Source organism: Ursus arctos, unplaced genomic scaffold (assembly GCF_023065955.2).
Source record: "Ursus arctos isolate Adak ecotype North America unplaced genomic scaffold, UrsArc2.0 scaffold_5, whole genome shotgun sequence".
Lineage (NCBI taxonomy): Eukaryota > Metazoa > Chordata > Mammalia > Carnivora > Ursidae > Ursus > Ursus arctos.
Genome location: NW_026623067.1, coordinates 3,971,802 through 4,043,890, shown reverse-complemented (window position 1 = coordinate 4,043,890; position 72,089 = coordinate 3,971,802). Strand labels below are relative to the sequence as shown.

Sequence of the window (72,089 nt, the reverse complement as noted above, 5' to 3'; positions counted from 1 at the left end):
CAAAGGACAGAGCACTGAAAAACTGGGCTTGCCCTTGTTCTTAGGCTGTGAGTTGTCCAAAACTGCTCAGCGCTAAACCCATACTTCCACTGGACCCATGGCCACCTGGGAGCCTTCAAACCAGAAGCCCTCCATCCCAGCTTAACACTAGGCTAAATACCAATGAGAGACCAGCCTGACCCAAAACCCTCTCACCCTCCAACCCTGCAGAGAAGTGAGCATTTGAGTCACTTCTAACCTGGGACTGACTTTGGCTTGAGGTCCTTGTGGCCTGCTTTCTGGGCATTGTTCATTTTGGAGGGAGTTCCCTTCCCGAGAAGAAAATGACACCATGCCCTAGAAGATGAAACAGACTAGTGCTTTGAAGACTTTGTATTGAAACTCAGGGCTGGAAATGAGGTGAGGGGATGGGAGGAAGTTGTAGAGGACACCCAGGCCCTGAGCATTGTGGAGTCATTTGCTGAGATCTCCCAGTTGAACAAGAGGTGCTCCAGGCTGGAGGGAGAGGTAGAAGCCTGAAAACAAGAGGCCAAGCAGTGAAGTGAGAGGCAGGCTCAGCTCCATGATGTGGAGAGGTTCTTCATTCAAATGAAGATTGCCAAGGAATTGTTGAAAAAGAAAAACAAAGCTGGGGGCATCACAATGTGGGATTTCGAGCTGTACTACAAAGCTGTGATCACAAAGACAGCATGGTACTGACACAAAAACAGACACATAGACCAATGGAACAGAATAGAGAACCCAGAAATGGACCCTCAGCACTTTGGACAACTAATCTTTGACAAAGCAGGAAAAAACATCCAGTGGAAAAAAGACAGTCTCTTCAATGAAGGGTGCTGGGAAAATTGGACAGCTACATGCAAAAGAATGAAACTTGACCACTCTCTCACACCACACAAAGATAAACTCCAAATGGATGAAAGACCTCAATGTGAGACAGGAATCCATCAACATCCTAGAGGAGAGCATAAGTAGCAAGCTCTACGACATTGACCACAGCAACCTTTTTCATGACACATCTCCAAAGGCAAGAGAAACAAAAGAAAAAATGAATTTGTGGGACTTCATCAAGATAAAAACCTTCTGCAGAGCCAAGGAAAAAGTCAAAAAAACTAAGAGGCAACCCACGGAATGGGAAAAGATATTTGCAAATGACACTACAGATAAAAGACTGCTATCCAAGATCTATAAAGAACTTCTCAAACTCAATACACAAGAAACAAATAAACAAATCATAAAATGGGCAGAAGATATGAACAGACACTTTTCCAATGAAGACATACAAATTCCTAACAGACACATGAAAAAATGTTCAAAATCATTAACCATCAGGGGAAATTCAAATCAAAACCACACTGAGTTTCCGCCTTACACCAGTTAGAATTGCAAAAATTGACAAGGCAAGAAACAACAATCATTTGAGAGGATGTGGAGAAAGGGGATCCCTCCTACATTGTTGGTGGGAATGCAAGTTGGTACAGCCACTCTGGAAAAAAAAGTGTGGGGGTCCCTTAAAAAGTTAAAAATTGAGCTACCTTATGATCCAGCAATTGCACTACTGGGTCTTTACCCCAAGAATACAGATGCAGTGAAGAGAAGGGCCATATGCACCCTAATGTTCATAGCAGCATTGTCCACAATAGCTAAATCGTGGAAGGAGCCGAGATGTCCTTCAACAGATGACTGGATTAAGAAGATGTGGTCCATATATACAATGGAATATTACTCAGCTATCAAAAAGAATGATTTCTCAACATTTGCTGCAACATGGACAGCACTGGAGGAGATAATGCTAAGTGAAAGAAGTAAAGCAGAGAAAGACAATTATCATATGGTTTCTCTCATCTATGAAACATGAGAAGTAGGAAGATCAGTAGGAGAAGAAAAGGATAAAGAAAGGGGGTCATCAGAGGGGGGAATGAAGCATGAGAGACTATGGACTCTGAGAAACAAACGGAGGGCTTCAGAGGGGAGGGGAGGGGTCGGGGAATGGGATAGACTGGTGATAGGTAGTAAGGAGGGCATGTATTGCATGGTGCACTGGGTGTTATACACAAGTAAGGAATCATGGAACTTTACATCAAAAACCAGGGATGTACTGTATGGTGACTAACAATATAATAAAAAAAAATTATTATGAAAAAAAAACTGAAGGTCTTCCTGGATATCTTTGCCTTCCACACAGTGCCCAAGGGGTAACATCTGAGCAACCATGACATAGAAGAGGAACTGGGAAAAGTGTGGTCATCTCCAGGAGTGGGGGTGAGGTATTAATTTGAATAGTAAGTTAAATAATTTAAAATAATCATTTCTCAATGAGTAATTTATGAGAAACAACCTGTTAGCTATTGTAATGTGCATCTGGTCTTAGAGTCATTACCGCCCCTTATGAGTCATTATATTGTCCTGATGCTGGGGTCTCCAAAGCTCTGAGATTATGTCTGTGAAACATGCAGAGCTGACAGTGAGCACACCCTGCCTGTCCCCATCAAAACTTTCAGACATACTGATCTCTACAACCCAAGCACAGCTGAGGTCAGCACCATTCTAATTGGATGGAAAAGAGAAGTAGTATTTTGATACACAGGTATTTCTGATATCTTAAATTTTCATCCTCTGTAATAAAGGTCCAGGAGACTGCTTGCTAGGTTGTAGGGTTTATGTTTCACTTTTGTAGAGCCTATCAATCTGTCTTACCAGAATGGCTGTTCCATTTACATTCCCACCAGCAAGGTAGGAGAGCTGACCCTTTCCCACATTTGAGGTTTTTACTATGTGTTTTATTAACTAGCTGTCCTAACAGGTGGGTAGTAGTGATAACTCTCAGGGTTTCATTTGCATTTCCCTGACGGCTAATGATTTTGAACATTTTTTCATGTGTCTGTTAGCCATTTGTATGTCTTCATTGGAAAAGTGCCAGTTGTATTTTTATCTATATTGTTTGGATAGATTGTTTTCTCCCTGTTGAGTGTTGAGAGTTCTTTCCTTATTCTAGAAAGAAGTTCTTTGTCAGATATATGGTTTGCAATTAGGTTGCCCCAGTCTATAGCTTGTCCTTCGTGTTCCTAATAGAAGCAAAAGTTCTTAGTAGAGGAAAAGTTCCATTTCAGTAAAGTCCTGTTTATCAAGTTTTTTTTTTTTGTGCAGTGTGATTTTGGTTTTATGGTGAAGAACCCACCAATCCCTAGGCCGTGAAGATCTTCTCCTGTGCTTGCTTTGTATAAGTTTTACACTTTGAGGATTTACTTTGAATCGAAGCTGTCATAATGTGTTCAGATTTGTATAAGGGGTGTTTAGGTGTAGGCATTTTTGTTTGGCTTCTATGCCAATGGATACCCAATGGCTCTGACACATTTTGTTGAAAAGAGTATCCTTCTCACTAAGTGTATTATTCACCTTTGTAAAATATCAGTCAGTCATAGTGGCATAGGTCTAGTTCGGGATCCTTTCTTCTCCTCTATTGATCATTTCTTCCACCAACACCACATATTCACATGGAATATACTGATTCCTCCTATTTCATTCCTTTTCTTTTTAAATTTTATTTAAATTTAAATTCAAGTTAATCAACGCATAAGGTATTATTACTGTCAGGGGTAGCATTTAATGATTCCTCAGTTGCACACTACACCCATTGTGCATATATATTTCTTTATCCATCATCTCTCGATCAACACCTGCATATTTTGGCAACTGTGGACATTGCTGCTATAAACATTGGGTGTAGGTGGCCAGGCAAATAATTAGATTTGTGTACTTTGGATACATATCTAGTAGCACAACTGCAGGTCGTAAGGTAGTTCTATTTTTGACTTTTTGAGGAATCTCTATACTGTATTCCAGAGTGGTTGCCCCAGTTTTAATTCCCACCAATAGGATAAGAGGGTTCCCCTTTCTCTGCATCAACACCGACATCTGTTGTTTCCTGACTTGTTAATTTTAGCCACTCTGGTGGGTATGAGGTGTTATCTTGCTGTGGTTTTGATTTGGCTTTTCCTCATGATAATTGATGTGGAACATTTTTTTCATGTATCTGTTAGCCATTTGAATCACTTCCCTGGAAAAAGATCTGTTCATGTCTTCTCCCCATTTCTTGACTGGATTATTTGGGTTTTTTGGGTGTTGAGTTTGATAAGCTCTTTATAGATTTTGGATACTAGTCCATTATCTGATAAGTCATTTGCAAATATCTTCTCCCATTCCATGGCTTGCCTTTTAGTTATGTTGACTGTTTCCTTGGCTGTGTAAAAGCTTTTTATCCCAATGAAATTACAATAGTTCATTTTTGGTTTTGTTTCCCTCGCTTTTGGAGACACTGTCTAGCAAGAAGTTGTTGTGGGTGAGTCCAAAGTGGTTGTTGCCTGTGTTCTCCTCTAGGATTTAGATGGATTCCTGTCTCACATTTAGGTCTTTTATCCATTTTCAGTTTATCTCTGTGTATGGTGTATGAGAAAGGTCCAGTTTTGTTCTTCTGCACATGGCTGTTCAGTTTTCCCAACACCACTTATCAAGAGACTGTCTTTTTTCCATTCAATATTCTTTCCTGCTTTATTGAACATTAGTTGAGCATCGAATTTAGTGTACATTTCTGGGTTTTCTATTCTGTCTCATGGATCGATGTGTCTGTTTTTGTGTGAGTGATTACAGCTTTGTAATACAGCTTGAAGTCCCAAATTGTGATGGCTCCAGTTTGATTTTCTTTTTCAAAATTACCCTGGTTATTTGGGGTCTTTTCTGGTTCCATACAAGTTTATGATTGTTGCTTCCATCTCTGTGATACCTCCTGATAGTATTTCAATAGGGATTGTATTGACTCTCTAGAATGCTTTGGGTAATATAGACATTTATTAATATTTTTTCTTCCAATCCATGAGCATGGAAAGGTTTTCCATCTCGTTTTGTCTTCCTCAATTTCATTCATAAGTGTTCTATAATTTTCAGAGTACATCCCTTGAACTCTTCACTTAGGTGTATGCCTCAGTATCGTATACTTTTTGGAATAATTGTAAATGGGATTGATTCCTTGATATCTCCTACTGCTGCTTCATTGTTAGTGTATAGAAATGCAAATGAATTCTGTACATTGATTTTATAACCTGTGACTTTGCTGGATTCGTGTATCAGCTCTAGCAGGTTTTGGTGGAGTCTTCCCGTCTTCTACACACAGCATCATGTCATCTGGGAAGAGTGAAAGTTTATTTTCTCCTTTGCTGTTTCAGATGCCTTTTATTTCTTTTTTCTTTTCTTTCTTTTTTGTCTGCTGAGGCTAGGACTTCCAGTACAATGTCCAACAACAGGGATGAGAGTGGACATCCCTGTCGTGTTCCTGACCTTATGGGAAAAGCTCTAATCTTTTCCTCATTGGAGATAATATTCACTTTGGCTTTTCATATGTTGCTTTCAGGATATTGAGGCATGTTCCCTCTCTCCCTATATGGTGGAGGGATCTTTTCAAGAAAAGATGCTCTATTTTGTCATATTTTTTTTTTTGGCATCGATTGAGATGCAGTCACCTCGGTTCCAGAGCACTGGCCAGTCGACTGGGCAGGACCCCGCAGCACAGGACTTATTAATGCCTAGGATGGCCCACCCCTGGATCGCCCACCCCCAGTCATTCTGACAGCTTCCTGTGCCAGCCCTGCCTTCAGTAGTCAGACCATTGAGGCAAAAAGTCTGCAGGAACACATTGGGAACACTTGAGCCTAGTGCTGGACCTTGGGCAAGTGGACGTGCCCCAACCCTGTCCTCGGGATGGAATGTGCCTTTCCCATTCCCACAAGTTTCCCTCCAGGATTATAGCCCTGACATAGTAAGGTGCTTTGGAGAGTCTGGGGACTGTGTCTAGGACTGGTCCCAGGGAAGGCTCTTCCATGATTGCTTCAGATTTTGGCATCAGTTGTGGAACTTGAGTCACCTTTGGCCACACAAGACGAGCCTCCTAATTAAGTTCCCTTCTATTGCATTACAATGTTTTCTTTTTTCATTGTTTATGTTTATTAATTAATTTAATTTAATTTAATTTTTAAAATTATGATGTTAGTCACCATACAGTACATCATTAATTTTTGATGTAGTGTTCCATGATTCATTGTTTGCATATAACACAGAGTGTTCCATGAAATACGTGGCCTCCTTAATACCCATCACTGGGCTAACCAGTCCTACAACCCTTCCTCCCCAATAAAACCTTCAATTTGTTTCACAGACTCCACAGTCTCTTGTGGTTCAGTTTCCCTTCTGTTTACCCACTGTTCATTTTTCACTTCCTGCTCCTACCCATCTCCCTGCTATTCCTTATGTTCCATAAATGAGTGAAACCATATGATAATTGTCTTTCTCTGCTTGGCTTATTTCACGTAGCATAATCTCCTCCTGTCCCTTCCATGTTGCTGCAACTGCTGGGTTATCATTCTTTCTGATGGCTGAGTAATATTCCATTGTATATATGGACCACATCTTCTTTATCCATTCATCTGTTGAAGGGCATCTTGGTTCCTTCCACAGTTTGGCTATTGTGGACAACACTGCTATGAACATTGGAGTGCATATGGTCCTTCTCTTCACTACATCTGTATCTTTGGGGTAAATACCCAGTAGTGCAATTGCTGGGTCATAGGATAGCTCTATTTTTAACTTTTTGAGGGACCTCCACACTGCTTTCCAAAGTGGCTGTACCAACTTGCATTCCCACCAGCAGTGGAAGAGGGTTTCCCTTTCTCCACATCCTCTCCAACATTTGTTGTTTCTTGCCTTGTCCATTTTTACCATTTTAACTGGCGTAAGGTCATATCTTAATGTGGTTTTGATTTGAATTCCCCTGATGGCTAATGATGTTGAACATTTTCATGTGTCTATTAGCCATTTGTATGCCTTCATTGAAAAAGTGTCTGTCCATATCTTCTGCCCATTTTATGATTTATTTGTTTCTCGCGTATTGAGTTTGAAAAGTTCTTTGTAGATCTTGGAAACCAGCCTTTTATCTGTAGTTTCATTTGCAAATATCTTCTGCCATTCCGTGGGTTCCCTTTTAGTTTTTTTGACTGTTTCCTTGGCTGTGCAGAAGACTTTGATCTTTATGAAGCCCCACAAGTTCATTTTTTCTTTTGTTTCCTTGCCTTTGGAGATGTGTCATGAAAGAAGTTGCTGTGGCCAATGTCAAAGAGGTTGCAGCCTATGTTCTCCTCTAGGATTTTCATGGATTCCTGTCTCACATATGGCCTGTCATCCATTTGGAGTTTATCTTTGTGTATGGTTTGAGAGAGTGGTCAAGTTTCATTCTTTTGCATATAGCTGTCCAAATTTCCCAGCATCATTTATTGAAGAGACTGTGTTTTTTCCACTCAATGTTTGTTCCTGCTTTGTCAAACATTAGTTGATCATAGAGTCGAGGGTCCATTTCTGGAGTCTGTATTCTGTTTCATTGGCCCTCATGTCTCTTTTTGTACCATGTTGTCTTGGTGATCACAGCTTTGTAGTACAGCTTGAAATCAGGCAACGATGATGTCCACAGATTTGTTTTTCTTTTTCAACATTTCCTTGGTGATCCAGGGTCTTTTCTGTCTCCACACAAATTTTAGGATTGTTGCTTCCAGCACTAGTTTATTCCAAGATATCTTATGGTTTTTGGTGCTATTGTAAATGAAATTGATTCCCTAATTCTCTTTATTCAGCCTCATTATTCGTGTATAGATATGCAACTGATTTCTGAGCATTGATTTTGTATCCTTCAACATTACTGAATTGTTCTATAAGTTCTAGTAACTTGGGGTGGAGTGTTTTGGGTTTTCCATATAAAGTATCATGTAATCTCTGGAGAGAGAGAGTTTGACTTCTTGTTTGCCAATTTGCATACATTTGATTCTTCTTTGTTGTCTGATTGCTGTTGCTAGGACTTCTAGTACTATGTTGAACAATAATGGCAAGAGTGGGCATCCTTGTCATGTTCCTGATTTTAAGGGAAAGACTCTCAGCTTTTCCTCATTGTGAATGATATTTGCTGTAGACTTTTCATAAATGGTTTTCATGTAATTGAAGAATATACCCACTATCCCTACATTCTGAAGGGTTTTAATCAGGAAAGGATGTTGTATTTTGTAAAATGTTCTTTCTGCATCAATTGAAAGGATCATACAGTTCTTGTCACTTCTCTTATTGATGTGATCTATCACACTGATCAATTTGCGAATGTTGAATCAAACTTGAAACCCATGGATGAATCCCACTTGGTCGTCATGGATAATCCTTTTAGTGTACTGATGGATCCTATTGGCTAGGATCTTGTTGATAATTTTGGCATCCGTATACATCAGGGATATCGGTCTGTAATTCTCCTTTTTGATGGGGTCTTTGCCCGGTTTGGGGATCAAGGTAATACTGGCCTCATAGAATGAGTTTGGTAGTTTTCCTTCTGTTTCTATTTTTTGAAACAGCTTCAGGAGAATAGGTATTCTTTCTTCTTTGAATGTTTCATAGAATTCCCCGGGGAATCTGGCAGGCTCTGGAATCTTGTTTTGGGGGAGGTTTTTGATCACTTTCAATCTCTTCATAATTAATTGGTGTGTTTAAATAATCAATTTCTTCCTGTTTCAGTCTTGTTAGTTTATAGGTTTCCAGGAAGGCATCCTTTCCTTCCAGGCTGTTTCATTTATTGCCATATAGTTGTTGATAATAGTTTCTAATGATTGTTTCTTTTTCCTTGGTGTTGGTTGTGATCTCTCCCCTTTCGTTAATAATTTTACTAATTTGAGTCCTTTCTCAATTTTTTTGAATAACTCTGGCCAGTGGCTTGCCAATCTTATTTATTCTTTCAAAGAACCAGCTTCTAGTTCTGTTGATCTGCTCTACTGTGCTCCCGGGTTTCTAATTCATTGATCTCTGCTCTAATCTTGACAGTTGCATTCTTGTGTGTGGGTTAGGCCTGTTCTTCTGTTGCAGCTCCAGCTCTTAAGATGAGAATATAAAAACTGCATTCTAGATTTTTCTATTGTTTTGAGTGAGGCTTGGATGGCTATATATTTTTCCCTTAGGTCCTCCTTTGCAGTGTCCCATAGGTTTTGGACTGATATGTTTTTGTTTTCATTGCTTTCCATAAATTGCTTAAGCTCTTCTTTAATTCCCTGGTTTACCCAATCATTATTAAGCAGGATGGTTCTTAGTTTCCAAGTGTTTGAGTTTCTTCCAAATTTTTCCTTGTGATTGAGTTCCAGTTTCAATGCATTATGGTCTGAGAATATGCAGGGAATAATCTCAGTCTTTTGATATCGGTTGAGTCCTGTTTTGTGACACAGTATATGGTCTATTCTGGAGAAAGTTTCATGTGCATACAAAAAGGATGAGTATTCTGTTGTTCTGGGTGTAGTGCAGAAGATATGAATAGACACTCTTCCAATGAAGATATACAAATGGCTAACAGACACATGAAAAAATGTTCAAAATCATTAGCCATCAGGGAAATTCAAATCAAAACCACAGTGAGATACCACCTTATGCCAGTGAGAACAGCAAAAATGGACAAGGCAGGAAACAACAAATGTTGGAGGGGAGGTGGAGAAAGGAGAACCATCTTACACTGTTGGTGGAAATGCAAGATGGTACAGCCACGTTGGAAAACAGTGTGGAGGTCCCTCAAAAAGTAAAAAAATAGAGCTACCCTATGACCCAGCAATTGCCCTACTGGGTATTTACCCCATAGATACAGATGTAGTGAAGAGAAGGGCCATATGCACCCCAATGTTCATAGCAGCATTGTCCACAATAGCTAAATTGTGGAAGGAGCCGAAATGCCCTTCAATAGACGAATGGATAAAGAAGATGTGGTCCATATATACAATGGAATATTACTCAGCCATTAGAAAGAATGATCAGCCAACATTTGCAGCAACATGGACGGGACTAGAGGAGATTATGCTAAGTGAAATAAGTCAAGCAGAGAAAGACAATTATCACATGGTTTCGCTCATTTATGGAACATAAGAAATAGCAGGGAGATCTGTAGAAGAAGGAAGGGAAGAATGAAGAGGGGGTAAAAAGAAGGGAGAATGAACCACGAGAGACTATGGACTCTGGAAAACAAATTGAGGGCTTCAGAGGAGAGGGGGGTGGGTGTGCGATAGGCCGGTGATGGGTATTAAGAAGGGCACATATTGCATGGTGCACTGGGTGTTATACACAAACAATGAATCATGGACCATATCAAAAATTAATGATGTACTGTATGGTGACTAGCCTATCATAATAAAAAAAATTAAATCAAATTAAATCAAATTAAAGTAAATTAATTATTTTATAAACATAAACAATGAAAATAAAGATAGAAAACAATGTAATGTGATAGAAGGGAACTTAATTAGGAGGCTCATCTTGGGAGGCCAAAGGTGACTCGATTTCTACAACCCATGCCAAAATCCTAAGCAATCGTGAAAGGGCCTTCACTGGGTCCAGTCCTAGACACAGTCCCCAGACTCTCCAAAGCACCTTGCTATGTCAGGGCTATAATCATGGAGGGAAACTTGTGGGAGTGGGAAAGGCACAATCCATCCAGAGGACAGGGACTGGGGCATGTCCATCTACCCAAGGTTCAGCTCTTGGCTCAAGTGTTCCCAACGTGTTCCTGCAGACTTTTTGCCTCAATGGTCTGAGCCACCGAAGGCAGGGCTAGCACAGGAAGCTGTCAAAATGACTGGGGGTGGGCGATCCAGGGGTGGGCCATCCGAGGCATTGATAGGTCCCTCGCTGCCGGGTCCTGCCCAGTCGACTGGCCAGCACTCTGGAATCCAAGTGACTCCATTGGCATGGCTCCCAAGGGCTCCTCCAACAGTAAGTTTCCATCAGACGCACTGTTTCCTGGTTGGATAACCTAAAGGCCCTGATAACTTTCCAGGGTTCAGGAAAGGAGAAGGGGCCACCCAAATGGACGGGACACATGCTGGAGGGCTGTGATCCACGGAGGATTGCCGGAAGCGGATTGAGAGAAGTTGGCATGTGGCTGCCGTCAGAATGAAAACTGAGGCTGGTGGCCATGATTCCCACCAACAGGCCCTCTTTGGAGCATAGGCAAACTCGATCTCCAGTGGCAGGGTACAGGTCCAGATTCAGCAGCCCTTTTAGGGGTCTTTTCCAAGAATAGAGCTTTCCCTTCAATGGAGCGGCATTCAGGATGTGTGGCCAGCTTTTTCCCTGAGGTCTCTCAGTAGCAGCATGACCCTCTTTGCTTCTCCTGAGGTGCTTTCCCCTGCTCTCCCCCACCGCGGGTCTCCTGAATCCCTTGGCATGCCATCCCAGGCCTTGAGAGCGGTTGGTATTTCCCTAGATCCTTGACTATCACCTGTTCCCATAGGCAGACGGCAGACTGCCTGTGTCCTATTGAGCAGTCCCTTAGGGGGATTCATGAGTTACAAAGAGACAGTAAAGCCCAGCCTGGGAAGGTGTGGACATGGCAGAAAGGGAAGAGCTCAGACCACACCGCCGGTTTGCATTCTTAGGAAAGCCTTCCTAAGGCGGTGGCCATTTTCCCTCAACAGGCCCACTCCCACCAGGATCCCTACAGAGGCGGCTTGTTTTGAAGCCCACACAGAAAGTGGCTGTGGAGGCATGCTTCCAACACAACCTGTACCCTGGCATCACTACCAGAGAATGACTGGCTCAAGAGCTAGACATTCCAGAACACAGGATCCATTCTCAATGGGGAAAACCTTTCTTTTCCCTTAAGATCAGGAACACAACAAGGATGCTCACTCTTGCCATTACTGTTCAACACAGTACTAGAAGTCCTTGCAACAACAATCAGACAGCAAAAAGGAATAAAAGGTATTCAAATCGGCAAAGAAGAAGTCAAACTGTCTCTCTTCGCAGATGACATGATACTCTATATGGAAAACCCAAAAGACTCCACCCCCAAATTACTAAAACTCATACAACAATTCAGTCATGTGGCAGGATACAAAATCAATGCTCAGATATCAGTTGCATTTCTATACATGAGCAATGAGACTGAAGAAAGAGAAATTACGGAATCAATTCCATTTACCATTACACCAAAAATCATATGATATCTCAGCATTAACTTAACCAGAGAGGTATAGGATCTATATTCTAGAAACTACAAATCACTCTTGAAAGACATTGAAGAAGACACAAAAAGATGGAAAAACATTCCATGCTCATGCATCGGAAGAATAAACATAGTTAAAATGTCTATGCTACCTGGAGCAATCTACACTTTCAATGTCATCCCAATCAAAATACCAGTGACATTTTTCAAAGAGCTGAAACAAACAAGCTTAAAATTTCTGTGGAACTAGAAAAGGCCCCAAATCGCCAAGGAAATGTTGTAAAGGAAAAACAAAGCTGGGGGCATCACGTTGCCAGGTTTCAAGCTATACTACAAAGCTGTGATCACAAAGACAGCATGGGACTGGCACAAAAACAGACACATAGACCAATAGAGCAGAATAGAGAACCCAGAAATGGACCCTCGACTCTATGGTCAACTGATCTTTGACAAAGCAGGAAAAAACATCTAGTGGAAAAGACAGTCTCTTCAGTAAATGGTGCTGGAAATCAGACAGCTATATTCAAAAGAATGAAATTTTACCACTCTCTCACACCATACACAAAGATAAACTCCAAATGGATGACAGACCTCAATGTGAGACAGGAATCCATGAAAATCATAGAGGAGAAGATAGGCTGCAACCTCTTTGACATTGGCCACAGCAACTGTTTTTTAAATTTTATTTATTTATTTGACACAGAGAGAGACAGCCAGTGAGAGAGGGAACACAAATGGGGGAGTTGGAGAGGAAGAAGAAGGCTCCCAGCAGAGGATCCTGACGTGGGGCTCGATCCCAGGACTCTGGGATCACGCCCTGAGCTGAAGGCAGACACTTAATGACTGAGCCACCCAGGTGCCCCACCTTTTTTCATTGACACATCTCCAAAGGCAAGAGAAACAAAAGCAAAAATGAGCTTGTGGGACTTCATCAAAATAAAACGCTTCTGCACAGCCAAGGAAACAGTCATCAAAATATTTATCACTTTGAAGTAGTGCAGTTGCATCCCTTGGATAAATACCTAGTAGTGCAATTGCTGAATCCTAGAGTAATTAATTCTACTTTTAACATTTTGAGGAACCTCCATACTCTTGTTACACAGTGGTTGTTCCAGTTTGCATTCCCACCAACAGTGTAGGGGGGTTTCTATTTACCCACATCTTTGCCACTACCTGGTTGCTTCTGTTGTTGATTTTAGCCTTTTGGTTAAGTTAAGTGTGTGGTGATATCTAATTGTAGTTTTGTTTTATATTTCTCTGATGATAAATGATGTTAAGCAACTTTTCATCTCTCTGGGAACCATCTGGATGTCTTCATTGGAAAAGTTGTCTATTCATGTCTTCTGCCCATCTATAATTGGATTATTCATTTTTGAGTGTTGAGTTTTATAAGTTCTTTGTATGTTTTGGATACTAACCCATAACCAGATATGTCATTTGTGAACATCTCCCATCCCATAGGTTGCCTTTAGTTTTGTTGATTGTTTCCTTCACTGTGGAGAAGGATTTTATGCTGATGAAGTCCCCATAGTTTATTTTTGCTTTTGTTTCACTTGCCTCAGGAGACGTATCTAGTAAGAATTGTTATGGCCTTTACAAGAGGTTCCTGCAGGTGTTCTCTTGGATTTTCATGGTTTCCTGTTTCATATTTAAGTCTCTTCTATTCTGAATCTGTTTTGGTGTATGTTGTAAGGAAGTGGTCCACTTTCATTCTTTAGCATGTGGCTGTCCACTTTTCCCAACACCATTTTTTGAAGAGACTGTCTTTGCATTGTTCTTTTCTGCTTTGTCAAAGATTATTTGACCATATATATGTGGGTCCATTTCTGGGTTTTCTATCCTGTTCCATTGATGTATGTCTGTTTTTGTGCCAATATCATACTGTTTTGATCAATGTAGATACGGTTTATATAACTATAATAATATAAGTTGATGTCTGGGATTGAAACACCTCTAGGTTTGCTTTTGTTTTCAAGGTTGCCATAGCTACTCAGGTCTTTTGTCATCCCAGACAAATTTTAGGATTGTTTGTTCTAGCTCTATCAATAATCCTGTTGATATTTTGATAGGGATTGTATTAAATGTGTCCATTGCTTTGGGTATTATATGTATTTTAACAATATTTGCTCTTCCAATCAATGAGCATGAAATGTCTTTCCATTTCTTTGTGTTGTCTCCAATTACTTTCATCAGCATTTTAGAATTTTCAGAGTACAGTTCTTTTCACCTCTCTGGTTAGGCTACACCTAGGTATATTTTGTTACTGTTGTTGTTGCTGCAATTGTAATGGTGATTGATTCCTTAATTACTAGTTCTGCTGCTTCATTATTGGTGTGTAGAAATGGAACAGCAACAACCAAGAGATGGAACAGTTTTATTTACACTGATTTTTTATCCTGCCACTTTGCTGAATTCATGTGTCAGTTCTAGCAATTTTGGTTAAGTCTTTCACTTGCTCTACATAGAGTATTATGTTATTTGCAAATACTGGAAGTTTGACTTCTTCCTTGATGATTTAGATGCCTTTTATTTTTGTTGTTGTTGCTGTTGTCTGATTGCTGTGGCTAGGACTTCCAGTACTCGTGGTGAGAGTAGTGAGAGTGGACATCACTGTGTTATTCCTGACCATAGAGGAAAAGCTCTCTGTTTTTCCCTACTGAGAATATTACCTGTGGGGTTTTTCATATATGGCTATTATTATACTGAAGTATGTTCTCTCAACCCTAGTTTTTTGAAAGTTTTTGTCATTAATTGGTGTTATACTTTTTCAAGTGCTTTTTCTGCATCAGTTGAAATGATCTCTCATTTTTATCGTTCCATTTATTAATGTGGTGCATCACATTCATTGATTCATTAATATTGAACCATGCTTGCAACTCAGGAATTAATCCCATTTGATCATGGTGAATGATTTTTTAATGTACTATTGAATTCAGTTTGCTAATATTTTATTAAGAATCTTTGCACCCACGTTCATCAGGGATATTGGATTTTTAGTGGAGTCTTAATCTGGTTTTGGTATTTAGCTAATCCTGTCCTCATAGAATGAATTTGAAAGTTTTCCTTCCTTTTCTATTTTTTGGAAAAGTTTGAGAAGAATAGGTGTTAACTATTCTTTAACTGTTTGGTAAAATTCGCTTGTGAAGCCATCTTGCTCTGGACTTGTGTTTGTTGGAAGAATGTTTATTTCTGGTTGAATGTCTTTGCTGGTTATTGTTCTGTTCAAGTTTTCTATTTCTTCCTGTTTCATTTTTGTTAGTTTATATGTTCCTAGGAATTTATACATTTCTTCCAGATTCTCTAATTCATTGACATAAATTCATATATTTTTCATAATGTACTCTTACAGTTGTTTCTATTTCTGTGGTGTTGGTTGTTATTTCTACTTTTTCATTTTTTATTGTATTTACTTGGGTACTTTCTCATTTCTTTTTGAGAAATCTGGCTGGGGGTTTCTCTTTTTTTTTTTTTTTCAAAGAAATGCCTATTGGTTTCTTTGATCTGTTCTATTGTTTCTTGTTTGTTTGTTTCTATATCATTTATTTTTGCTCTAATCATGATTTGAGATTTTTCATGCTTCTTGAGATAGGCCTGTATTGCTATATACTTCCCTCTTAGGACTGCTTTTGCTGCAAATGTTGGACCTTTGTGTTTTCATTTGCATTTGTTTCCACATACACTTTATTTCTTGTTTTATTACATGGTTGACCCACTCATTGTTTAGTAGCATGTTTCTTTAACTCCATGTATTTGTGGTCTTTCCAGATTTTTTCTTATGGTTGAATTTTATTTTCATAGTGTTTTATTCAGAAAAGATGCATGGCATGACTCTGATCTTCTTGAATACTTTGAGATTTGTTTTGTGAGCTACTGTCTAATCTATTCAGGGAAGTGTTCCATACGCACTCGTGCAGAGTATGTATTCTGCTGTTTTAGGATGGAGTGTTCTGAATATATCTGTTAAGTCCATCTGTTCCAGTTATCACCTAAAGCCACTGGTTCCCTGTTGTTCTTCTTTTTAAATAATGTATCCATTTATGTAAGTGTGGTGTTAAACCTTCCTACTATTATTGTATTATTATATCCTAGTTCCTTTATAATTGTTATTAGCTGTTTTATGTATCTGGTTGCTCCTGTGTTGGATGCATACATCTTTACAATCGCTATATCTTTCTTGATGGATTCTTCCTTTTTTATTCCATAGTGTCCTTCATCTAGTATTACATTCTTTGTTTTACGGTCTATTTTGTGTGATATAATTATCACTACCCCATCATTCTTTTGACACTAATTTGCATAACGGATGTTTCTCCATCCCCTCACTGTCTATCTGCAGGTTTCTTTAAGTCTAAAGAACTCTTTTGTAGACAGCCTATAGATGGTCTTTTTTTTAAAAAATACATTCTGTTACAGTGTGTGTTTTGACTTGAGTGTTTAGTTTTTTACCTTCAAAGTAATTATTGAGATATATATATATATTTATTTCCATTTTATTTTTTGTTTTTTTGCTTGTTACTGATAATTTTCTCTGATCCCTTCTTTTGTTTCTCTGGCTCATATTTGCTCATATTCTTCAGTGACATAAATGTGTCTTTCTCTCTAATACGTTCAAGTTTATTAATGGTTTTGGATATATGATTACCATTAGATTTGTATATAACATCTTCCACATATAGCAGTCTAAATTAATTTGTGGTGCTTAAGTTTGAACCCATTCTTTTGTCCTCTCTTCTTCATGTTTTAGTCGTATGTTGTTCTATTTTATATCAGTTTGTTCTTTATTCCCTTGAATGATGTTTTACAGAAATATTCATTGTTACTGATTTTGTGTTTCCTATTGTTATACTGTTACTTATCTTCTCTCCCTTCAATTCAAACAGTCCCCTTTGACATTTCTTTCAGGCCTGGTTTAGTGGTCATGGACTCCTCTATTTTGTGTTTTTTCTGGGAAACTCTTTATCTCTGCTTTTATTCTGAACGATAGCCTTGCTGGATAGAGTAATCTTGGCTGCAGATTTTTTTCCCATTCAGCACTTTAAATATATTATGGTACTCCCTGTTAGCTTGCAAAATTTATTTTAAAAAATCTTCTACTAATCTTATGGTTTCCCTTATGAGTTACTGTCTTCTTTTGTCTGGCTGCCTTTACATTTTTTTTTCTTTTATCACTATATTTTCCCCACTTAATCACAATATGTCTTGGTGTGGAGCTGCTTTTGTTGATTTTGATGGGAGTTCCATGTGCCTCCTGGATCTAGATATCTGTTTCCTTCCCCAAATTAGGGGAGGTTTCAGCTATTATTTGTCCAAATAAATGTTCTCCTCTTCTTCTTCTGGAATTCCTATATCTAATTCTATATCTTCCTTATATTCCTATAATATGAATGCTATTTAAATATCTATCTATCTATCTATCTATCTATCTATCTATCATCTATCTATTTATATTATAGAGATAGAGCACAAGCAGGGAGAGGGAGAAGAATAAGCAGAATCTATGCTGAGCACAGAGTCTGGTGTGGGGATTGTGCCACAACCCTGAGATCATGACCAGAAGCCAAAACCAAGAGTCAGACAATTAACCAACTGAACTACCCATGCAGCCCATATAGTATGAATGTTATTACATTTGATGGAGTTACCGACATCCCTAAATCTATCCTCATTTTGTACAATTATTTTTTCTCTCTTTTGTTCAGCTTGATTCCTTTCCATTACTCTGCATTCTAGATTACTAGTTCATTCCTCTGCTTCTTCTGTTCTGCTCATTATTCCATCATTCTCTTTCTCATTTCATTTATTGAGCCCATTTATCTCCACTGTGTGATTCCTCTTCTCTGTGGTAATGGCATCACTCATGTCTTCTTCTCTTTCCTCAGGTCCAGTGAGTGTCCTTCTGATCATTACTTTAAATTCCTTATCAGGCATGTTACTTGTATCTGTTTTGCTCTGATCTCTAGCCATGGTCTATTTCTATTCTTTTATTTGGGATAAATTTCTGTTTTCTCATTATATCTAAGTCTCTGTGACTCTTTCTGTGTATTTGGAAAGTTAGCTATGTCTCCTGTTCTTGAGGGTAATGGTCTTATGAAGATCATGTAATGTCCTGATTTGTGGTGTCCCTGGTTCCCCAAGTCCTGGAGATTTCCAGCGTTTCTCCAATGTGTGCTGCATGTGCTCTGATACTGTGTTCTGGCTGCTTTACCCTTCAGGTCAGTCACCTGCAGAGGCTATCTTTGCCTGTTGAGGACAGTTTTGGTCCTGGGCCTGATGTGGTGCATTTAAAGTAGATGTGTCCTGGTTTCTTTGTGAAATAAGACCTGTCACCACCACCAGCATAACCAAGGCTCTACAAAACTCCTGAATGGGGTGATGTGGTGTGAGCAGGAGTTTGGGCTGGGCTTCAGGGGAAGGAGGCATTGTGTGCTGGGACTGAGGTAAGTGTGACTGGGAAGGGCACTTCCACCAGGGCATGAGTGGGTGGGGGATCTTGGTGTGAACAGGTTAGATAGCAAATGTTAGTGCTGAACTGGTTCCAGGAGATGGCCCTGTACTTATGCTGAGGGGAGGGAGAGGGAAATGGTGCAGGCAATTTCCTTTGCTCCAGGAGGGGTCTCTCCATGAATGCTTTTCCTGGAACAAGATCTGAAATGAGCAAATCTCCATTGTGTGCTCCAGGCTCTCTTCAGAATGCTGTTTCCATGCTATATGTCTGTATTGTTTGCCTGCCTTCTTCTCAAGAGTGGAACCAATGTTTTATGTGCTCTATTCCACCTAAACCCACTGATCTTTAAAACCCCAGGCTTTCAGCCCCACTGGCTACAAGAACTCACCAAATTTGACTCCTCTCATTTTCCAATGCAATTGCTATCAGGTTCCATTTTCCCCATTCACTCTTCTGTGTGTTAGTCTATCTCTCACCCTTCTCCATATACATGGCTCCCTTCCCGCTGCAGTAGCCATAATCTGTTTTCCTCCTAAACCCCATCTCCATACTTCCCACCTTCTTTGATATAATTATTACCAAACATGGCATGTAAAAATATTTATTCTAGCTCATGCAGCACAAGTACACATGACAAAGCTATCATTTGGTAAATTTTGAAAATAGCTAAGAAATCAATAACAGTACAGAGAAGGAAATAAAAATACACCTATGAATAACATAAGAACACTTTACTGGTGATATGATTACTTAACTTAAAAGCAGATAAGAGAAAAAGAGAAGACGTTGAACACTAGAGAGTAAAAACAGATTCAGAACCGCAGGGAATAATTATATATTAAAAGTGACTGACTAAATTTTGAAATTGGGATTTTCAGGGTTGAGAAAACTGTGGAGAAAATTATACATAATCACAGAGTTAAAGCAGTGTGTTATATAAGCAGTGATTCAGAAAAAAAAATCCTATTTTAAGACATGATAGAAAGAGGGAATGGAGTGTGAAGGGTGAGACATCCCCAGTCAGAAACATCTGCTTTCTAGTCACATTGAATGAAAGTGCTGGGCTTCAAGGCAAAGTGGAGTTTAGTCTCATGGATTTAGTCTGCATAGCTGGAAAAAATTGATAAGAAAAATGAAGTGTAGTTGATAAGGTGTGTTTGTGTGTGTGTATGTGTGTACGTGTATTAACGTTAATACTCTCAGTTTTGAACATATTCAGGCTACAGTACTATAATATTGTGAACTAAATTAGATATCTAAATCAGAGATTTGGTAAAGTAAGTGATCTCTTTATAGAGACAAGTAGAACTGAGAAGGGATAGAGTCACAAGAAAAGACAGAGAGATTTAAGTAAAGTAAGTGGTAGTTAAAATTTAAAGAGAAAGAGTGAAATAATAATATAAAGTATCATATCAGCATAAACAGTTGATAACATAAGGGAATTAGTAAAAAGAAGATTTATTAATAGATGATCAAATATTGATTTAATACAAATACTAAAACCTACAGGTGATGCAGCTGTAATTATTATGGATATGGATATGAACATACATTCAAGTTAACTTAAGAGCAGCTCAGTTTATACCTGTTAATTATTAACAGCTCTCTGCTTACTCTTGAAAATGCCTGTTTTTGGATGATAAATATTAAGAGCCTAGTGGATAGAGAGAAAGATATACATATGCAGATAGGTAAACTAGTTATATGTATGTGTGCTGTGAGTGTGTTCATAAATTTCTATGAGTACATAAATATGTGTTCTATATATCAACTGAAAATTATTGTATGAATCCTTCCTATGAATTTATTCTAAAGTGAGCATTGATATATTCTGCTTTAATGTTATAATTGCTGCAAACATGCTCTGTGACATAGAAGCCTTCTGAGTGCTTCTTTGACCTCCACGTTTTTCAGGCTGTAGATCATGGGGTTTAACATTGGGGTAATAACCCCATATAGCATGGAGATGAGTCTGTCTCTCGCTGGAGAGTGTTGGCTGGAGGAAGGCCGAATGTAGGTAAATATTGTTGTGCCATAGAACAGACAGACCACTAGGAGGTGGGAAGCACATGTGGAGAAGGCTTTGTGCTTCCCTTCCACTGACTGGATCTTTAGAATGGTGGATATGATGTAGATGTAAGAGACAAACGTGATTAGGGAGGCACTTATCCCCAGGATGCCTGCTACCACTAAAACAAGCATTTCAGCTACATAAGTGGATGAGCATGAGAGGGCCATCACTGGTGGGATGTCACAATAGTATTGGTTAACTCGGTTGGACTTGCAAAAAGACAGGCGGAATGTAGACACCGTATGGAGGAGGGAATTGAGAAACCCTGCTGCCCAGGTCCCAGCTGTCAGCTGGATGCAGTGGACCTTGGTCATTATGAGCATGTAACGAAGGGGGAAGCAGATGGCCACATACCGGTCATAAGCCATGACAGCGAGAAGGAAGACTTCAGTCCCTGCCAGGGCCACCAGGAAATAAAGCTGAAAAGCACACCCAAGGAAGGAAATGCTTTGCTGCTCAGTGAGAAGGTTCTCCAGCATTTTGGGGACAGTAGCTGATGGACAGAATATGTCTAAGAGGGATAAATTTACCAAAAAGTAATACATGGGTGTATGGAGCTTTTTCTCAGTCCCAATGGCCAAGAGAATGGCCCCATTTCCTACCAAGGTGACCTGATAGATGATGGCAAAGACCACGAAGAGAGGGTAGCGCACCTCAGGGAGGTCAGAAAGCCCTATGAGGATAAACTGAGTCACGGTGGTAAGATTGTAAATATCCATCTCCTCTCTCCACAACAACTTTCTGGAAGAAATGAAACAAACAGAAACTGGTTAGACTAAAAAGCCAAGGAGACTAGTGATGAGAAATTCTTGGAAAAAATTTGATGTGTGGTTGGTAAATTCTGTTGTTATGATAGAGATTTAATGTATTAAAACAACTGTGAAAAACATCGTCTGCATTCATGTTTCTTCAAATAGTCATCCTCAGTTCTTTATAAAGAGACAGATTTCTGAGAACATAGGAGACATTTAAAGATTTGCATTCTCAGTGGATCTCCTGTGGATCTTTCATCAGTGTTTGGGATTTCACAATTCAGTGAACATTGATGGCGTGTTTCTCACACCTGTTCAGACATTGACATTATTTTGTCTTGTATTATCTAAATGTGTACAATTGTATGCACTAGCTAAAATCTAAGTAACTCAAAAGTGGAAGCTGTGCATATTACATGATATACAATTTTAATAATTATTACCTACTAGCAGATATATAGTATATATGTCTAAATAATTATTCAGTAAAAGAATTAAGAGTGTGTCTCCTGTACTGACAAAGTGTTTCTGATAAGAAATAAATGTGGGAATGCTTTTATGATTCCAAATTATAATAATTTTAACATGAATATTAACACTTGTTTTCCCAGAAGTATACATTAATAAAATTAAAATAGCCTGCAAAGTATAAATAAAAGCATATATATATATATGTATATATATATATACATATATATATATATATGTAAAATCTGGTTTTGATAGTATCTGTTAACAAATATACTCACATAATATTCAATTCCCTTCCCTTTAAAATTTAAAATTTCACCATGTGTCTAATTATTTAAGAAAGTATGTGGTTTTAAATTATATACATATATGTAATTTATATCATACATTATAATTTAATTATAATTATAATTAAGTAATTTTCTATCTTCCTGGCCATACTAACTTATTTCATTTTAATTGCATTTATATGCATATTAGTAGTCAACATAATTATAATAAGTAACTTTGATTAAACATCTACAAACAATACTTTTGTGGATTTTTTGCAATTTTGAAACCATTCTCTTTTTTTAATGTCACATGTGTGTGGTACTAAAAGAGAAGATACTTGCAAAAATAAAATCTTAAAGTCACATTTGATGGTCTCCCATCCCCATTTATTTTGTTTAATGGAAATTGTTAATTATCACAGAAAACGTACAGTGTATGTAACACAGATTATACATAAATATTTATTTATATAGAATTAAATTATTTTGACACTTTTTTCAATGCAATATTTAATAAAGATCTGTGAAACTACTTGGGAGAAGTTTTCACTCTTTCCTCAAGCAGCATCAGTTTTGTACCATGCTTGGGAGTAAAATACAAAGCAAAACTCACATTAATGATATTAAAATCATAAAAATTAGGAAAGAAAATTACTATAAAAACCAGAAAGTGCTTGATATCATTATCTAATCAGCAGCTATATAATGAGAAAGTTAAAAATATTGAAATAAAAAACATCTATCATGTAGTTCTCAAATTCTCAAACATTCATAAAATTACAAAACTGCTCAGTTTCAATTTGTCTACATCTTTATATATTTATTTCCTGAAAATGTTATAGTGAAATCATTACATTTCAGAAGACACTTTCTGTTATAAGAAAAAGTAATGTTTGAGACAATAAACATTAAATTCTATGTTAAATACTTATTTTTCTTTTTGCCCACACTTGCTAATTGGACCCCTTTTTTGTAACAAGGATTATGAGAAATAAGTCAAAAACATCCTAATGGACACATAAGCTAGTTATATATTGGGTTCCATAATCAATATGTATCCTTCATAACATAATGCATATTCCCTACACTTTGAAGTACATTAAGTTTTTAAATCAAACTTATTGTTTTGGCATATAGAATATAGAATTTGTTTATTTGGGGATGGAAATTTTATTTACCTCAGCAGTATCCTTCTTTTGAAATCAAACATAATTAAAATTTATATATTTGCCATTTAATTAGAAAAATAAGAGGAATATTTTTGTTAACCATATATTGCTGAGGAGGAAGTTCTGTAACCTTCCTTATTTGTCCAGAAAATTGATACCACTTATACTAGAGAATCTGAGAAATTCTTGTGAAATGCAATATCTCACCTACTTTTTGAGATTGGTATAAACGTAAGCATGTAAGTATATTGAAGAATACACACGGAAATCAGGTTTTTTGCTTTTGTGTTTTGGTCATAAGCAACCAAACATATAATAAGAATTGGGACATGGGATGTGTGGCTAACACTACCTTTCTCTTGGATATTACCAAGAAATCAAGCAGTCTCATGAGAAACAAACTGAGGACTTCAGAGGGGAGGGGGGTGGGGGAATGGGGATAGACCGGTGATGGGTAGTAAGGAGGGCACGTATTGCATGGTGCACTGGGTGTTATACACAACTAATGAATCATCGAGCCTTACATCGGAAACCGGGGATGTACTGTATGGTGACTAACATAATATAATAAAAAATCATTAAAAAAAAAAGAAAGAAAGAAATCAAGCAGTCTCATTATTTATAAGACTTACCATATGCATGGGGTGAAATCGAAATGTACCATAAATGAAGCTGGTTTCTTAAGCAAATAGTTACCTGAAATTTCCACTACATAAAGGAAAAGAACATCACTCAATTAAACAAAAATAATCATCAATAAATCTTAGGTCTTGAAATAATTCAAAATTTATAATGCATTTAATAAGTCAATATCAAAGAAAATAATATTTAACATTTAAAAAATACAGGAGAATGTTTTACATTAAAGCTATATTGTTAAAGAAGGTCTATAGGCCTTTTAACTCAATGCTTGATAGCTAATAAATTGAAGGAATCAGCGATTACCTTCTAAAATTTAATCTTTCCAAAAATTTAATCTTTCTACCAGCTTTGTAACATCCTTCTTGTCTGTTAGGTCTCATGGATCCAATTCTCTAGGGAACATACACTCATGTCAATGGGTCAGAAGAATTCTTTAAATACGTCAACATTCTACTGACAGAGGCTTGAGATGCACACTTGGGTGAGCATGCACAATTTTTAATGCTGAAATTAAAATATAATAAGCATTTATTTAAATATGCATGCTATATTATTTAAAATCCATCACTTTATCTTTCTGATTTAGTATTTAGTTTTAACTAGTTTCCTAAATGTATAGGTTTCTACACCATATTAACATCTCCACAATCATCCAATTATTTATTTTAGTTTCAAAAGTCCAGACTTTGCCCTACAATTTTCTTATCAAGATCCAGAGTACTCATTATCAATACAAATATTCAACAATAAGAAAGCAGAATGATGTAGCTAAAAAATAAAAAGCATCAGTAATTAAAAGCAAACTTGTCGCTCATATATAGGGTGTTTGTTGCAATTTCTTCTAAAGTTCATGTCATGCCCACTTTTCCCTTAGGGGGGAAAATAAATAATGACTCTAGAGAGAATATTCTGCTGTTCATAAATCTAAATTACAACCAATGTAATAATAGCCACTTACTAATAATAATAAGAGCGTACCTGTATTATAGTTAGTCAATTTAGTGGAAGTGGAAAAAGAAACCCTAAACTATAAAGAGTAAAAATTTTTGTTTTGTAATTGCCTAAGGTAAGATTGCTCATTCAGTCAATGTGGGTGAAAGGCATATAAATGTTAATAATGACAGCTTGATTTTTCTATAACTTTGTAGTTTTTCCAAAGAAAATGTTGGGGAAAATATCAAACATGAATTTTAAAAAATGACATTATCCATAGTAATTTGGCTACATAGGATTCTATGTTTGCATTTTTTAACTTTGTAATGTTTTAAGTAACAATTTGGAATATTTGCCATCTCTTTTTGGGTCTTTATATTGTTTCTGGTGTACTTTATGGAATAGATTTTAACTTTAACTGTGTTATGCATTTTTACCTTTTAGGTCTTTGGACAATATAGGTGTACACTCTGTTATAAAATAATAAGAAAATATCCATATATTTCCCATCATATCCTCTCAAATCTTCTTTCCATCTGCTCAGCTGCAAAGTGGTTGATTACTGTATTTGTTGGAAAATGTGATTCCCTGAATCAAGAAAACCCCCTCAAAAATGTTGCTGAAACAAAATCACACTTTTTAATTTTGTTTTTCTTTCCACATTAAAGAAATACAGAGGTCAAATCCTATCTCCAACATCCCCATGAATCTGGGCTCCCTTAGGCTTCTCTTCAGGTTTCTATGCATATAGGTCTTAAGGGACCAAAGGAGCATGGCAGCTCCATCCAACCATCCGTCCACGTGGTTCTGAATCATTGCATGAGGGTCCTGACCCTAGAAAGAGGGGGTGAGGGGAGCAAGCTGGGTTGAGCCCCTTAGAAAAGCCCTTCTGAAAGCAGTTGTAAAAATTCTAGTTACTCTAAACTTGAAAGGGTTGAGTTATCTGACTACTCTCAGATTCCAGGGAGTCCTGGGCATACTGTTTTTATTTCAGCCACCTCTTAGTTAAGCAACTAGCAATTTAGAGGAAAGCATATACTCTTGAGTTCTTATCTTGTTTAATTATATGCACAATATAGGATGCCATTTTATGCTTTTTAAATTTTGTGCTATTACCTTATTGTATTTATAATAATCATCATAATGTGTATGAACTGGTATCTCATTTTGTTTGTTTTTTCTGTTTTCTTTTTTTTTTTTAATTTTTGTTTAAATTCCAGTTAGTTAAGACACAGGGTAATATTAGTTTCAGGTGTATGATATAGTGTTTCAACACGTCCATACACATCCAGTGCTCATCACAACAGATGAACTCCTTGATCCCTAAAATGTATTTAACCCATCCCCCCTTCCCCATGTCTACCTCCCCTCTGGTAACCATCAGATTGTTCTCTATAGTTAAGAATCCATTTCTTGGTTTTTCCCCTCCCCACCCCTTAGCTCATTTGCTTGTTTCTTAAATTCCACATACAAGTGAAATCATGATACTCGTCTTTCTCTGACTTATTTCATTGAGCATAGTACCCTCTAGCTCCAACCACATTGCTGCAAATGGTAATATTCCATCCTTTTTGATGGCTGAGTAATATTCTACTGTGCTTACATACCACATCATCTTTATACATTCATCAGTTGAAGGACATCTGGGCTCTTTCCATAGTTTGGCTATTGTAGATAATGCTGCAAAGATGCTCAACATCACTCAGCATCAGGGAAATACAAATCAAAACCTCAATGAGATACCACCTCACACCAGTCAGAATAGCTAAAACCAACATCACAAGAAACAAGAGATCATGGAGAGGATGTGGAGAAAGGGGAGCTCTCTGGCACTGTTGATGGGAATGAAAACTGGTTTGGCCACTCTGGAAAACAGTATGGAGGTTCTCCAAAAAGTTAAAAATGGAGTACCCTACAACCCAGCAATTGCACTGCTAGGTATTTTTGCAAAAAATACAAATATACTAATTCAAAGGAATACATTCGCATCAATGTTCACAGCAGCATTATCTACATTAGGCAAATTTTGGGAGCAGTATCCACAATGGAATAACACCCAGCCATAAAAAATAAATAATGAAATATTACCATTTGAATGGCAAGGATGGAGCTAGAGAGCATTATGCTAAGTAAAGTGAGTGAGTCAGAGAAAGACAAATGCCATATGATTTCACTCATATGTGTCATTTGAGAACAAGCCAGACAAGCAAAGGGAGAGAAAAGAGAGAGAGTCAAACCAAGAAACACATTCTTGACTTTACAGAACAATGTGATCGTTATGAGGGGAGGTGGTTGGGGAAATAGGTTTAATAGGTAATGGATATTAAGGAATGTACTTCCTGGGTGTTGTATGGAAGTGTTGAATCACTATATTATCCACGTGAAAGTAATGTTACACTGTACATGAACTAACTGCAATTTAAATAAAAACTTCAAAAAGAAGTAACAAATCTAATTGTATTTTGTTTTGCTTTGTTTTGTTTTAGTGCCATAAAATTTCAAATAATCCTTAAAATTTTCCAGGATAGAAGAAATAAATGGGTAAAAAAAAAAAAAAAAGGAGTTGTTAACAAAAATTAAGTGGTTGACTCAGTAACCTGAAGTGTCTTTTTTATAGTCTGAGGTTTGTCTTATTTATGACTAGCAGATATTTAGTGAAGTTTTTTGGCATATGTGAAGCAGGAATTCTATATATGGGCAAAAATGCCTTTTATTTTTATTTCTTTTGCTATATTCAAAATAATTACATGTGTAAAAAACAATTTTTATATGCCTGGGCTTTGAACCACGATCCTAATCCATGAATAAGTAAACAACTTAGTGGCCAATATGCTGAAGCCTTCATCAGCTCACTTATAAGATGCTCTGAAGTTGTCCTTCCTGTATTACTAATACATTTTCACAAGGCTTTTTATTTGCAGTATTATTTGCAATTGTAATATTTGGAAAGTACAAAGACATAAGATGCTTGTTAAATAAACTGTGCCAAACATAAGCAATGGATTTTTTTTTTTTGGCTATAAAAAATAATGAAGGGAATCCATGAGCTGATGTGTAGTGATCCCAATCATACATCAAGAAAATGTTAAAGCAAATGAGATTCCATAGTATACTATATAAGAAGAAAACACACATGACTCTTCTTTTCTTTTCTTTTCTTTTCTTTTCTTTTCTTTTCTTTTCTTTTCTTTTCTTTTTTCTTTTCTTTTTTCTTTTTCTTTTTCTTTTTTTTTCTTTTCTTTTCTTTTTTCTTTTCTTTTTCTTTTCTTTTTCTTTTTCTTTTCTTTTCTTTTTTCTTTTCTTTTCTTTCTTTTTCAAAAGGAAACATGGGAAAGGTTTAATCCATTAAGCCTTGAGACTGGTGTTCTGCAAGGTGCTGAGTGACAGAGCAGAAAGGATAAGAAGGGAATGGACTTTCGATGAGCATAATTTTGTTGTTATTGTTGTCTTTGTGCATATTTTCCTTTAGTGAGGCATGTTAATTTTCTACATTTTCAAAAGCTTAATTCATTAAAGATGGATGTCAAAAAATTAAAGTGGAACACAAACTGAATCAAATGAGATAACAGTTTCAGATGAAAAACATAACTATTGAAAATTAGAAATAATAAGTTGCTTCAGAGAAGTTTTGTGCAGAGTTCTTCAATTATATACACTTCATGTAGAGAAGAGAAAAAGAACTACAGAATATCTTCACCTATTTTATGTAGGCTGGTTATTGCAGTAGTATGATTTTAACTCTTATTTGAATATTTGTTCGAATTCAGCTGTAAAACTCTCTGTCCTGGGCTTTTACTTACTTGGAGCTCTTTGATTACTGATTCAAGTTCATTAATAGTAATTGGTCTGTTTAGATTTTCTACTTCTGAGCTAGAGAAAAGATGGTAGAAGAGTCGGAGAACTTGTTTCATCTGCTCGATTGAAATTACCTGGATATCTATCAAACGATTCAAAACACCCATGAAATCAGCCTGATGTAAGAAAATACATCTGAAATTCTACAAATAGAAAAGTGACTGGTTTTTTTCAAGTTAGGAGGTGTGAAGTCGTGAATCTTTGGGGAGATATCAAAGGATAAATGGAGGGGGGGAGAGACACTCCATTAGCTGGCTCCTGCAAAGTGATATAACACCAGAGTGCAAAATTGAAAGCTTTAGAAATCTGCTCTAGTGAGAGACATCCCTCTCTGAAAGGGGCTCTGCGAATGAAAAGGAAGAATACTAGGTGGGGCATTGTGGTCTTGGGATCCGAGGAGTCACAGAGCAAATACTGTGGTGGATCCAGTAGAGTGCCCAAGCCCTGGAGGGGGTAAACTGCTTATAGTCAGTGAAGCAAGGAGAGGCTCTTCTAGGGTCAACAGAAACTGAGCTGGGGTGATTGGCTGACTGATCTTTATGTGAGCATCCTGAAAAGGACTGGAATGTGCAGGCTGTTTACCAACACGTGGGAGGGGCAAAACTGCACCCAGGAGCAGTGGAGCAGGTTGAGCATGTGAGCCCAGAACCACTCATAGTCCCAAGGATACAAAAGGCAGTGGTGCTTGTGGGTCCCAGGGACTTCCCACAAGAGGATTGTAGTGGGCATGCACTGCAAGAGTCTGTGGAGTTTGGCACACACTAAAGTGAAAACTGATTGTCCCAGTGGGTTTACTGATGTGGGAGAACCGTGACCTTTCATCTCTGAGCTGGAGATCCAGGCATGTCCATTTTTGCTCTTATCCTCTGAATAGACACAGAAAGCCTCCAGGGAAAAAGAGCCACAGAGAGGACCAGCTCACACTTAGCCCAGCCCCCTGACAAGGGATGGCGAACTCTGCCCAGGCAAAGACAACTGAGAAGGAGTACAGCAGGCCCGTCCCCCTGAAGACAGACTGGAAGAACAGCTGGACAATAACTATATGGATCCCAGAAGACTGTAAAATTCCAGCACCAGGGGAAAATAGTGTACTCAGCTCCAGGTGTTTTCTCATGACTTGTTTATCTTTCAGTCTAAAATTTTTCATTTCTTTTTCTTTTAAACTTTTTCCCATTTCAACGAGATTTTTATTTTACCAACTTATGTTTTTAAGTTGCTTTTTCACTTTTATTTTTCATGTCTAAATTTTAAAGATATAGGATTACTTTTAGTCATATTTCACTCTATTCAATCTTACATACGTATATATAAGTTTTGCTTTCTTGCCAATTTTGGGATGTAGTGTCTTCTAACACACAGACCAAAATTCAATCAGAAACAAGTGGATCATCCTGCTTTGTCCACCCTGCGAGATTATAAACTCTCTCCCATCCCTGTGTGTGTGTGTGTGTTTTGGGGGGGGTTGTGTTTGCTTTTCTGTTATGGCTTCCAACAGCTTCGGATTTGTCTAGGTTGTATTTTTCTTCAGTCATTGTTGATACTGATGCTGCTCATTTCCTCACCCATCCTTCTCTGGGAAAAATAACTAGAAGGAGGAATTCACAACAAAAGAAGAACCGGAGGACATGTTCTCTGCCACAGAGCTAATCGATATGGGTATAAGTAATCAGTATGGATATATGGAATTCAGGATACCTATTTTTAATAGCTAGGCTTGAAAAATGAATAAATGTGCAGAATCTCTAAGGGTGGAAATGAAATCTAAGCCGGCTGAATGTAAAAATGCTATGAATGAGATGTAGTCTAAACTGGATACTCTAACAGCCAGGGTAAATGAGGCAGAAGAGAGAATTAGTGACCTAGAGGATAGGCTGGTGGAAAAGAAGGACGTTGAGGAAGAGAAAGACAACTAACAGCCCATGAAGAAATGTTATGAGAAATTAATGATGTCCTGAAATGAACCAATGTCAGAATTATTAGGGTGCCTAAGGGGATGAAGAGAGAGAGGGGGCCAAAAGTTATATTTGACAGATGGAAACTGAATGAATATGCCATCACCAAGCCAGCCCTGTAAGAAATATTAAGGGGCATACCATAAGCAAAGAGAGACTCCCAAGGGTAACATGGACCACAAAGAAAAAGACAATCTACAGAAACAGGGATTTTATAGGCAATACAATGGCACTAAATTCATATCTTTTATTAGTAACTCTGAATGTAAATTGGCTAAATGCTCCAATAAAAAGACACAGAGTGTCAGATTGGGTGAAAAAGAAAGACCCATGCATATACTGTCTACAAGAGAATCACGTTATACTCAAAGAAACATCCAGACTGAATGTGAGTGGGTGGAGATCTGATTACCACACTAATGGACCTCAAAAGAAAGCTGGGGTAGCAATCATCATATCAAACATATTGGATTTTTAAAATAAAGACTGTAGCAAGAGATGTATAGGGACACTATATCATACTTAAAGATATATCCAACAAGAAGAACAAACAGTTGTAAATATTTATGCCCCCAATGTGGGAGCAGACAATTTTATAAACCAATTAAAAAACAAAATGTAAAAACACATTGAAAATAGTACATTAATAATAGAGGACTTCAACACCCAACTTTTGGCAATGGACAGATCATCTAAGCAGAAGATCAACAAAGAAACAAGGGCTTTGAATGACACACTGGACCAGATGGACATCACAGATATATACAGAACATTCCACCTTAAAACGACAGAATACACATTATTCCTGAGTGCAGATGGAACTTTCTCCAGAATAGATCACATCCTGGGTCACAAAACAGGTCTCAACCAATGCCAAAAGACTAAGATTATTCCCTGCATATTTTCAGGCCACAATGCTTTGAAACTGGAACTCAATCACAAGAAGAAATGTGGAAGGAACTCAAACAGTTGGAGGTTAAAAAGCATCCAGCTAAAGAATGAATCAGTCAACCAGAAAATTAAAGAAGAACTTAAAAAATTCATGAAAGCTAATAAACATAAAAACACATTGGTCCAAAACCTCTGGAATATAGCAAATGCAGTCCTAAGAGGGAAGTCCACAGTAATCTAAGACTATCTCTAAAAATTAGAAAAATCTCAAACACAAGAGCTAACCTTACACCAAAAGCATCTGGAGAAAGAAAAGCAAATAAAGCCTAAGCCAAGTAGAAGAGAAATAATAAAGATTAAAGCAGAAATCAATGAAATAGAAACTAGAACAGTAAAACAGATTAACGAAACTAGAAGCTGGTTCTTTGAAATAATAAGATCAATAACCTCTGGCCAGACTTATTCAAATTAAAAGAGAAAGGACCCAAATTAATAAAATCATGAATAAAAAGGGAGAGATTACAACTAGTATCAAGAAAATAGACACAATTGTTAGAACTTATTACCAGCAGCTAAATGCCAAATATGTAGGCAATTTTCAAAGAAATGGATCGATTCCTGGAAACATATAAACTAATAAGACTGAAACAGGAAGGGGTAGAAAATCTGAATAGACCAATAAGCTGGAAGGAAATTGAAGCTGTAATCAAAACCTCCCCCCAAAAAGAGTGCAGGGCCAGATGGCTTCCCAGGGGGATTCTACTAAACATTTAAAGAAGAAATAGTACAGATTTTAATGAAATTATTTCAAAAAAAAAGAAAAAAAGAAACAGAAGGAAAACTTCCAAACTTTTTCTATGAGGCTAGCATTACCTGGATCCCAAAACTAGACAAAGACCCCATCCAAAAGGAGTATTATAGACCAATATCCCTGATGAACATAGATGCCAAAATATTCATCCAGATCCTAGCCAATAAGATCCAACAGAATATTAACTGGATTGTTCACCATGATCACATGGAATTTATTCCTGGGATGCAAGGATGGTTCAAGATTTGCAAACCAATCAACGTGATAGATCACATAATAAGTGAAAAGACAAGAAATGTATGATCCTCTCAATTGATGAAGAAAAAGCATAGGAAAAAATACAGCATTCTGTCTAGATGAATGCTGTCCACAGGGTACGGATAGAGGGAACAACTCAATATCATAAAAGGCATCTATGAAATAGATGTGAATATCATTCTTGATGGGTCAGCTTTTCCCATAAGGTCAGGAAAAAGTCAGGGATGCCCACTCTCACCACTGTTGTTCAACAAAGTACTAGAAGTCCTTGCCTCAGCCACCAGACAAAAGAAGAAATAAAAAGAATTCAACTTGGCAAAGAAGAAGTCAACCTCTCACTCTTCACAGATGACATGATAATTTATGTGGAACACTCCAAAAATGCCATCCCAAAATTGCTAGAACTAATGCAGCAATTATGCAACATGGCAGGATATAAAATCAATGCACAGAAATTGGTTGCATTTCTATACACTAACAATGAAATGAAAGAAATAGAAATAGAAATTAAGTAACAAATTAAGTAACAGTTGCACCAAAGACCATAATATGCTTAGGAATAAACTTATCTAAAGAGGTAAAGGATCTGTACTTTAGAAACTACAGAACACCAATGAAAGAAATTGAGGAAGACACAAAGAGATGGAAAAACACTCCATCCTCTTGGATTGGAAGAATAACTTTATGAAAATGTCTATACTGCCCAGAGCGATCTACACATTCAATGCAATCCCGATTAAATTACCACTGACATTATTCACGGAGCTGGAACAAACAAACCTAAACTTTGTATGGAGCCAGAAAAGACCCCAAATCACCAGGGTTATGTTGAAAAAGAAAACCAAAGCAAGGGGCATCACAATGCCTGACTTCATCCTATATTACAAAGCTGTGATTATCAAGAATGAATGGTGCTGGCACAAAAACAGACACAGAGATTCATGGAACAGAATACAGAATGGACCCAGAAATGGACCCTGAACTCTATGGTGAACTAGTCTTTGACAAATCAGGTAAGAATATACAAAAGACAATCTCTTCAATAAATGGTGCTGGGAAAATTGGACAGCCAAATCCAGAGGAATGAAACTGGACCATTCTTTTACACCATACACAAATATAAACTCAAAATTGATGAAAGACCTCAATGTGAGACAGGAATCCATCAAAATCCTAGAGGAGAACACAGGGGTAACCTCTTTGACATTGGCCACAGCATCTTCTTTCATGACATGTCTCTAAATGCAAGAGAAACAAAAGAATAAATGAACTATTGGGACTTCATCAAGATTAAAAAAAACAACAACAACCTTCTGCACAACATAGGATGCAGTCAACAAAATAAAAGACATCCTACAGAATGGGAGAAGATATTTGCAAATGACATATCATATAAAGGGCTGGTATCCAAGATCTATAAAGAACTTCTGAAACTCAACATCCAAACCAAACCAAACAAAACAAAATATCCAGTCAAGAAATGGGCAGAAGACATGAACAGACACTTCTCCAAAGAAGACATACAAATGGCCAACAGATGCATGAGAAAACACTCCACAACACTTGCCATCATGGAAATACAAATCAAAACCACAATGAGATGCCACCTTACACCAGTTAGAATGGCTAAAGTTAACAAGACAGGGAACAACAAGTGTTGGCAAAGAGAAAGGGGAACACTTACACTAAGTTGGAATCTAAGCTGGTAGAGCCACTCTGGAAAACAGTATGGAGTTTCCTGAAGGAGTTAAAAATAGAGCTACCTTATGACCCAGCAACTGCACTACAAGGTATTTTCCCCAACAATACAGATGTAGTGAAAGAAGGGGCACATGAACCCCAATGTTCATAGCAGCAATGTCCACAATAACCAAACTATGGAAGGAGCTGAGATTTCCAACAGATGAATGGATAAAGAAGATGTGGTTCATTTATATAATGGAATATCACTCAGCCATCAGAAGGGATGAATACCTACCACTTACTTCAATATGGAGGGAACTGGAGGGTATTATGCTAAATGAAATAAGCAGAGAAAGACAATTATCATAGAGTTTCACTCATATGTGGACTATAAAATTAGTGCCGAGGACAATAGGGGAAGGGAGGAAAACTGAGTGGGAAGAATTCAGAGAAGAAGATAAACCTGAGAGGCTCCTGGTCCTGGGAAAAAACTGAGGGTTGCTGGAGGGGAGAAGGGTTGGGGAAAGGGGTAACTGGGGGATGGACATTAAGGAGGGCATGTGATGTGATAAACACTGGGTGTTATATGCAACTGATGAATTATTGCAAATTACAAATGAAACTAATAATGTACTGTATGTTGGCTAATTGAATTTAAATTTTAAAAAATCCTTGCAGAAAAGACTTCCAACAATAAAGATAGGTTGCTGGAAATTTTTAATATTTAACATATAATTCTTACACAAATCTGATTGCTGTGCTCTACCCTGGAGTTACGAGTTTGCAACATTTTGAAAAAATTAAAAAAAGATTATCAAATCGGCCATGAAAATATACTTTATTCTACAAAATGATTAAACTCCCATTATCATTCAACAACACTGTATTAACACGATAGAATATGCTATTAATATTTCATAGATATATAAATTATATTAAATAGATATTCGTACTTGAGATTTTACTCTAGATACAAGTTTAGATCATCATATTTTTTGGATCATATTTTTAAAGTCCAAGAAATCATTGCTGATTTATTCAAACTAATTTGTGATTCTTTCACCTTTTCTACATAGAGTATTATGTCATTTGCAAATAGTGAAAGTTTGACTTTGTCTTCGCTGATATATAAGCCTTTTATTTTTGTTGTTGTTTTCTTTTCTTTTTTTCTTTTAAAGATTTTATTTATTTATTTGACAGAAAGAGACAGCGAGAGAGGGGACACAAGCAAGCAAGGGAAGTGTGAGAGGGAAAAGCAGGCTTCCCGCCAAGCAGGAAGCCCAATGCAGTGCCTGATCCCAGGACTCTGGGATCATGACCTGAGCCGAAGGCAGACACTTAAGGGCTGAGCCACCCAGGCATCCCTTACTGTTGTTTTCTGATTGCTGTGACTAGGTCTTCCTGTACTAGCAGTGGGGGTGATGAGAGTGGATATCCCAGTGTTATTCCTGACCGTAGAGGAAAAGCTCTCTGTTTTTCCCTCTTGAGACTATTACCTGTTTTTTTTTTTCATATATGACTATTATCATACTGAGGTATGTTCCCTCAGCATTGCTTTGTTGAGGGTTTTATGATCTTATGGTTCTTATCCTTGCTTTTATTAATGTGGTGTCTCACATTCAATGATTTGTGAATATTGAAACATGCTTGCAACCCAGGACTAAATCCCTTTTGATCATGGTGAATTTTTTCTTTTCTTTTTTCATTGAAGTATAATTGACGTACAGTGTTATGGTAGTTTCGGGTATACAATATAGTGATTTGACAATTCTATATATCACCCAATGTTCATCAGTATAAATATAGTCACCATCTGTCACCAAACAATGTAATTACAATCTTATTGTTCTACTTTTCATCTCCATAACTACTACTTCTCCTTCTTCTTCCTCTTCTTCTTCACCTCCTTCTTCTTCCTCTTCTTCTTCACCTTCTTCTTCTCCTTCTTCTTCTTCCTTCTTCCTTCTTCCTTCTTCCTTCTCCTTCTCCTTCTCCTTCCCCTTCTCCTTCTCCTTCTTCTTCTTCTTCTTCATTTATTTGTACTACTGAATTCAGTTTGCCTGTGAAGCCATCTTGCCCTACACTTGTGTTTGCTGGAAGAATGTTTATCAATGATTGAATTTCTTTGCTGGTTATTGGTTTTCTATTTCTTCATGTTTCAGTTTTGCTAGTTTATATGTCTCTAGGAATTCATACATTTCTTCCAGATTCTCCAATTTATTGACATATATTCATACATTTTTCATAATGTACTCTTGCAATTGTTTGTATTTCTGTGGTGTTGGTTGTTATTTCTCCTTTCTCATTTTTGATTTTGTTTACTTGGATATTTTCTCATTTCTTTTTGAGAAATCTGGCTGGGTTTATCAATTTTATTTTTTATTTTTTCAAAGAAACACCTCTTGGTTTCTTTGATATGTTCTATTGTTTCTTGTTTGTTTGTTTCTTTATCATTTATTTTTGCCCTAATCATTATGATTTGAGATTTTTCTTGCTTCTTGAGGTAGGCCTGTATTGCTCTATACTTCCCTCTTAGGACTGCTTTTGCTGCAAACATATGGGAACTTTATGTTCTCATTTGCATTTGTTTCCACATACACATTATTTCTTTTTTTATTACATGGTTGGGCCACTCATTGTTTAGTAGCATGTTGTCTAAACTCCATGTATTTGTGGTCTTTCCAGGTTTTTTCTTATGGTTGAATTTCATTTTCATAGTGTTATATTCAGCAAAGGTGCATGGCATGACTCTGATCTTCTTGAATTTTTGAGTTTTGTTTTGTCAGCTACTGTGTAATCTATTCAGGGAAATGCTCCATATGCACTTGTGCAGAGTGTGTATTCCGCTGTTTTAGGATGGAACGTTCTGAATATATTTGTTAAATCCATGTTCCCATGCGTCATCCAAAGCCACTGTTTCCTTGTTGTTTTTCTTCATAAATAATCTTTCCAGCGATGTAGGTGTGGTGTTAAAGTTCCCTATTAATTGTGTATTATTATCTACTAGTTCCCTCGTGATTGTTAGTAACTATTTTATGCATCTGGTTGCTCCTATGTTGGGTGCATAAATATAATTTTTATATCTTCCTTGATGAATTCTTCCTTTCATATTCTATAGTGCTCTTCTTCTAGTATTACATTCTTTGTTTTAAAGTCTATATTTTCTGATATAGTTATCACTACTCCAGCTTTCTTTTGACATCCATTTGCATAATAGATGGTTCTCCAACCTCTCACTTTCAATCTACAGCTTTCTTAGGTCCAAAAAAAGTTATCTTGTAGGCAACAGAAAGATGGGTCTTTTTTTTTTTTAAATCCATTCTGTCATAGTTTGTATTTTGATTTGAGTGTTTAGTCCATTTACATTCAAAGTAATTATCAAGAGATATATATTTATTTTCATTTTATTATTTATTTTTTGCTCGTTACTGATAATTTTCTCTGATCCCTTCTTTTGTTTCTGTGGCTAATGCTTTGCTCATATTCTTTAGTGATATGCATGAATTTATTTCTCTTTATTATTTTCATGTGTATTAGTGGGTTTTGATATATGATTACAATTAGATTTGTATCTAACATCTTTTGCATTTAGCCATCTAAATTAATTTGTGGTGTTTAAATGTGAACCCATTCTTTACTCCTCTACTCCTCACATTTTAGTCGTATGTTGTTATATTTTATATCAATTTGTTGTTTATTCCCTTGAGTGATTTTTTACAGAAATTTTCATTGTTACTGATTTTGTGTTTCCTCTCGTTATAATGTTACTTATGTTCTCTCCTTTCAATTCAAACAGCCCCCTTTCATATTCCTTTCAGTCCTGGTTTAGTGGTCATGGATACCTTTAGTTTTTTTGTTTTTCTGGGAAACTCTATCTCTCCTTCTATTCTGAATGATAGCTTTGCTGGATAGAGTAATCTCAGCTGCAGATTTTCCCCACTCACCAATTTGAATATATTATGGTACTCCCTGCTAACTTGCAAAATTTATTTTGAAAAATCTCCTTCTAATCTTATGGGTTTTCCCTTATGAGTTGCTGCCTTCTTTTGTCCGGCTGCTTGTACTTTTTTTTTTTCCTTTATCGCTATATCTTTCCCACTTAATCACAATATGTCTTGGTGTGGATCTGCTTTTGTTGACTTTAAAGGGAGTTCTATGGCTCCTGGATCTAGATATCTGTTTCCTTCCCCAGCTTAGGGCAAGCTTTGGCTATTATTTGCGCAAACATATGTTCTGCCCCTTTTCTCTCTCTCCTTTTGTGATTCCTATAATATGAATGTTACTTAAATATGTATTAATTAATTAATTCATGCATTCATTTATTTATTCATTTTAGAGAGACAGAGCACAAGCAGGGAGAGGTACAAGAATAAGCAAACTCTATGGTGGGGCGCCTGGGTGGCACAGCGGTTAAGCGTCTGCCTTCGGCTCAGGGCGTGATCCCAGCGTTATGGGATCGAGCCCCAGATCAGGCTCCTCCACTATGAGCCTGCTTCTTCCTCTCCCACTCCCCCTGCTTGTGTTCCCTCTCTCGCTGTCTCTATCTCTGTCGAATAAATAAATAAAATCTTAAAAAAAAAAACTCTATGCTGAGCAAAAATCATGGTGCGGGGCTTGATCCCATGACCCTGAGATCATGACTGGAGCCAAAACCAAGAGTCAGACAATTAACTGACTGAGCCACCCATGCACCCCATATAGTATGAATGTTACCTGATGGAGTTACTTACTTGCCTAAATCTATTCTTATTTAGTGTAATGATGTTTTTTTTCTCTCTTTTGTTGAGCTTGATTACTATTACTCTGCATTCTAGATTATTAATTTGATCCTCTGCTTCTTCCATCCTGCTCATTATTGCATCAAGTGTGTTTCTCACTTCATTTGTTGTGCCCTTTATCTCTGCTATGTTGTTTCTTATCGCTGTGGTAAGGGCCTCACTCATTTCTTCCTCTGTTTCCTCCATTCTAGTATGTGTCTTTCTGATCATTATTTTAAATTCCCTATCAGGGATGTTACTTGTATCTGTTTTGCTTTGACCTCTAGCTATGATCTATTTCTGTTCTTTTATTTGGGATAAATTTCTGTCTTCTCCTTTTGTCTAAGCCTCTTTGACTCTTTCTGTGTATTTGGAAAGTTAGCTATGTTTCCTGTTCTGAGGGTAATGGCCTCCCACTCCATTATCATCTTCTCACAAACACTTGTATCCTAATGAATAATGGCCTTTTTGAATTAGAGTTAATTATATTATTCACTGTGTCCTCTATATCTCCCTGTCAGCAATTATTGTTTCCTTTTACACTTCTCTCCATCTTTCTGGTTTTGTTTCATAAATGATTGCTGTCAGTCTAGTTTGAAAGTAATTAACATAAAATGTCAAGTTATCTAGAGACATACTAGTTAGCCAAATCTAACAAATTTAGCTAACCCTCCAGTGTATCTTGAATTTTAATGAGGTGGCTGATTTTAAGCTTGACTATGCATTCACATTGCACTAAAGTGTCAACTACATCCCAGAGGATTTTCTCAGGAAATTGTCAAGTAATTTGGCCAGATTTTCTCACATAACTGTGATTTTTAAATAAAAGAAGAGAAAGGAATAAATATAAATGGATCACTGAGTTTACTCAAAGGCAGCATGATATCTTCAAACAAACAGATATGCCATCATCAAAATACTACCAGCCATACATTTAGATAGACCTAGATCCCCAGGACAGGAGACCATGCCTTCTACCACTTTTATCCAGCTTAAATATTTGTGGTTTTAACATCTTGAGTTTTGTGTAGTTCAGTCCAAACGTCACTTTGTGGAATCTGGAAGACCCCATTATTTTGCTTATACTTCAGGGATATTTTTCTTCATTTAATAAGAAAAAGCTAACATCAAAATGATTCTATGTTAATTAAGCACATTTTTTTATTTTTAAAAATTTCCAAAAAAACTGTTTAAATGTTGGCCAAGGGCTGATTTGGAAAGTGAGTGATCTCTTTGGAGGGGCAAGTAGAACAGAATGGATAGATTCATAAGAAAAGAGATAACTATAAATACAGAATAAGTGGAAGCTAAAATTGATAGAAAGAGTGAACTAATAATGTAAATATATCAACATAAAAAGTCAACCACATAAGGGAAACTAGTAAAAGGAAGATCTATAAATAGATGATTAGATAATGATTTAAAACAAATACTAAAACATTTAGGGGATAGAGGTATGAGTATGGATACAGATATGAACATATACCCATTAACTTAAGAGCAGCTCAGTTTATGCCTTTTAATTATTAACTGTTCTCTGCTTACTCTTGAAAATGCCTGTTTTCAAATGATTAATTTTAAGAGCTCAGTGGATAGATATAAAGACATACATATATAGATAAATATAACTAGTGTACATGTGTTCATAAATTTCTATGAGTACATAAATATGTGTTCTATATATCAACTGAAAATTATTCTATGAATTTATTCTAAAGTGAACATTGATATATTCTGCTTTACTATTATAATTGCTGCAAACATGTTCTGTGACATAGAAGCCTTCTGAGTGCTTCTTTGACCTCCACGTTTTTCAGGCTGTAGATCATGGGATTTAACATTGGGGTAACAACCCCATATAGCATGGAAATGAGTCTGTCTCTGGATGGAGAGTGTTGACTGGAGAAGGGCCGACAGTAGGTAAATATTGTTGTGCCATAGAACAGACAGACCACTAGGAGGTGGGAAGCACATGTGGAGAAGGCTTTGTGCTTCCCTTCCACTGACTGGATCTTTAGAATGGTGGATATGATGTAGATATAAGAGACAAACGTGATTAGGAAGGCACTTATCCCCAGGATGCCTGCTACCACTAAAACAAGCATTTCAGCTACATAAGTGGATGAGCATGAGAGGGCCATCACTGGTGGGATGTCACAATAGTATTGGTTAACTCGGTTGGACTTGCAAAAAGACAGGCGGAATGTAGACACCGTATGAAGGAGGGAATTGAGAAACCCTGCTGCCCAGGTCCCAGCTGTCAGTTGGATGCAGTGGACCTTGGTCATTATGAGCATGTAACGAAGGGGGAAGCAGATGGCCACATACCGGTCATAAGCCATGACAGCGAGAAGGAAGACTTCAGTCCCTGCCAGGGCCACCAGGAAATAAAGCTGAAAAGCACACCCAAGGAAGGAAATGCTTTGCTGCTCAGTGAGAAGGTTCTCCAGCATTTTGGGGACAGTAGCTGATGGACAGAATATGTCTAAGAGGGATAAATTTACCAAAAAGTAATACATGGGTGTATGGAGCTTTTTCTCAGTCCCAATGGCCAAGAGAATGGCCCCATTTCCTACCAAGGTGACCTGATAGATGATGGCAAAGACCACAAAGAGAGGGTAGCGCACCTCAGGGAGGTCAGAAAGCCCTATGAGGATAAACTGAGTCACGGTGGTAAGATTGTAAATATCCATCTCCTCTCTCCACAAGGGACTTTCTGGAAGAAATGAAACAGACATAGGTTACATTAAAAAGCCAAGAAGACTGGTGATGAGAAATTCTTTTTTTTTTTTTTTAAGATTTTATTTTTTTATTTGACACAGAGAGAGGCAGCCAGCGAGAGAGAGAACACAAGCAGGGGGAGTGGGAGAGGAAGAAGCAGGTTCCCAGTGGAGGAGCCCAATGTGGGGCTCCATCCCAGGACTCTGGGATCACGCCCTGAGCAGAAGGCAGACGCTTAAGGACTGAGCCACCCTGGCGCCCCTGGTGATGAGAAATTCTTAGAAAAAATTTGATGTGTGGTTGGTAAATTCTGTTGTTATGATAGAGATTTAATTAATTTATTTATTTTTTAATGTTTTTTTTCATATTATGTTAGTCACCATACAGTACATCCCTGGTTTCTGATGCAAAGTTTGATGATTCATAAGTGCGTATAACACCCAGTGCACCGTGCAATATGTGCCCTCCTTACTACCCATCACCAGTCTATCCCATTCCCCCAACCCTGTGAAAAACATCATCTGCATTCATGTTTCTTCAAATAGTCACCCTCAGTTCTTTGTAAAGAGGCAGATTTCTGAGAACAAAGGAGACATTTAAAGATTTGCATTCTCAGTGGATCACCTGTGGATCTTTCATCTGTGTTTGGGATTTCACAATTCAGTGAATGTTGATGGCGTGTTTCTCACACCTGTTCAGACATTGACATTATTTTGTCTTGTATTATCTAAATGTGTACAATTGTATGCACTAGCTAAAATCTAAGTAACTCAAAAGTGGAAGCTGTGCATGTTATATGATATACAATTTTAATAATTGTTACCAACTAGCAGATATATAGTATATATGTCTAAATAATTATTCAGTAAAAGAATTAAGAGTGTGTCTCCTGTACTGACAAAGTGTTTCTGATAAGAAATAAATGTGGGCATGCTTTTATAATTCCTAATTATAATAATTTTAATATGAATATTAATGTTTGTTTTCCCAGAAGTATACTTTAATAAAATTAAAATAGCCTGCAAAGTATAAAGAAAAAGCACATATGTATGTAAAATCTGGCTTTGATAGTATCTGTGAATAAATATACTCACATAATATTCAATTCCCTACCCTTTAAAATTTAAAATTTCACCATGTGGCTAATTATTTAAGGAAATATGGGGTTTTAAATTATATACATATATATAATTTATATTATACATTATAATTAATTATAATTAATTAATTATAATTATGTAATTTTCTATCTTCCTGGCCATACTAACTCATTTCATTTTAATTGCGTTTGTATGCATATTAGTAGTCAACATAATTATAATGTTTAAGGCTATTTACAAAAGTAACTTTAATTAACCTTCTACAAATCAATACTTTTGTGGATTTTTTGTCCTTTTGAAATCATTTTCTTTTTTTAATGTCACATGCCTGTGATAGTAAAAGAGAAGATAATTGCAAAAATAAAATGTTAAAGTCACATTTGGTGGCCTCCATCCCCATTTATTTTGTCTAATGGAAATTGTTAATTAGCTTTGCTCAGAGAAAATACAGTGTATGTAATACAGATTATACGTAACATTTATTTACATAGGATTAAATTATTTTGACACTTTTTTCAATGCAATATTTAATAAAGATCTGTGAAACTACTTGGGAGAAGTTTTCACTCTTTCCTCAAGCAGCATCAGTTTTGTACCATGCTTGGGAGTAAAATACAAAGCAAAACTCACATTAATGATATTAAAATCATAAAAATTAGGAAAGAAAATTACTATAAAAACCAGAAAGTGCTTGAATATCATTATCTATCAGCAGCTATATAATGAGAAAGTTAAAAATATTGAAATAAAAAACATCTATCATGTAGTTCTCAAATTCTCAAACATTCATAAAATTACAAAACTGCTCAGTTTCAATTTGTCTACATCTTTATATATTTATTTCCTGAAAATGTTATAGTGAAATCATTACATTTCAGAAGACACTTTCTGTTAAAAGAAAAAGTAATGTTTGAGACAATAAACATTAAATTCTATGTTAAATACTTATTTTTCTTTTTGCCCACACTTGCTAATTGGACCCCTTTTTTGTAACAAGGATTATGAGAAATAAGTCAAAAACATCCTAATGGACATAAAAGCTAGTTATATATTGGGTTCCATAATCAATATGTATCCTTCATAACATAATGCATATTCCCTACACTTTGAAGTACATTAAGTTTTTAAATCAAACTTATTGTTTTGGCATATAGAATATAGAATTTGTTTATTTGGGGATGGAAATTTTATTTACCTCAGCAGTATCCTTCTTTTGAAATCAAATATAATTAAAGTTTATATATTTGCCATTTAATTAGAAAAATAAGAGGAATATTTTTGTTAACCATATATTGCTGAGGAGGAAGTTCTGTAACCTTCCTTATTAGTCCAGAAAATTGATACCACTTATGCTAGAGAACCTGAGAAATTCTTGTGAAATGCAATATCTCACCTACTTTTTGAGATTGGTATAAACGTAAGCATGTAAGTATATTGAAGAATACACACGGAAATCAGGTTTTTTGTTTTTGTTTTTTGGTCATAGACAACCAAACATATAATAAGAATTGGGACATGGGATGTGTGGCTAACACTACCTTTCTCTTGGATATTACCAAGAAATCAAGCAGTCTCATTATTTATAAGACTTACCATATGCATGGGGTGAAATCCAAATGTACCATAAATGAAGCTAGTTTCTTAAGCAAATAGTTACCTGAAATTTCCACTACATAAAGGAAAAGAACATCACTCAATTAAACAAAAATCTTAGGTCTTGAAATAATTCAAAATTTATAATGCATTTAATAAGTCAATATCAAAGAAAATAATATTTAAGATTTAAAAAATACAGGAGGATGTTTTATATCAAAGCTATATTGTTAAAGAAGGTCTATAGGCCTTTTAACTCAATGCTTGATAGCGAATAAATTGAAGGAATCATTGATTACCTTCTAAAATTTAATCTTTCCAAAAATTTAATCTTTCTACCAGCTTTGTAACATCCTTCTTGTCTGTTAGGTCTCATGGATCCAGTTTTCTAGGGAACATACACTCATGTCAGTGGGTCAGAAGCATTCATTAAATACATCAACATTCTACTGACAGAGGCTTGAGATGCACACTTGGGTGAGCATGCACAATTTTTAATGCTGAAATTAAAATATATTAAGCATTTATTTAAATACGCATGCTATAATATTTAAATGCATCACTTTGTCTTTCTGATTTAGTATTTAGTTTTAACTAGTTTCCTAAATGTATAGGTTTCTACATCACATTAACATCTCTGCAATCATCCACTTATTTATTTTAGTTTCAAAAGTCCAGACTTTGCCCTACAATTTTCTTATCAAGATCCAGAGTACTCATTATCAATACAAATATTCAACAATAAGAAAGCAGAATGATTTGGCTAAAAAATAAAAAGCATCAGTAATTAAAAGCAAACCTGTCGCTCATATATAGGGTGTTTGTTGCAATTTCTTCTATAGTTGATGTCATGCCCACTTTTCCCTTAGGGGAAAAAATAAATAATGACTCTAGAGAGAATATTCTGCTCTTCATAAATCTGAATTACAACCAATGTAATAATAACCACCTACTACTAATAATAGGAGCGTACCTCTATTATAGTTAGTCAATTTAGTGGAAGTGGAAAAATAATCCCTAAAGTAAAAAGGGTAAAAATTTTTGTTTTTCAATTGCCTAAGGTGTGATTTTGCATTCAGTCTATGTGGATGAAGGGCATATAAATGTTAATTATGACAGTTTGATTTTTCTATAACTTTGTAATTTTTCCAAAGAAAATGTTGGGGAAAACATCAAACATGAATTTATTTCTTTATTTAATTTATTTATTTAATTTTTTTATTAAGTTATGTTAGTCACCGTACAGTACATCATTAGTTTTTGATGTAGTGTTCCATGATTCATTGTTTGTGTATAACACCCCGTGCTCCATGCAATATGTGCCCTCCTTAATATCCATCACTGGCCTATCCCAATCCCCCACCCCCCTCCCCTCTGAAACCCTCAGTTTGTTTCTCAGTGTCCACAGTCTTTCGTGGTTCATTCCCCCTTCTGTTTACACCCCCCTTCATTCTCCCTTTCCTTCTACTGATCTCCCTGTTATTTCTCATGTTCCAAAAATGAGTGAAACCATATTATTATTGTCTTTCTCTGCTTGACTAGTTTCACTTAGCATATTCACCTCCAGTCTCATCTTAGTTGCTGCAAATGTTGAGAAATCGTTCTTTCTGAAGGCTGAGTAATATTCCATTGTATATATGGACCACATATTCTTTATCCACTCAACTGTTGAAGGGCATCTTGGCTCCTTGCACAGTTTGGCTATTGTGGACAATGCTGCTATGAACATTGGAGTGCATATGGCCCTTCTCTTCACTATGTCTGTATCTTTGGGGGTAAATACCCAGTACTGCAATTGCTGGGTTATAGCGTAGCTCTATTTTTAACTTTTTGAGAGACTTCCACACTGTTTTCCAAAGTGGCTGCACCAACTTGCATTCCCACCAACAGAGGACGAGGGATTCCTGTTCTCCACATCCTCTCCAACATTTGTTGTTTCTTGCCATGTCCATTTTTTCCATTCTAACTGGCGTAAGTTGGTATCACAATGTGGTTTTGATTTGAATTTCCCTTATGGATGATGATGTTGAACATTTTTTCATTTGTCTGTTAGCCATTTGCATGTCTTCATTGGAAAAGTGTTTGTTCGTATCTTCTGCCCATTTTTTTTTGATTTGATTATTTGTTTCTCAGTATTGAGTTTGAGAAGTTCTTTATAGATCTTGTATACCAGCCTTTTCACTGTAGTTTCATTTCTAAATATCTTCTCCCATTCTGTGGATTTCAAGCTATACCTCAAAGCTGTGATCACCAAGACAGCATGGTACTGGCACAAAAATACACACATAGACCAATGGAACAGAATACAGACTCCATAAATGGACCCTCAACTCTATGGTCAACTAATCTTTGACAAAGCAGGAAAAACATCCAGTGGAAAAAAGACAGTTTCTTCTATAAATGGTGCTTTGGAAATTGGACAGCTACATGCAAAAGAATGAAACTTGACCACTCTCTCACACCATACACAAAGATAAACTCCAAGTGGATGAAAGACCGAGATGTGAGACAGGAATCCATGAAAATCATAGAGGAGAACATAGGCTGCAACCTCTTTGACATCAACCACAACAACTTCTTTCATGACATGTCTCCAAAGGGAAGGAAACAAAAGCAAAAATGAACTTGTGGGACTTCATCAAGAGAAAAAGTTTCTGGACAGCAAAGGAAACAGTCATCAAATTAAACATGAATTTTAAAAAATGACATTATCCATAGTAATTTGGCTACATGGGATTCTATGTTTGCATTTTTAACTTTTAATATTTTAAGTAATAATTTGGAATATTTGTTATCTCTTTTTGGGTCTTTATATTATTTCTGGTGTACTTTCTGGAATAGTTTTTAACTTTAACTCTGTTACGCATTTTTACCTTTTAGGTCTTTGGACAATGGAGGTGTACACTCTGTTATAAAATAATAAGAAAATATCCATATATTTCCCATCACATCCTCTCAAATCTTCCTTCCCTTTCCTCAGCTGCAAAGTTGATTATTGTATTTTTTGGAAACTGTGAGTTCCTGAATCAAGAAAACCCCCTCAAAAATGTTGCTTAAGCAAAATCACACTTTTTAATTTTGTTTTTCTTTCCACATTAAAGAAATACAGACATCAAATCCTATCTCCACCATCCCTGTGAACCTGGGCTCCCTTAGGCTTCTCTTCAGCTTTCTATGCATATAGATCTTAAGGGACCAAAGGAGCATGGCAGCTCCATCCAACCATACATACACGTGGTTCTGAATCATTGCACGAGGGTCCTGACCCCTAGAAATAGGATGTGAGGGAAGCAAGCTGAGTTGAGCCCCTTAGAAAAGCCCTTCTGAAAGCAGTTGTAAAAATTCTAGTTACTCTAAACTTGAAAGGGTTGATTTATCTGACTACTCAGATTCCAGGGAGTCCTGGGCATACTGTTTTTATTTCAGTCACCTCTTAGATAAGCGACTAGCAATTTAGAGGATAGCATATATTCTGAGTTATTATTTTGTTTAATTATATGTACAAAATTGGATGCCATTTTATGTTTATTTTTTATTTTGTGCTATTACCTTGTTGTATTTATAATAATCATCATAATGGGTATGAACTAGTATCTCATTTTGTTTGTTTGTTTCCTTTTTTTTAAGTTTTTGTTTAAATACAAGTTAGTTAACACACAGTGTAATATTAGTTTCAGGTGTATAATATAGTGTTTCAACACTTCCATACATATCCAATGCTCATCACAACAGATGAACTCCTTGATCCCTACCATGTATTTAACCCATTCCCCCTTCCCCATGTCCAAATACCCTCTGGTAACCATCAGCTTGTTTTCTACAGTTAAGAGTCCATTTCTTGGTTTTCCTCTCCCCACCCCTTCACTCACTTGCTTTTTCTTTAATTCCACATACAAGTGAAATCATGGTACTTGTCTTTCTCTGACTTATTTCACTGAGCATAGTACTCTCTAGCTCCAACTACATTGCTGCAAATGACAAGGTTCCATCCTTTTTGATGGTTGAGTAATATTCCACTGTACATATATACCACCTCGTCTTTATACATTCATCAGTCGATGGACATCTGGGCCCTTTCCATGGTTTGGCTATTGTGGATAATGCTGCAAAGATGCTCAACATCACTCAGCATCAGGGAAATACAAATCAACACCTCAATGAGATACCACCTCTCACCAGTCAGAATAGCTAAAACCAACATCACAAGAAACAACAGATCTTGCAGAAGATGTGGAGAAAGTACAGCTCTCTGACACTGTTGGTGGGAATGAAAACTGGTGCAGCCACTCCGGAAAACAGTATGGAGATTCTCCAAAAAGTTTAAAATGGAGTACCCTACAACCCAGCAACTGTACTGCTAGGTATTTATGTAAAGAATACAAACATACTAATTCAGGGGATACATTCACATCAGTGTTGACATCAGCATTATCTACAGTACGCAAATTTTGGAAGCAGTATCCACAATAGAATAACACCCAGCCATAATAAAAAATGAAATATTACCATTTGAATGAGAAGGATGGAGCTAGAGAGCGTTATGCTAAGTAAAGTAAGTGAGTCAGAGAAAGACAAATGCCATATGATTTCACTCATATGTGGCATTTGAGAACAAACCAGACAAGCAAAGGGACAGAAAAGAGAGAGAGAGTCAAACTAAGAAACACATTCTTGACTTTACAGAACAACATGATCATTATGGGGGAGGTGGTTGGGGGAATAGGTTTAATAGGTAAAGGATATTAAGGAATGTACTTCCTGGGTGTTGTATGGAAGTGTTGAATCACTATATCATCCACGTGAAAGTAATGTTACACTGTACATGAACTAACTGAAATTTAAATAAAACTTCAAAAAGAAGTAACAAATCCAATCGTATTTTGTTTTGCTTTGTTTTCTTTTAGTGCCATAAAATTTCAAATAATCCTTAAAACTTACCAGGATAGAAGAAATAAACAGTTAAAAAAAAGGAGTTGTTAACAAAAATTAAGTGAAGTGCTTGGCTCAGTAGCTTGGAGTGTCTTTTTCATAGTCTGAGGTTTGTCCTATATATGACTAGCAGATATTTAGTGAAGTTTTTGGCATATGTGAAGCAGGAATTCTTTATATGGGCAAAAATGCCTTTTATTTTTATTTCTTTTGCTGTATTCAAAATAATTACATGTGTAAAAAATAAGTTTGATATGCCTGGGCTTTGGGCCATGATCCTAGTCTATGAATAAGTAAACAACATAGTGGCCAATATGCTGAAGCCTTCACTGGCTAACTTACAAGATGCTCCAAAGATGTCCTTCCTGTATTACTAATACATTTTCACAAGGCTGTTTATTTGAAGTGTTATTTGCAATAGTAAAATTTGGAAAGTACAAAGACATAAAATGCTTGTTAAATAAACTGTGCCCTATATATGCAATGGATTCTTTTTTTTTTTTGGCTATAAAAAATAATGAAGGGAATCCGTGAGCTGATGTGTGATGATCCCAATCATACATCAAGAAAACGTTAAAGCAAATGAGATTCCATAGTATACTATATAATAAGAAAACACACATGACTCTTCTCTTCTCTTCTTTCTCTTCTCTTCTCTTCTCTTCTCTTCTCTTCTCTTCTCTTCTCTTCTCTTCTCTTCTTTCCTTTTCTCCTTTCCTTTCCTTTCCTTTTTTTTCTTTTCTTTTCTTTTCTTTTCTTTTTTTCTTTCTTTCTTTTTCAAAAGGAAACATGGGAAATATTTAATCCATTAAGCCTTGAGACTGGTGTTCTGCAAGGTGTTGAGTGACAGAGCAGAAAGGATAAGAAGGGAATGGACTTTCAATGAGCATAATTTTGTTGTTGTTGTTGTCTTTGTGCATATTTTCCTTTAGTGAGGCATGTTAATTTTCTACATTTTCAAAAGCTTAACTCATTAAAGATGGATGTCAAAAAATTAAAGTGGAACACATACTGAATCAAATGAGATAATCATTTCAGATGAAAAACATAACTATTGAAAATTAAAAATAAATTGCTCCACAAAAGTTTTGAGCAGAGTTCTTCAATTATATACACTTAATCTAGAGAAGAAAAAAAAAACTACAGAAAATCTTCACCTATTTTATGTAGGCTGGTTATTGCAGTGGTATGATTTTAGTAATCCTAAAACCATGTTATCCTTATTTTAGGATTGTGCAAATGAATTAATAATTTAATATTGTGGGATCTAGGGCTTCCAGTATAGAGGAATGGAATATGAATCCAGTGACAAATCACGAACCACTAGAATAAATTCATGATATATTTTCTGCTAAAATGATACAGAAGCAATGAAGCCCCAGTAGCAATAACCAAATGGAGGGGTTCTCAACACAAATTGTGCTTTTGTTCTTTCCATTCACAGGTTTTAATTTCCCAGGAAACATTTTGCAGTACTACTCCATCCTTTCCCAGAGACCACAACTTGACACACAAATAAATAAAAACAGTAATGGCTCATAACCCATTTAACAAGATAAAAAACTGATATTGTATGCCTCTGTGTATACACATAATATTCTGGTCAAAATTGCTAATCTAAATGTTATTATGTGGAAACGTGTCCATCAACAATGACAGCACTTTCCTTTAGAAATGGTCATATAATTTTCAAAAGTGTCAATGTCATGAAAGAAAAGAAAGACTGAAGAACAGTTTCAGTTTATAGAAGACAAAAGGAATGTTGCCACCGAACACAATACATCATCTAGAACAGTATATTTTTTAAAAGAAAAGTGATGAAAAAGAAAGAATGATGTTAAATGAAATAAAAATTCTCAACTGCATGTATTTTTTTTCTGATAAATAAGCTGTGACAAAGTGTTAAAAATTGGGGAAACAGAGTGAAGGTTATTTGAGAGTTCTTTTTAATATCCTTGCAACTGTTTTGTAAGCTTGGATTTACTTTCAAAATTAGGATGTATTAGAATAAAACAAGCTTATAACAAAGAAACCATGTATATTTTGCAATAATTTCAAAATATATTTTCAAGTTATATTTAATATCATATTAATATACTCATAATTTAATGAAGTAAGTAAAATTTTAATTGAAAGTTTTGAGACCTTATTAATCCAACATACTAAAATTCTGTATCTCCTAACACAAACTACTCATTTAATTTTTATTTTGAATTTGCTTCCCTCAGGGCAAGAACAAATTTGAATCATATTCATGAAAGAGTCAATATTTCAGAAATATTAATGCACATGTCCAGAAGTATAAATTGTTTGCTTAAAAGCATTATTTAGTTTTCTATGCTAAAATTTATACAATTAAATCTCCATGTAAGATATATTAAGATTTATTAATGAATTTTTTGGGAAAAAAGCATAGTAGCCAAATGAAATTTTGGTAATTATATCTCTAGTAGCCAACATAACTTTGAAAGGAACCAGCTAAAAGTGTTTAACTAATGCTAGTAAGATCTATTATATTACATGACAAAACATACTCACAAACAAAACAGGTGTCACTTCCAAATTTTTTATTTCCTAGATTTATTTATTTTTAAGAATTTTTATTATTTTATGTTAGTCGCCATAGAGTACATCCTTAGTTTTTGATGTAGTGTTGCATGATTCATTATTTGCGTATAATACCCAGTGCACCATGCAGTATGTGCCCTCCTTAGTACCCATTGCCAGCCTACCTCAAACCTCCACCCTCTTCCCCTCTGCAGCCCTCAGTTTATCTCCCAGATTCCATAGTCTGTCCTGGTCCATTTCCCCTTCTGCTTACCCCCCTTCATTCTTCCCTTCCTTCTCCTACACATCTCCCTACTATTTCTTATGTTCCATAAATAAGTGAAACCATATGATAATTACCTTTCTCTCCTTGACTTATTTCACTTAGCATAATCTGCTCCAGTCCTGTCCATGTTGCAGCAAATGTTGGGTAATCATTATTTCTGATGGTTGAGTAATATTCCATTGTATACAGGGACCACACCTTCCTTTTTTTTAACAAACACGTTTTTTCTTACAAATAAAACCTGCTTAATTACTAAAATACATTTCCAAAGAACGCATTCTTAAATAAAATCATAAAAAATTCTCATATTCTAGAATATGTTATTTTTTATTTTTTATAATCTTTCTTTTTTTACCTCATCTGAATTGTTTATTTTCGTTTTTATATTTTTATAGTAATTTTTATTATGTTATGTTAGTCACTATACACTATATCCTTAGTTTTTCATGTAATGTTCCACAATTCATCATTTGCACGTAGCACTCAGTGCACAATGCAATATGTGCTCTCCTTCTCCTCTGAAGCCATCAGTTTGTTTCCCAGAGTCCATAGTCTCTCATGGTTCATTCCCCTTTCTGTTTACACCCCTTTCATTCTTCCCTTCCTTCTCCTACTGATCTCCCTGCTATTTCTTATGTTCCATAAATGAGTGAAACCATATGATAATTGTCTTTCTCTGCTTGACTTATTTTGATTAGCATAATCTCCTCCACTCCCGTCCATGTTGCTGCAAATGTTGGGTAATCGTTCTTTCTGACAGCTGAGTAATATTCCATTGTATATGGATCACATCTTCTTAATCCAGTCATCTGTTGAAGGGCATCTCGGCTCCTTCCACAATTGGGCTATTGTGGACAATGCTTCTATGAACACTGGGGTGCATATGTCCATTCTTTTCACTACGTCTGTATCTTTGGGGTAAATACCCAGTAGTGCAATTCCTGGATCATAGGGTAGCTCAATTTTTAACTTTTTGAGGGACCTCCACACTGTTTTCCAAATTGGCTGTACCAACTTGCATTCCCAACAGCAGTGGAAGAGGGTTTCCCTTTCTCCACATCTTTTCCAACATTTGTTGTTTCTTGCCTTCTCAATTTTTGCAATTCTAACTGGCGTGAGGTGGTAACTCAATTTGGTTTAGATTTGAATTTCCCTGAAGGCTAAATATTTTGAACATTTTTTTCATGTGTCTGTTAGCAATTTCTTCATTGGAGAAGTGTCTGTTCATATCTTCTGACCATTTTTTGATTTGAATATCTGTTTCTCGTGTATTGAGTTTGAGAAGTTCTTTGTAGATCTTGGATACCAGCCTTTAATCTGTGGTGTCATTTGCAAATATCTTCTCCCATTCCGTGGGCTCCCTCCTAGTTTTTTTGACTGTTTACTTGTCTGTACAGAAGACTTTTATCTTGATGAAGCCCCACAAGTTTGTTTTTTCTTTGTTCCTTCTGCCTTTGGAGATGTGTCATGAAGAAAGTTGCTTTGGCCAATGTCAAAGAGGTTGCAGCCTATGTTCTCCTCTAGGATTTTGATGGATTCCTGTCTCACATTGAAGTCTTTCATCCATTTGGTGTTTATCTTTGTGTATGGTGCGAGACAGTGGTCAAGATTCATTCTTTTGCACATAGCTGTCCAATTTTCCCAGCACCATTTACTGAAGAGACTGTCTTTTTTCCACTGGAAGTTTTTTTCCTGCTTTGTCATATATTAGTTGCCCAAAGAGCAGAGAGTCCATTTCTGGAGTCTCTATTCTTTTTTATTTTTTTTAAGATTTTATTTATTTATTTGACAGAGAGACAGCCAGCGAGAGAGGGAACACAAGCTGGGGGAGTGGGAGAGGAAGAAGCAGGCTCCCAGCGGAGGAGCCTGATGTGGGGCTCGATCCCAGAACGCTGAGATCATGCCCTGAGCCGAAGGCAGACGCTTAACGACCGCACTACCCAGGCGCCCCTCTGGAGTCTCTATTCTATTCCATCTATGTGTCTGTTTTTGTGCCAGTAACATGCTGTCTTGGTGATCACAGCTTTGTAGTATAGCTTGAAATCTGGCAACATGATGCCCTCAGCTTTCTTTTTCCTTTTCAATAATTCCTTGGCGATTCAATGCCTTTTCTGGTTCCACACATATTTAAGGGCTGTTTGTTCCAGCTCTTTGAAAATTGTCATTGGTATTTTGATCACGATGGCATTGAAAGTGTAGATTGCTCTAGGTAGCATAGACATTTTAACTGTGTTTAGTCTTCCAATCCATGAGCGTGGGATACTTTTCCATCTTTTTGTGTCTTCTTCAATGTCTTTCATGAGTGATCTGTAGTTTCTACAATATAGATCCTTTACATCTCTGGTTAAGTTAATTCTGAGATAACGTATGATTTTTGGTGCTAATGTAAATGGAATGGATTCCCTAAATTCTCTTTCTTCAGTCTCATCGCTCGTGTATAGAAATGCAACTGAATTCTGAGCATTGATTTTGTATCCCACCATATTACTGAATTGCGCTATAAGTTCTAGTAATTTGGGGGTTGATTCTTTTGGGTTTTCCATGTAGAGTATCATGTCATCTGCAAAGAGAGATAGTTTGACTACTTCTTTGACGATTAGAATACTTTTTATCCCTTTTTGTTGTCCGATTGCTGTTGCAAGGACTTCTAGTACTATGTTGAATAATAATGGCGAGAGTGGGCATCCTTGTCATGTTCCCGATAATAAGGGAACGTTTCAGGTTTTCACCATTGAAAATGATATTCACTGTAGGTTTTTCATAGATGGTTTTTATGAAATGAGGAATGTACCCTCTATCCCTACACTCTGTAGGGTTTTAATCAGGAAAGGATGCTCTATTTTGTCAAATGTTTTTCTGCATCAGTTGGGAGGTTCATATCTTTCCTGACTCTCTTTTTGTTGATATGATCTATCACAGTGATCAATTTGCAAATGTTGTACCACCCTTGCATTGCAGGGATGAATCCCACTTGGTCTTGATGGATAATCCTTTTAATGTACTGTTGGATCCTATTAGCTAGGGTCTTGTTGAGAATTTTGGCGTCCATATTCATCAGGGATATCAGTCTGTAATTCTCCTTTTGGATGGGGTCTTTGCCTGGCTTGGGGATCAAGGTAATACTGGCCTCATAGAATGAGTTTGGTGATTTCACTTCTGTTTCTATTTTTTGAAACAGCTTCAGGAGAATAGGTATTCTTTCTTCTTTGAATGTTTGGTAGAATTCCCTGGGGAATTGATCAGGCCCTGAACTCCTGTTTCTGGGGAGGTTTTTTATCACTGCTTCAATATCTTCATAATTAATCAGTCGGTTTAAATAATAAATCTCTTCCTGTTTCAGTCTTGGTAGTTTATAGGTTTCCATTTCTTCCAGGTTGTTTAATTTACTGGGATAGAGTTGTTGATAAAAGTTTCTAATGATCCTTCCTATTTCATTGGTGTTGGTTGTGCTCTCTCTCCTTTGATTCATAATTTTATTAATTTGTATCCTTTCTCTATTCTTTTGAGTAAGTCTGGCCAGTGGCTTATCAACCTTATTTATTCCTTCAAAGAGTCATCTTCTAGTTCTGTTGATATGCTCTACTGTGCTCATAGTTTCTAATTCATTGTTCTCTGCTCTAATCTTTTTTTTTTTTAGATTTTTTTAATTTATTTATTCGACAGGATAGAGACAGCCAGCTAGAGAGGGAACACAAGCAGGGGGAGTGGGAGAGGAAGAAGCAGGCTCATAGCTGAGGAGCCTGATGTGGGGCTCGATCCCATAACGCCGGGATCACGCCCTGAGCCGAAGGCAGACGCTTAACCGCTGTGCCACCCAGGCGCCCCTCTCTGCTCTAATCTTGATCAACTGCCTTCTCGTGCGTGGGTCAGGCCTGTTCTTCTGTTCCAGCTTCAGCTTCATGAGGTGAGAATATAAAACTGCATTTTAGATTTTTCTATTCTTTTGCGTGAGGCTTGGATGGCTATGTATTTTCCCCATAGATCGGACTTTGCAGTGTCCCATACGTTTTGGACCAATGGGCTTTTCTTCTCATTGGTTTCCACAAATTTCTTAAGCTCTTCTTTAATTCCTTGGTTTGCCCAATCATTATTAAGCAGGATGGTTCTTAGTTTCCAAGTGTTTGAGTTTCTTCCAAATTTTTCCTTGCAATTGAGTTCCAGTTTGAAAGCATTATGGTCTGAGAATATGTAGGGAATAATCTCAGTCTTTTGGTATCAGTTGAGACCTGATTTGTGACCCAGTATGTTATCCATTCTGGAGAAAGTTCCATGTGCATTGGAAAAGAATGAGTATTCTGTTTTTCTGGGGGTTAGTGTTCTGTATATATCTATGAGGTCCATCTGGTCCAGTATGTCATTCAAAGCTCTTGTTTCTTTGTTGATTTTCTGCTTTGGTGATCTGTCTATTGCTGAGAGCAGAGTGATGAGGTCCCCTACTATTATCGTAATATTATCTATATGTCTCTTTATTCTGATAAAGAGTTGGCTTGTGTAACTAGCTGCTCCCCTGTTAAGGGCATAGATATTCATAATTGTCATATCCACTTGTTGGATACATCCGTTAAGAATAATATAGTGTCCTTCTTATCTCTAACGACATTCTTTAGCTTAAAATCTAATCTGTCTGATAGAATTGCTACCCCAACTTTCTTTTGAGGTTCATTGGCATGAAAAATGGTTTTCCATCCCTTCACTTTCAGTCTGCATGTATCTTTAGGTTCAAAATGAGTCTCTTGTAGACAGGAAATGGATGGGTCATGCCTTTTTATCCAATCTGCAACCTTGTGGCATTTTTGGGAACATTCAGGCCATTCACATTGAGAGCAATTATTGAGAGATATGATTTTAATGATGTCATGTTGCCTGTAAAGTCTTTGTTTCTATAGATGGTAAATTTCTGTTCTCTTGGGGCCTTTTACTTTTATAGAAACCCTTAATATCTCATGTAGGTCTGGCTTGGTGGTCACATATTCCTTCAGTTTCTACCAGACTTGGAAGGTCCTTATCTCTCCATCAATTCTGAATGGCAGGCTTGCTGGATAAAGAATCCTTGGCTGCATATTCTTCTCAGTTAGAGGTTTGAAAATACTGTGCCAACCCTTCCTGGCTTGCCATATCTCTGTAGACAGGTCTGACATTATTCTGATATTCTTCCCTCTGTACGTGAGGATTCTCTTCCCCCTGGCAGCTTTCAATACTGTATCCTTGGATCTAATATTTGCAAATTGCACTATGACGTGACGTGGTGTAGGTCTGTTGTCATTGATCTTGGGAAGGGTCCCCTCTGCCTCTTGGATACGAATGCTTGTTTCAGATTAGGGAATTCTCAGCTTCAATTTATTCAAATATCTCTTCTAGCCCTCTCTCTTTCTCCACCCCCCAGAGATGCTGACATTGGAACGTTTCATTGAGTCATTAATCTCCCGTAATCTACATTCTTGAGATTGGATTTTTTTGAGCCAAGTTCCTGTTTTTACTTTCTCTTCTACCATCCCATCTTCCAATTTACTAATTCATTCTTCTGCCACATTTACCCTGGCCATCAGAGCGTCTAGTTTAGACTGCTTTTGATTCATAGCATTTTAATTTCTGCCAGATTCAGTCTCATTTCTGCCCTTAGAAATTCTATATTGTAGTTAATATTTTCATTTATATTTTTTTAAGTCTACACATCATCTTGACCACTGTTACTCTGAACTCCATTTCGGAAAATTTGGTTATATCCATATCCATCAGTTCTGTGGCAGAGGCCACAGTCTCTGTGTCCTCTCTTTGCTGAGGGTTTCTCTTCCTCATCATTCTGATGAGGAGAGGTTGCAGGGATGCATAAGCCCAAATTATTGACCAGGACCCAGGCAGTGTGCACTTGTTTTATAGGGACCTTAGGAATGTGGGCTTCTTGATTTTTCAGCGTGCCTTCTGGGGGAGTAGCCTACTGCACTGATACTCAGGCATCCCTGTTTGGGTAGAGTTGCCCCCTCCCCTGTGAGGGGGGATGGGGATGGGCACAATGCAAACTCATGTTTCTGAGCTTTTGTTCTCTGGTGGCTTTCCCTGGTGGTTTTCTATGTCTCTTCTGAGAGAGCAGCAGTGGTCGTATCCCAGCCTCTGTCTCAGAACAGAGAGATCGCAGTCTGTTCACTGAGCTCTCTGGGCCACTCTAGCTCTGTTTCTTGAAACCCTGCAGCATCCTGGGATGTGCACCCCACAGCCACTATCCCAGCCCTCATTTCAAGGGCTGGCACATCTCTGTCCTTTGTGCTTCTAACACCACCAGCCGCCCCCGGTTCCTGTGCGCGCTTCCGAGCTCCCTGTTTCAGTGTGGTTCCCATGCGCCTCGGAGCGCTGGTTTTCAGTCTGGTGGCGCACGCATTCCCGGGCTCACAGTCTCAGTCTGCTTTTTTGCGAGTGCCCGTGCATGAGTCCGGCCCACACCCCAGTGGCTACTGCTTCCTGGTGCCCAAGTGCAGCAGCTCCCTCCCCCTTCTGTTTATCTTCTGATATCTGTGTGTGGATTCATGGCTCCCCACTTCATACTTCAATACTCAGTTCTGGAGATGTTCTTTTGTAGAGATCCAGTTGTATCTTCCTGCGCCACAGGCTGATTTCATGGGTGTTCAGGATGGTCTGGTAGATATCCAGCTCGATTCAGGGGACCAGCTGAAAAAACCGTACCCTACTCCTCTGCTGTCTTTTCCCCCTCCCTCTATTTTTCATGATCTTTCATCTCCTCCTCTATCTGTTCCTTAGTATCTAGTTGGGCCTTTCCTGTTCCTTTAATCTGGTATACAGATACGGTGATCCCTCCTCTTAGGAAAGTTCTTCATGGTTAAGATTTAGTTTTCTGTACTGGGTAAGTCAGTGATGTCAACTACACCAAAAGAACTCCTTGGTCCTATTTCTGGATTGAGACTTGAATGCTGTAGCACTCCACACTCAAGACTTCTTGGAAAACTGCCTTGAGTTGTGCATAGACCTGGAAGAAGTCTCCTTGGCCATCTGCTGGGCCAGCGAGGTCCTCTCCCCAACCCCGCAGAAGTAACCTTCGTCCTCAGCGTTCCTTTCACTCTCTGGCCTTACATTAATAGTAATTTCTACCCCTGACTGACTACAACTTGTCTTGTTTCACTCCCTCTATTCCTCGTGAGAGTTGTTCCTTGAGAGCAGTTACCACGGTCCCTTGTGACTTTGCGCTGGTGCCAAAGAGCCACCTCTCTTCTAGGACCACATCTTCTTAATCCATTCATCTGTTGAAGGGCATCTCGGCTCCTTCCACAATTTAGCTATTGTTGACAATGCTGCTATGAACCTTGGGGTGCATATGGCCCTTCTCTTCGCTACGTCTGTATCTTTGGTGTAAATACCAAGTAGTGCAATTGCTGGATCATAGGGTAGCTCTATTTTTAACTTTTTGAGGGACCACCACACTGTTTTCCACAGTGGCTGTACCAACTTGCATTCCAACTTCCATTGTAAGAGGGATACACTTTCTTCACATCCTCTCCAACATTTGTTGTTTCTTCCCTTCAGTAATGCGGCAGGATACAAAATCAATGCTCAGAAATCAGTTGCCTCTCTATAGACAAACAATGAGCCTGAAGAAAGAGAAATTAGGGAATCAGTTCCATTTAAAATAGCAACAAAAATCATACGCTATCTCGGAATCAACTTAACCAGAGAGGTAAAGGAACTATACTCTAGAAACTACAGATCACTCATGAAAGACATTGAAGAAGACACAAAGAGATGGAAAAACATTCCATGCTCGTGGATCGGAAGAATAAACATAGTTAAAATGTCTATGCTACCCGGAGCAATCTATACTTTTAATGCCATCCCAATCAAAACACCAATGACATTTTTCAAAGAGCTGGAACAAACAGCTCTTAAATATGTGTGGAACCAGAAAAGGCCCCAAATCACCAAGGAATTGTTGAAAAGGAAAAAGAAAGCGGGGGGCATCATATCTCCTGATTTCAAGCTATACTACAAAGCTGTGATCACAAGGACAGCATGTTACTGGCACAAAAACTGACACACAGACCAGTGGAACAGAATAGAGAACCCAGAAACGGACCTTCAGCTCTTTGGGCAACTAATCTTTGACAAAGCAGGAAAAAACATCCCATGGCAAAAAGACAGTCTCTTCAGGGGCGCCCGGGTGGTGCAGTTGTTAAGTGTCTGCCTTCAGCTCAGGGCATGATCCCAGCATTCTGGGATTGAGCCCCACATCGGGCTCCTCCGCTGGGAGCCTGCTTCTTCCTCTCCCACTCGCCCTGTTTGTGTTCCCTCTCTCACTGGCTGTCTTTCTCTCTGTCAATTAATAAATAAAATATTTTTTAAGAACTCTATTTCTTTAAGTTTTCATTTTTTAAAGTATATTTTTTCTGATATATGTATTGCTACTCATGCTTTCTTTTGACATCAATCTGCATGATAAATGTACCGACCTCCCCTCATTTTCTTTTCTCTTATTACTTAAATTCAATTAGCCAACATACAGTATGCCATTATTTTCAGATGTCAGGTTCAGTAATTTATCAATTGTGAATAACACCCAGTGCTCATCACATCATGTGCTGTCCTTAATGCCCATCACCCAGTTACCCCATCTCCGCAACCACCTCCCCTCCAGCAACTCTCACTTTGTATTCTATTGTTAACTGTCTCTCATGGTTTTCTTCCCTCTCTGATAACTTCCCATTCAGTTTTCCCTCATTCCCCTTATGGTTATCTGCAATGTTCCTTATATTCCACATGTGAGTGAAACCATATGATAATAGTCTTTCTCTGATGGACTTCTTTCGCTCAACATAATACCCTCTAGTTCCATCCATGTTGGTGCAATTGGTATTCATCCTTTCTAATTGCTGAGTAATTCTCTTTCCTCTCTCTCCCTATATATATACATACATATAAATATAAATATATATAAATATAATAATAAATTTAATATATAATAATATAATATGTAATATAATATATATTATATTATATATAATATAATAATAAATATTATATATATATATATATTCTCTATATATATTCTTTATCCATTCATCTGTTGAAGGACATCTTGGCCCCTTCCACAGTTTGGTATTCATCCTTTCTAATTGCTGAGTAATTCTCTTTCCTCTCTCTCTCTCTCTATATATATTCTCTCTATATATTCTTCTTTATCCATTGATCTGTTGAAGGACATCTCGGCCCCTTCCACAGTTTGGCCATTGTGGACATTGCTTCTATAAACACTGGGTGCAGGTGTCCCTTTGGATCACTTAATTTGTACCTTTGGGGCAAACACATAGTAGTGTAATTGATGAGTCCTTGTGTACCTCACTTTTTAACTTCTTAAGGAACCTCCAGACAATTTTCCTGAGTGGTTGTACCAGCTTGCATTCTTCCCAATAGTGTAAGAGGGTTCCCCTCTCTCCACATCCTTGCCAACATCTGTTGTTTCCTGAGATGTAAATCTTAACCATTCTGACTGGTGCAAGGTGGTATCTCATTATGGTTTTCAATTTTATTTCCCTGATACTGAGTGTTGTTGAGCATTTTTTCATCTGTCAGTTGGCCATTTGCATATGTACAATGGACTATTACTCGGCCATCAAAAAGAATGGCATCTTGCCTTTTCCAACCACTTGGATGGAACTAGGTGGTATTATGTTAAGTGAAATAAGTCTCAGAGAAAGACAAATACCATATGATTTCACTCACACGTGGAATTTAAGAAATAAAACAGATGAACATAGGGGAAAGGAAGGAAAAGAAAATAAGAAGGATACAGAGAGGGAGGCAAACCATAAGAGACTTTTAACTGTGGGAAACAAACTGAAGATAGCTAGATGGGAGGTGGGTGAGGGGGACGGGGTAATTGGGTGATGGGCATTGAGGAGGGCAAGTGATACAATGGGGACTAGGTATAAAAAAACCCTGATGAATCACTAAATTCTACCCCTGAAATTAATATTACAGCATATGTTAATTAAATAGATTTTAAATAAAAACATTTAAAAATACTCTACTATTGAGTTTTCTCTCAGATTTGAGGTACATTGGGGAGCTTGTAATACAAGCATCCATTGACTGTGGAGATGTTAGCATGTTGCTGGACAATATTGCTCTACTTTGGCAGTGAGCTCTCAATCTGTTCTCTAAGAAAGGGTGTTGGTGGGAAGACAATCTGGTGAAGACACAATGAAAGAAAGTTGAGGAACTGACTTAATTTCCACTTTCAGGAGAAATAAGTGTATTTTGAAGTTCATGGGAAGAATCCGAGTTGACCCCTACCACCTGTGTATTTCATTGCAATGCCTGTGTGATTTGTAGCTTAGATTACACTTGTAATTCATCTTTACTTTTGTTAAAATTTGTCATTTGTATAATAAATGACCTACTGTGTATGTTCATACCTTCCTAGACAAACCACTAAATACATGAGGTTTCAGTGCATTAGGGAGATAAAACCCACAAAGGAAACTGAACAAAATGATATGTCAAGGAACTAATAAATGGGATTGGAGACTACAGCAATCTACATTAAAAGGCCAGCCATGTGAAGCAGACAGTGGTCAGGGGGTGTGGAGTGACCAGAAGATGACACACAGAGATTTGGGGCTTGGGCTGAGTCTTGAGGAGTGGATATTGCAGAGATTGATTGGGAGAAAGAAGAAGAGATTGAGGAGGTTAGGAGGGAGAAGAGGCTTTCATGCCTCTCACAGAATTATTATGATTAATTTAAAGTGAAGGAAGATTATTTGCAGTGTCCACATTGAGACACGTGGCTGTACATGCTTTCCAACCAGGACCTAACCTCTCAAACTGGAGAACTTTTGTTCTTAATTCAGTAGAAATCGTCTTCTGTGAAATCTTCCCTGATTTTCACAATCAAACTTCTTTCCTTTGACTTCCACTTTTCCTGCTTCACCTACAAGTGCATGTGTAAAAGCAATTATTTTTGGTGTCAAAGACTTTACATTTTGCCAATTCCTGTCTGTTCATTTATTTTTAAAAATTGAGATACAATTGACATGTAACATTCTATTACTTTTGGTGTACAAAAGGGTGATATATGTATATATTGTGAAATAATCACCACAATTCTGGTTAACATCTCTCCTCACAGTTACATGTATTCTTGTGAAAAGAACTTTTTAAGATGTTTTGTTGTAGCAATATCCATATATGTACAGTACAATATGATTAAACACAGTCATGATTAACTGAAGTCCCCATAAAACCAGTTTATCCATTTTTCACCACTTAGCTTCTGTCTTGAAGTCACACATGTCTGTTAAGGGCAGAAGCAGGTATTGGTTCTCTTTTCATTCAAAATGGTTTTGCCCTGTGATCGTAGCTTTTTACCTTCAGTGACAATAACCCTCTGGTGCCTGGCATGGTCCTTGACAAGTGGTTAAGAGCATCTTCAGCAGATACTGGCAGGGCTGAGTCCCTGTGGGAGCAGGCAGCTGGTGAGCAGAGGCATGGGGTAATGAAAACCCAGGCAGGAAGATCACTCTGATTGTGAAGGAGGATTTGCAGCTGGAAAGTCCTGGGTTCTTACTGTGAAAAAGGAGACCTGAGAGCCACTGCTGGAGTGACTGTGAGTCTGATCAAGGAGGCAGAAGGAGACTGGGCTCTCTGGCAAAGTTTATTCTAGACTAATAATCAATCCTTGGCATGTTTGCATAGCTGGGAATTATGAAGTCAGCAAAGAAAGAGTATGCTCACTCATTCCATAAGTGTTAGTTTAATGCCATGTACTTTGGCTGAGTATGTGCTAAGCTGTGGGATATAAACGATAGGATGAGGATCCAGATGCTGGCATGCTGGCTCTGCCCACAAGATCGTCTCAATCAGGGACACAGATTCAAATTGGAGGCAGACCTGTATCACTTTAGAGAAAATCGCTTGTTTATTCATGTATCTTTTCCTGTCACAGCAGTTTTGAATACCTGTTGCATAAAGGCTTTGACACTGTGTGCTCTGTTCTTTTAGTCTAAGAAAATGCCCAGAATGAGTCTTGGAAGGTACAGTGTGTGATGCTGAGTGAGCCGTCGGGTGCGACAAGAGAGGCATGATAATATGAGCGCCTATGCTGACGAAGGAATGGCCATGCTTCTAATGGTTAGTGGGAGTGAGAATATCTTAGTCAAGCCCATAACTGAGGGGAGTTATTGTTCTGCTCCATAGATGAAATGCAGATGCCAACAGTGGAGGGTCACACAGGTCAGTGCTGACTTACCCTCAGGCAGTTCTAGTCATTGTCAGCAGGATTATATAGCACTCCCTCCAGGCACCTGGTGTTACAGAGAGAAGAAATACCAGGTTTTAATCAACCCTTTGTGGGATGACCAATGTCTTTAGGGTTGTGTTTATTTCCATGTTGTTTATGTGACTACTGTCAGTCAACAAAAAAATAAAAATAAAAAGAAATAGCTCAAATCATTTTGAGAATTACTTAATTCACTCTCCATCTTTAAATTATTATGTTAATATCCAGAACATTTAAGGAGCTTATACAACTCAACACCCATAAACCAAATAATCAATTCCATCGAAATTTTGGCAGAAGACATGAACAAATATTTTCCAAAGAAGCCATCCAGATGTCCAACAGACACATGAAAGGATGCTCACCATCATCATCATCAGGACAATGCATATCAAAACCACAATGAGTTACCATCTCACAATCCTCAGAAAGGCAAAAATAAACACAGGAAACAGCAGATGTTGGCAAGGATGCAGAGAATGGGAATCCTATTGCACTCCTGCTGGGATTCCAAACCAGTGTAGCCACTCTGGAAAATGGTATGGAGGATCATCAAAACGTTAATAATAGAACTACCATACAACCCAGTAATTGCACTACTGGGTATTTACCCCAAAATACAAAAACAAATGGTTACATGCACCCCTATAGCCAAATCATGGAAGCACCTATTGTATCCATCGAGTGTTGAATGAACATGAATGTGTGGGATATGGCATATTACTCAGCCATCAAAAAGAATGAAATCTTGCCATTTACAATGTCATGGATGGAGCTAGAGGGTATAATCCTAATCCAAATAAGTAGGAGAAAGACAAATATCCTATGATTTCACTCATATACGGCATATTAAGAAAAAACAAGCAAACAACGGAAAAAAGAGAGAGAAACCAAGAAACACACTTAAGTAGAGCAGAAACAGGTGGTTCCCAGGGGGCAGGTGGGCGGGGGATGGGAGAAAGAGACAAAGGGATGAAGAGCACACTTATCATGAGGAGCACCGAGTAAGGTACAGAATTGTGGAATCACTGTATTTTACCCCTGAAAGTAATATAACACTGTGAATTAACACTATTTGAACAAATGCACAGGAAAGAAAGCCTATGGCTGACATGTCAATGCAGGGAAACACCTGTCACTAAGGGAGCCTATTACACCACAGGTCAGTGGCACTGCTTCCCTTTTGTTTTCAAAGGTTGGTTTAAGCATAATTAAAATACTCAGGGGTTTCATGTGGCTGCATTTACATCTAGCCAGATTACATCTAGACACCAATTAGATTTGAAACCAATAGGAAAAGTAGGTTAGAAGCCAGTTTGAGGTGAAAATCTAGGCCTTTCCTTTCGTGAACCTTTTACCCCACCCACAAGCAGAGAGTGCCTGGTTGTGTTAGGGATGCTGAGCAAACCCTGGGGTGTTGTTGAGGCTTTCTCCTGGCAGGCTTCCCGGGTCAGGCACCTCAGTATCTGTGGGGCCTGGTAGCGTACTGGAGCAGGTGGCATGGCCTGAGTTCAAGAAGGCAGAGCCCCCTGGGCTTGTGTGGCACCTGTGCATGTCTGCAGGGTCTCTGTAATGGATCTCTGCCTTGAGGATATGGAGTCTTTGTTGCCAGGCCTAACGTCTTTCCCTCTAGTAGAAATCAGAAATCCAGTGGTTCAAAATGTATGTGCAGAGTTAAGATGGTGGAGGAGTAGGGGGCCCTGAGTTTGTCTCATCCCTTGAATACAACTAGAAGGTTATCAAATCATTCTGAACACCTGAGAAATCAATCAGAGTTCTGAGAAAACAAATGCTACAAGTCTCAAAGGAGAAACTCAACCATTGTTTGGAAGGTAGGAAGTGGGGACACTTGAATCCAGTGTGATACAGCTGAGGATATGGTGGAGGGGAGGGAATCTGCTTAAGGAGGCTACTGCAAAGTATGTATTATAAGGAGCAGAGCACAAAATCAGAACTTTTAGAAGTCTGATACATGGGGGACATGCCTCACTTAAAGGTCCTCAGGTGGCAAAACAAGGTGCAATCCCAGGTGTGACAGCATGCTCTGAGGATCCATGGGGTCACAAGAAGGACAATCAGGTGGTGCGTTGGTGCAGCAGAGTTCCCGGGCACAGGAGCCAGGCAGCAGACTGAACCAGAGACCTAGGGGCCTGTTTTCTGTTCTGTGTTGCCATAAACTGTGAACTTCTGCAGGGTCGACTATCCACTTGACAGAGACTCAGCAAAAGGCAGAACCACGGTGAGACGCCCCTCCCTTCCCTAAAAGGAACAGTCTGGGTCCACACCTTAGGAGCTTGTCAAATTTGGAGTTTTGAAAAACAAACAAACAAAACAAAACACCTCAGACACATGCAGGATAAACACAGAGCTCTGCCAGAAACCAGGGAGGGAATACTGATTGAGTACTTTTCATTTAGGGCTCATTGAAGAGTGGGGGGCATGAATTTTCAGTTCCAGGGCTAGAGAGGGGGGCACTGCCATATTCTTCCCACACATCAGCTCTGAAATCATTCAGGGAGTAAAACAGTGACACCTACTGAAGCCTGGAAAGCTTACACCAAACCCTGCCTCCCTGTGCCCTTGAGGAACTGTTCCCCTAGGTCAGGCCCACCTGAAAATCAGTTCAGGGTCACCCCCCTCAAAAGTCCAGCACAAAAAACTTGTGATCATACCACGCTTCCTGATCGTAGAGGTCTACCAATTTTCAGCAGTTGTGGAGAACAGTATATAGCATTATTTGCATTTTGATCCTTTAGTTACTTATTATTTTCCACTTATTTTCTTATTTTTTTATTCTTTTTTATTAATATATATGAATATATAAAAATATAATATATTTATTATAAATATATTTTATATAATATAATAAAAGATAGTATTATATATTAAATAATATAAATATAATAATATATAAATATAATGTAAATATTTTATAATAATATATATTTTCTAATAATACATAATACAAATATATAAAATATTTCTTTCTTATTTTGACATCTAGTTTCTTTTAACATGAACACGAAAACACACCCAGTTATCTAGTGTTTTGTTTTGTTGTTTGCTTCTTTTGTTGTTGTTTTTCATACTGTTGTTATTGGTGTTTTTTGTCTTTCTTACTTATATTCCTTTCTGGACAAAATGAGGACATGGAGAAATTCATCCCAAAAGAAAGAATAGGAGGTAGTACACACTGCCACGGATTTAGTCAATATGGATATAAATAAGATGTCTGAACTAGAATTGAAAACAATGTCTATAAAGATACTAGCTTGGCTTGAAAATAGCATAGAAGGCACTAGAGAATCCCTTACTGTAGACATAAAAGAACTAAAATCTACTCAAGCCACCATTAAAAATGCTATAACTGAGATGCAGTCATAGATGGAGGCTATACAACGTTAATGAATGAGTGAATGAGTCAGAAGAACAAATCAGTGATATGGAAGATAAAGTGATGGAAAGTAAGAAAGCTGAAAAAAAAGAGAGAAAGAAAACTGTTAGATCATGGTGGGAGACTTCTAGAACTCTTTGATTCCATATAGTGAAATTATATCTACATTATATGGGTCACTTCTGATGAGGACCTGTAGGAAGGGGTAGAAGCTAGCTGAGAACTTCCCTAATTTGGAGAAGGAGATGGGCATTCAAGTCCAGGAGGCACAGAGAACCTGCCTCAAAATCAATAAAAGTGGGTGAACGCCTTCATATATAATACTGAAACTCACAAATTTCAAAGATAAAGAGAAAATCCTGAAAGTAGCTCAGGACAAGGGTCCTTCACCTCCAATGGTAAACACGTGAGGCTGGCAACAGACCTATCCGAAGAGACCTAGCGGATCAGAAAGGACTGGCATGTTATATTCAAAGTGCTAAATTAGAAAAAATATGCAGCCATGAATAGTGTATCCAGTAAGGCTGCCATTCAGAATAGGAGAGATAGAGCTTTCAGGAAAAAGAAAAAATAATTTGTGCACACTAAACCAGCCCTGCAACAAATATTAAAGGGGATCCTCTGAGTGGAGAGAGAGACAAAAACGGAACAGAGAGATCTGCAGAAACAGTGACTTTACCAGTAATACAATGGCACTAACTTCATATCTTTCAATAATTACTCTAAACGTAAATGGACAAAATGTTCCAATCAAAACACATAAGGTGTGATGGGTGGAGAACAATTTATCATGGTAGTAGACACCAACAGAAAGCTGGAATAGCCATCCTTTTATCAGACATACCAGATTGTAAACTAAAGCATGTAATAAGAGGTAAAGAAGGACACTGTATCATAAGAAAGGGGTCTATGCAACAGAAGATCTAACAATTTTAAATATTGATGCCCCTAACTTGAGAGAAGCCAAATCTACAAATTGATTAATAACAAAATTATAGATACACTTTGATAATAACAATAATAGTAGGGGACCTTAACACCCCACTCACAGGAAGGGACATATCATCTAACCAGATCACAAAGGAAATGAGGACTTTGAATGACACACTGGACTCAATGGACTCAACAGATATTTTCAGACCATTTCATCCTAAAGCAACAAAGAACACATTCTTCTCAAGTGAATAGCAATCATTTTCCTGAATAGATCACATACTGGGTCACAAATCAGGTCTCAATCAGTACAAAAAGACTGAGATCATATCACAAATCTTTTCATACCACAATGCTTGAAGTCAGCCACAAGGGAATATTTGGAAGGACAACAAATACGTGGAGGTCAAAGAACATCCTACTAAAGAATGAATGCATCAACCAGGAAATTAAAGAAGAGTATTAAAAATACTTGGAAGCAAATGAAAAGTAAAGCACGACAGTCCAAAAGCTTTGGGCTGAAGCAAAAGAAGTCCTAAGAGGAAAGTATAAAGCAGTACAGGCTTTCCTCAAGAAACAAAAAAAAAAGTCTGAAATACACAATGCAACCTAATGGAGCTCGAAAAAGAACAGCAAAGAAAGTCAAAATCCAGCAGGAGAAGAGAAATAAAAAAGATTAGAGAAGAAATCGATGAACTAGAAAATAAAACAAAACAAAACAGTAGGATAGAACAGTGAAAACAAGAACTGGTTCTTTGAAAGAATTAATAAGATCAAGAAACACCTAGCCAGACTTATCAGGAAAAAAAAGAGAAAGGACCCAAAATCATGAATGAAAGAGGAGAGATAACAACCAACACCACAGAAATATGAACAATTTTAAGAGAATATTATGAGCCATTATATGCAACAAACTAGGAAATCTGGAAGAAATGGGCAAATTCCTGGAAAAATAGAAATTACCATAACTGAAATAGGAAGAAAGAGAAAACCTGAACAGACAATAACCATTGATGTAATTGAATCAGTAATCATACATTGCTCAATGAACAAGAGTCCAGGTCCAGATAGCTTCCCAGGGGAATTCTACCAAAGATTTAAAGAAGAAATCATACTTATTCTTCTGCAAGTTTTCCAAAAAATAGAAATGGATGGAAATAGTCCAGACTCATTTAATGAGGCCAACCTTACCTTCATCTCCAAACCAAAAACCCCACCAAAAAGGAGAATTATAGTCCAATATCCCCGAGGAATATGGATGCAAAAATTCTCACCAAGATACTAGCCAATAGAATCCAACAGTACATTAAGAGGATTATTTACCACGACCAAGAGGGATTAATTCCTGGACTGCAGGAGTGGTTCAACAACCATAAATCCATCAATGTGATACGTAACATTAATATTAGGACAAGAACCATATGATCCTCTCAATAGATGCAGGAAAAAAGGATGACAAAATACAGCATCCATTCTTGAAAAGATTCCTCCACCATGTAGGGATAGAGGAAACATACCTCAATCCTAAAAGTCACATGTGAAAGGGTGTATATCATTCTCAGTGGGGAAAAACTAAAAGCACGGTGTATTAAAGAAAACACTTCATAAACAGGACTTTACCAAATTTGAAAACTTTTGCTCTACTAAGAATTTTAGTTCATGAAACATGAAAAGACAAGCTGTAGACTAGGTGAACATATTTGCAATCTATGTATCTGACAACAAACTTCTATCTAGAGTATGCAAAGAACTCCCAACCCTCCACAGAAAAAAACTAAACTATCCAAATAGAAAATGGGCAAAAAGACATGAACAGACATTACATCAAAGAGAATATGCAGATGGCAGATAAGCACAAGGAAAAAAATGTTCAATGTCACTAGCCATGAGGAAAATGCAAATGAAAACCTGACTGAGTTATCACTACTACCCACCTGTTAGGACAGGTGGTTAATATAACACACAGTAAAAACATCAAATGTTGGAAAGAGCCAGTTCTCCTACACTGCTGCTAGGAAGGTAAATGGAACAGCCACTCCAGTAATTCAGATTGATAGGTTCTACAAAAGCAAAACATAAATCCTACAACCTAGCAAGCACTCTCCTGGATCTTTATCACAAAGAATGAAAACTTAATATCCCATGAAACACTGTGCATAAATGTTCACTCTGGGTTTATTCATAATAGCTGAAAGACTGGAAACAACCAAAATGGGTAAATGGTGCCCCTCTGATGGGACCTTTCTGAACGCCTGCAGCTACCTGTGAATCTATAAATCTACCTCTCTACCTCCTGACCTATCTGTAGCAGTATTCTGTCAGCACACCTAGGAATATTCCCTAAGACTAGCAGTCCCACCCTGGTCACTGGAGCTCCAAGCTTCTCTAAAGGCCCCAGAACCCTAAGGTGTTGGTATCAAGCAGCAGTGAAGGAGGCAGGAGGGATCTGGTGCTGGTCTGTGACTTGTCAGGTGCTGGGCTGTGATGCCCTGTAGCACTAAAGTGCATAAAAGGCCAGATATGGGACAGAGGCAGCTCCCACACTGCTGTCCTCCCAAAGCGATGTTTTCTTTGGGGAGGAAAGGCCAAGACAAGGACCTGACTCATAGCCTACCCTCTTTTCTTCCGCCCTCCTCCGGACTGCATCTGTCCCCTGCCCTTGTAGACCCCTCCGCAAACCTGCCATCTCCTGCCTCCTGCTCACACAGCAACCACCCCACCAAAGTTGCCCCCATTTTACAGATGAAGAAGTGGAGACTCTAGGGGTGAGCAGCTCTGGGTGCCAGCCCATCCAGGAGCCTGATGTTTGTGAAACCCAGGGTATGGTGAGCAGAATCTGAGCACCTAAGCATAGGAGGTTCCAAGTGTTGGGATCACATAAGCAACCCACATCCCCTTACACCTAAGTGACCTGGACTAGACCAGCCTCCAGACTGACTCCTGAAAAGAACACCTTCAAACCATCTCAGACACCATCCATTTTAGGGATGCAAGCTTCCCACCTCCCAAGTCCCCCGGAAGTTCACTTCCCACCCCCAGAGGGAGCTTCCTCATGGCTCCCATCTGTGTATGCCCAGGAGCTATGAGCATATTGCCTTGACTGAGCTCAGCCCAGGAGCCACAGCTCTAGGCTCTTCCCGTGAAAACTCAGCTGGAGACACAGGTGGGGCCCCAGCTCACTGGGATCTGCACCTCACCTGAGCTTCCAGCCCACATCACTGGGGCTAAGAGGGTCCATTTCCCAGGAGGGGATGAACCTGGAACCTCACTTTCCAACTCCCTTCTGACACCCTGTGTC

At 37.5% G+C, this 72,089-nt stretch overlaps 2 protein-coding genes across 2 annotated transcripts; both read right to left on the bottom strand.

The window, feature by feature from the left end:
- Positions 1-20,336: 20,336 nt before the first annotated feature.
- On the bottom strand, positions 20,337-21,284 carry LOC113247500 (olfactory receptor 5V1-like). Its single transcript, XM_026488593.2, has one exon. The coding sequence runs from the start codon at positions 21,282-21,284 to the stop codon at positions 20,337-20,339; it is 948 nt and encodes a 315-aa protein (XP_026344378.2).
- Positions 21,285-40,756: 19,472 nt separating this feature from the next.
- LOC113247499 (olfactory receptor 5V1-like) lies at positions 40,757-41,704 on the bottom strand. Its single transcript, XM_026488592.3, has one exon. The coding sequence runs from the start codon at positions 41,702-41,704 to the stop codon at positions 40,757-40,759; it is 948 nt and encodes a 315-aa protein (XP_026344377.3).
- Positions 41,705-72,089: the final 30,385 nt, after the last annotated feature.

What these genes read in the sequence shown, in the direction of transcription:
- LOC113247500 (XM_026488593.2), bottom strand. Translation starts at nt 21,284, where the DNA reads ATGGATATTTACAATCTTACCACCGTGACTCAGTTTATCCTCATAGGG.
- LOC113247499 (XM_026488592.3), bottom strand. Translation starts at nt 41,704, where the DNA reads ATGGATATTTACAATCTTACCACCGTGACTCAGTTTATCCTCATAGGG.